We start from the raw sequence: 68317 nt of genomic DNA on the forward strand, positions 1-68317 counted from the left end.
TGCGAGTCGAGTTCAGATCCAGAAGCAAGAGGTGGTGGCAGGCCCTAGAGGAAGCGTCTCCCTTAGGAGTGATGGAGGGGGGGACTCGGGACGGCTTCTGCAGGCAACAGAGTGTCTGAGGGATTTGGAGGTCCAGCAGCACCACAATCTTTCCAAATGGGATCTGTTCCAATGTTTGGGGTTCCCCTCTTTCCCACAGATACCCTGATTCACCCCAGGGAACCCGTGTAGCTACGATTTCAAACGGCCGTGCTGACCCCACGGGGTCCGAGTTTGGGTCTGGTTTTCGAAAACCTTCACCCTGTGATTACAAGAGATGTGGACTTTTGAAGGGCAGTCATGGAAGTTTCCTGGTACTTTAATAACTTGGTCGTGGGTTCAGGATCCAGACTGCCCCAGCACCGTGTGACCCCATTGCCGTCCTCCTGCGGTCACCACAGATAGAAGCTTGCCCGTGAGGTACTGACGTCTGCTCTCGGATGGGACCACCACGCTCTGCAGTGAGAACTGTTGGCAGCTGGGGTGGGGGGTCCTCAGTTCTCAGGACTATCAGAGCCCCGTTGACTTGCCTCCCCGTCCTCCCTTGCAGAGGCTGACACCACGTGGCTCCAGCGCCCGTTGGAGATTCTTCTCCACCTCCTTGCCTGCCGTGGCCTCCTGGCCGTCTAGTTCCATCCTGGCTGCAACCCATGAGTTTTGGGTTTTGCTATCCTAGGTGCTCTGTCCATTTCTCTAGGGGAATTTGGAGAGATCAAAAGAGATGCATCACCCTTCCGTCTTCCCCAGACGGACTTCAAGCTCTCTCGAGATAGCAGCAGAAGTGTCTGCTCTGAAAGTCCCAGGCTTGACGGCAGCTCGAGGTGGGCTGTTTCTCAAGAGAAACAAGAGCACCAAACAGCAGAGCATGACGCCTGGGCCCCTGTCACCAGACCTTGAGGCCTGGCGGAGAGAGCTGCGAGCGGGGCCGCCGGGCACTGTCTCTGGGTCACATGTCCTCCGTGCACTTGGCTGACAGGGCAAGTGGGACTGAAGCCCAGCTCATGCACAAGCCCTGGGTCCCATCCCGGGGCTGCAGCCTCCACCCTGAGAATGCACCCTGTGTGCTGGGGGTTTCCCTGACCATAGGGAGGGCGTGACTGCCTGTCTTTAAGGCCTCTTTCCGCGGTGGGATTCCCTACAAGGGGGTCAGCAAAGTGGCCTCTCCCTGAGATGGTGGGAGCCGTTGCCAAGGTGAATGCACGCCCTCTTGGCTCTGAACTGTACCAAATCCCTCCCAGCAGAAATGTGGGGTTCCCTCACATCTGTGGTCACCGTGCCACCTGCATCCTCACCTGGGGAAGGGTCTCAGGGATGGGGGGCAGGTGGACAAGCAAAGCCGGGAGAGTCAAAGGAATCAACCAAGTAGGGAGTCGCTGGCCCATCCTAGCTTGGCCCAGCTCGAGGGGGCTCCTGGCAGAGAGACCCCAGGCTTACCCCCCTCCTGGAGGAGTACCCCCAACTTTCCAACCCCTGCCCAGGCAAGGGCTGCTCGGTTCCCTGGTTGGTGCAGGCCTTTTCCAACCTCTCGGTCTGTGCTTGTGTGTTCTCTCTACCTGCTGTTCTTTGGAAAACTCCCACTATCCTTCAGGGCCCGGTTCAAATGTCACCTCCTCCAGGAAGCCTTCCCATGAAGCCCTGCCAGGACTTGGCACACCGAAGGCACTCGATGAGGGATGAATGGGTCCATGTGGCCCCCTCAGCCAGCTCTGAAGGGCAGCGAAGTTCCCTTGACATCCTTCTCCCAGATGCTTCCCTGTTCCAGCTGCTGGGGCGTCGCTGGCTGTCTGAGGAGCTCATGTGTTGCTGAGTCGTGTGGGGACTTCCCCTCCACCCTCAGAACAAACCTTGCGTGTGACCTGCCAGATCCGCTGGTCTGGCTTAGATCCTTGGCAGGACGGCCGTCTCCAGCCCGGAAGACCACCAGGCCCTCCCCGTCAGGTTTCCTGGTCCTGGTGGACTCTGCCCCTTGGGCCCGTGCTCCCCCCAACCCCCCTTCCCCGCCCCGAGGAGGCTGGGCAGCTGGCCGGGCAGCAAGCTCAAAGTCCGCGGTGCTTCCCAGGCGGCCCCGGGGTCTGCTTCTGCCCCTGCCCTGCTGCCTCGCTCTCACCCTCCCTGCGGCCGGACGCGGTCGCCCGCTCAGCCCCTTTTCTGTGCTGCGGCCTTTTCTCCCTCACCCTGGGGTTTATCATCTCAGGGCAAGGGTGCCTTTAAGATACTGCAGGATACAAATGGCCACAACGGAGCAAGGTGTCCCTACCCACAGTCCCTCTTAGGGCATGGGGGTGAGAACAGGTTTGTACTGGGTAAGCCCCAGTCCCAAGGGGTTCCCAGGAGGCATGTGGTCTCCTGGGGGGTTCTGTCTCCTGTCCCCTCTAGTCCACCCCGTCCAGCCATCACACTTTTTTATTTTTTTGCAGTATGCGGGCCTCTCCCGTTGTGGAGCACAGGCTCTGGACGCGCAGGCTCAGCAGCCATGGCTCACGGGCCCAGCCGCTCCGCGGCATGTGGGATCTTCCCGGACCGGGGCACGAACCCGCGTCCTCTGCATCGGCAGGCGGACTCTCAACCACTGCGCCACCAGGGAAGCCCCAGCCACCACACTTTAAAAGCATAAATCCCACATGTTTCTCTCCCAAGCTTGAGACCCTCCAGCTGCTGTCAGAACAAGCTACCCCTCAGCACAGATGCCAAACCCTATGGGGTCTGCTGCCGCCCCCTCCCTGCACCTCGGGCCCCTCCCCTCAAGCTCACTGTCCTCAGCCCTCCGTCACTCCCCCTACGTGCCACGCCCCCTCCTGCCCTGCCCCATGGCCACTTCCTCCTCATCCTTCAGACCTCAGCTAAAATGTTACCTCCTCCCAGAGGCCCTCCCTGACCATCTCATGTAAAGAGAACCCCTCTGTGTGTGTTTTTCATTGTAAAAAATTTTATTTATTCCTGTTTTTTTTTGGCCATGCTGCACGGCATGTGGGATCTTAGTTCCCCAACCAGGGATCGAACTCGGGCCCCCTGCAGTGGAAGCGTGGAGCCTTAACCACTGAGCTGCCAGGGAAGTCCCCGGGTGTGCTTTCTAGGATCGAGATTTAATGAATTCTCTTACCATAAACTTCACCCCTTTAAAGTATAAAATGCAATGATTTTCAGTACGTTCACCAGGTTGTGCCACCATCACCACTCTCTAACTTCAGAGCGCTCTAATCACCCAGAGAAGAAACCTCGTGCCCCTTGGCAGTCTCTCCGACCCTCCCCTCCCCCAGGCCCTGCCACCACCAACCGCCTTCTGTCTCCGTGGACTTACCTCTTCTGGACACGTCGTATTAGTGGAATCCTACATTACATGGCCTTTTGTATCTGATTCTTCCACTTAACGTATTTACCGTCAAGATTCGCACCTCATTCCTTTTTATGGCTGAATAATATGCCCTTGTGTAGATCTGCCCCGTTTTGTTCATCCGTCCCTCACTCCCTTTGTGCGCGAATCCAGCCTATGCTTTTCATTTCCCCACGGTGCTCTTCTCACTTTTGGTCTCTTTGATGAGACACGGTCTCCGAGAGAGAAGCCCTGACTGCGTGCTCCTGGCTCTGCCTCGGTGTGTGGCCAGGGCTGGGTGCACCGGGGTGCTCGGTGAACAGGGCGTCCCGAGTGGGATGGTCTGAGCTCCACCCTGCCTTGTCTCAGTGGATGCCGGCTGGTAGCGCTGTGGACCCACGGATCCAGTCCAGGCCAGCGATACCCTCCCACCAGCACCTGTGCCTTGCTGTGCTGGGAAACTCACACCCTAGGAATGGCTCCAGCCAATGACCTTGTCGCAGGGGAGTTGGGGGAGCATCTAGGCTTCCTCGCCCCAAGGAGGCGGGGACACCCTGAGGTTTTTTCTCTGAGGTCCCCACGGGGACTGAGCCTGGCTGCTACGGGCTGATGGGGCACCTTCTATGGCTTCTTTCCCTTCCCTGACCTGCTTCTGGGATTGCCATCCAAACACACTGCTCAAACTCTGTCTCAGGATCCCAGCCCAGGAGGACACGAGTGTGCCTGCCTGACCTGGAAAGGCCCCAGATTCCTCCCCAGGCTGACACGGCCCCCGCCTCTCCCAGGCTCTCACTCCAGCTCCCCACGGGCCTTCTCTCCAGCAGGTACCCCAACCCTGAAGGCAGCTGGGCTCTGCTCTCCAGCCCCCGCCCCGCAGATCCTTGTCACCCTCAGCCCATCCCTTGGCCGCCACCCGAGCAGCTCGGTTCCCGATGCGACCAGGGATCCGGGTCTCCCCAGATTCCTGTTGCTTGTGTCATGTGTGGGAGAACTCAAAATAGCCAGTGTGGCCTGTGCCCTGCCTGGGAAGGATCTGGTTTTCCCAGGGGTTGGTCCCCAGGGCACAGACGAGGTCTTGGTCACCAACGCCCCTGCTTTTGGCCCCGTGCTCAGCCGATGTGCTCTCTTCCCACGCTTGGGCAGGCTTGATGTCCACTGTGTCCCTCACGTGCTGTGTGACTGTGGACAAGGCACGTGGCCTCTCTCAGCCTCAGTTTCCCCAAGTGCAACAGGAGGATCGTCGCTGCGCTAATCTTGGTGGTCATTTCAAGACTGAAGTGTGACAAGGGACTTGAGAGTTCTTGGTGATCTTAAAACACTGCGCCATGTTTCTCCCAGAAATGGTATAGAAGGGAGGGACCAGGAGAGCAGGGACAGGGTCCGAGGCCCTGTTGCGTGTCCCTTGTCGCTGCAGATGGGAGTTGCTGCCATCATTATCCGCGTTTTATGCAGGCAGAGACCGAGGCTCAGCAAGGGGGTGGGGCTGCCCGAGCTCAGGAAGCTGGTCGTGGGCAGGATATGAATTCAGATCTGCATGATTCCAGGCCCACGATTTTCCCTTGTAACCGTGAGGACAGGTGATTTAAATTTTTTTCCCATGTGCTTTTAGAAATCATTTGAAACTGTTACGAGGAGCATCTTTTGTCTTATTCAGTAGTGCCCAGGCCAGTTCCTGGCATGCAGGAGGCCCTCAGTAGATGCATGGATGAATGAGTGAGTGAATGAATTAATCCATAAAGCTACGTTGGCTTTATGGGCACATAAACCGTGGGCACATGTTTTCTGCTCCTGCAGGTGACAGGGGAGACCTAGCCCCATGGTGGGCGTTGGCCTGAGCTGACCAGGAAGGAAATGGATGAGATCAAGCAGCGTCATGAGCAGGTCCAGGGTGCCCGACCTCTGACGGTCATGGGCCCAGGCTGGTAAGACGTTTGGGCCCCTCTGGGGTCTTCTCCATGCCCTGGCAGCCTCTAACCCTATAACCCTATAAAACAATGCAGAAATGTGCCAACACGGTTGGCACGTTGCCCAAAATAATACTGCTGGGGGCCAGCGTTCGGGAGCCGTGGGGGCATCTCTGTCGTTCGAACCACGTTTGGTGCGTCCCGCGGGCGGGTATCTCGGGAGAGAAAGCTCTCTGTTGATGCTGCGAGCCGCCAACAGTGGCCCTGGTATGGCATGAAGGATGCCCAGGCTGACTCAAAGCCAGTGTCCCCACCAAGAGGACATCTTCCTCCACTGCAGGTTCCGGGGACAAGGACCACAAGAGCAACGCTGCAAAGGCAGCTGCGGGGGGTGGGGGGTGGATTCCTCGTTCGTTTACGGTGTATGTGGGGTAGGGGGTGGCAGGAGACAGGAGGACGCTGGCCCCTTATGAATCTCAGGTCTGTTTCCTTGCCTGGGCGCAGGGCAGGGAACAGAGTTTGTGCCAAGGATGCCCTTTCTCATCTGCTTTGTAAACCAGCGGCTCTGCGACTGCCCCTTTGCAGGAGTGACGGATGTTGCTTCCAAGATTAGGTTCTAGAGGACGGTGATCTCCATCGCGTTAGTCCTCTCCGACTTTTCTCACTTTCTTGTTCTGACGAAGCTGGCTGCCCTGTTGTGAGCTGCCTTATGGAGAGGCCATGGGGCAGGGAACTGAGACGCTTGGTCTATCAGCCCGTGAGGAACTGCACCCAGCCCACAGCCGCTGGGGCTCAGTGAGCCCGGTCCCTGGAGAGGTCTGCAGCCCCTGCCACACCTTGACTGCAGCCTGGAGAGACGCAGGCAGCCATCCAGCTAAGCTGTATTCGGATTCCAGTCTGGGAGAAACTGGGAGACATCAAACATCATTTCAAACCATAATGTTTTGGGGTTACTTGTTATGCAGCCATAGATAACCAATACAAAGATTTCATTGAATGTGTCTTAGGAAAAACATAAGTAGCACGTGAAATTGGGTTTGGGATATTTATTGCTCGCAACGACACTAAGCAGGGAAAAGCAATCCCTTTAAATCAGTTTGAAGAGAACGATAAGGTAAATAAACGTACAGATGGGTGTGGGACGGCAGAAATCGGGAGGAGGAAGGAGATGACTGACTGAAGTTCCGAGAGCACTGAGATATTGGCGGGAGGGTCACTGACGCCACAGCAGGTGTGTTCAGAGGTAATTCTGGGTTGTGTCTGGGTGCAGCTGTCTACAGGGTGCCACAAGGGCTGCCTCTTCCCAGGCTGAGTTCTGCTCTGCTGAGGGGAGGCTGCACAGGAGATCACCCCGGTTACTGCCCCCTTCCACAGCCTACGCAGGGTGCAGCATCCCCAAGGGGGGAGGAGTGGCTCTGTGGCCTCTTTGCTGTTGCCCAGTGTCCAGTGGGTTGAGGGGACCAAGGATCTGGGAACCCTGGTTCTAGGACAGCTTCTTTTTTAAATTTTATTTTATTAAAAATTTTTTTGGCCACGCCATGCGGCTTGTGGGATCTTAGTTCCCCGACCAGGGATTGAGCCCACGCCCTCGGCCATGAGAGCGCAGAGTCCTAACCACTGGGTTACCAGGGAAGTCCCTAGGGCAACTTCTGGCTGTGGCCGTCACCCGCCTGTGGGCTGAGGAGGGACAGTAGGTCCACGGGAGGAAGGGGAAGGAGAGAGGAAGATGGGGGTAGGGGTGTCAGATGACGTCACTGTCACACCCCGGGTTTCCTGCAGGCCCGCTTCCTGGTCTGCGGCACCAGAAAGACTCATGGGCAGAGCTGGGAGGAGGCCTGGTGACCTCATCCAACGTCAGCCACAGACAAGGGGAGATGTTGGCAGAGCCTTTGTCACCTCTGGTCTCAGTTTCCCCAACCCATGGCCTTTTGGGGGGTGTGGCCAGAGCCCACTGAGTCTGCGTCCCTTCCTCCAAGCCTGTCACAGCATCCTCTTTCCCAGTTCCGTCTGTGTCCTCCACTGGACCAGACAGACGAGGAGCTCCGAGGGCCAGCTGGCCCCTGACGCTGAGTGCCTCCCTCTGCCCAGCGCCTGACACGTGTCACCTTGCTTGTATCCTCTCAACAGCCGTGTGAGGCTGGTGTAATTCTCCCCCCCCACTTTACAGATGGGGAAACAGGCTCAGAGAGGGGCATGACATGCCTACATCCTCAGAGCTGGGCCAGTCTAGGAGCAGAAGTAGCAGAGTCAGGATGCCGGCATCCCAAAGCACCTGTTTTGTTCACTGCTGTATCCCAGCGCCCAGACTGGTGTCTGGCAGGCAGTAGGTGCTCGGTAGACACTTGCTGGACAGGACTGGCTGAGTGGTGGCTCTTGGTCAACCTCACAGAGCGGCTGGACCTTGAGGCAGCTCACCCCGGGGGCTGGACCTCAGCGGAGGTTACATTGCCGCTAGGGGGGCTGTGTATGCCCAGAGAGTCCTGAGGGCCAGTGCCATCTCCTTCATGCCTCATAGCGGTCTTGGGTTTGTTATGATCCCACTTCACAGAAGAGGAAACTGAGGCACGCAGAGGGGCTGTGACTTGCCTGAGGTCACGTCGAGGCCAGGCTGGTGCCCCTCTGGTTTCACTCCCAGGCCAGCTCTGCTCCCTTGGTCCTGTCCCCCTCAGTCAGTGCCCTGGGCTCCAGGAGACCCATACATGGGAACACCAGGCTGTCGTGAGGACCCGGCTACCCAGAGGGCCCCGCCAGCCCTTTCTCTCCCCACGGGCACCTCCAAGCGCGAGGCTGGCTTACTTACTGAAAGCTAGTAGTGGACATGGCGCAGAGGCCATGTGTCTGCACCCCAGGGTCAGTTTGGTTGTACAGGGGCATGCACTGGCATCTGAGAAACCTTGTTTCTCTCTCCCCTTTTATGAGCACTCCTTCTGTTAACCCCACCTGCATCCAAACCAGCCTTGACTGACTCCAGAAAGTCCGTGCAAACGCTTACACAGCACTGCTTTCCACTCGGGCCTCATGAGTTTGTACAAACATCAAAGGAATTCTTTAACTGCAGTAAAGACAAGTCCTTGGGGGATGGGCCATTTTTGCAAAGGGCTGTGTGCATCTATTATTTCCTTTTTCAGAACAAACATGTCTTACTTTTTCCTAGGTTTTATTTATTTATTTAATTTCTTTTGTTTTTACCGTTCTGCTCAGGTATTTTAGGTGTGTTTGTCTTTTTTCTTTTTTTTGGTGGGGGAAAGGTTGGAAGGGAGACGGAAAAACAAAACCGAAGGGAGAAAAAAAAATCCACATGACTCTTCCCACCCACTGCCACCCCCGGTCCCGGGCCTGAGTCGATGAGGGTGAGATGAGCACACACGGGGCAGGACAGCAATAACTTAGGGTGGCGGGGGGGGGGGGGCATCAGGAGAACCCCAGATATAATCTCCAGACTCCACGGCAGACGACGCTGCCTGTCTAGAGGCCCAAACGGCTAGGGGTGAGGTGGGCAGGCGTACCGAGGAAGGAGCGGTGAAAGGGAGGAGAGATCTGGGACTGGAGAAACTTCACTGAGTAGTGGCAGATGAAGTGCGTTTTCAATGCTCTAGGTATGCGCTGGGGAGGAGCTAGAGTTGGCCACACCTCCAGGGGGCGGGGCCCCAGGGCTGGCGGGTTCGGGATCTCCGCGCAGCTAGAGTCCCTGGTGGTGGCCTAGCCGGCGCTGGCTGCGTGGTAGCGGCCGGGGGATACGGCTGGGCCGCTCACGGCCAACTGGCCAGTGTGTGGATGGCCCAGGGGGGCAGGCGGGTGGCTAAACCCCGGCTGGCCTGTGCCAAGCGCCAGTTCCAGCCCTTGCACGGGCCCCCAAACCTTGCCAACAGGGCTAGTGGGTGTCGGGCAGTGAGAGGATTACCCCGCCGGGGCCCAGGGACGGGCAGACGGCTGCGGAAGCCATCCATCCTCGTTGGTCTTGGGGTAGAGTGCGAATAGGCCCAGGTCCCCCACAGCCCTATAGGGCCCTGAAGGTCATGGGCGACAGACACAGCAGAGCATGCAACCAGGGTCGAGAGATGCCCTGGTGCATCCGGGGACCCTGCTGCCGCACCCATTTGTCCCCAGCGGCCAGAGCTGCCTGAGGTAGAGCCAGGCCTAGCCAGGCTGGGAGCCAGGCAGCCCCAAGGCCCAGAGGGACACCCATGAGGCCTCGGCGCCCCCAGTGCGGTGCCCTGAGCCAGGAGTAGGAATAGACGGGGGTCAGGTGCAGAGCTGTACAAAGAAGTAGGTAGGAGCCTCCGACCTCGAGGGCCAGCAGGGCTGCCTGCGGGCCACCACCCCGCTGGCCGCCAGCAGTGGGAGCGGCAGCAGAAGTAGCAGGGGCAGGAGGCCAGAGGAGGACCCCGCTGCAAAGGAGAGTCCAGCCAAGAGGCCATGGGACAGGAGTCCAGGGAGCTGGCTAGTCGGGCTGGGCCTCAGGGGTGTGGGAGGGGGTTCGGGGGGCATGTCTGGTGAGGGACAGCCATCTCCAGGATCCCTCGGGGTCCTAGATGGAGCCCCCTCCTCCTCAGGCACTGGGGTCACTGCTGGACCCTGGACCCAGCCAAGCTCTCCAACTCCTCATGCAGGAGGCTACCATCCTCCTTCCCCCACGATCTCCATTCCCCGGATGCCTCCTGGCCCCAGGGGCTCCTCTCCTGGGGTGCCGGGGATGGAACTCTACGCTCCTCCATCTCCTCCCCAGGTAGCCCCCAAACTTCCTCATCAGCCAAACTCCTCTGCTTTTGTGGACTGGGGCTAGGGGTTCCTGACTCTTTCCCCAATAGCCTCTGCTCTCCTGGGTCCAAGGCAGCCCCTTCCTTCCCCAGAATCCTCCTCTCTGGAACTGCTTCCTCCTCCTCTCCCAGGATTCTTCTCCTTTTTAAAAAGATTTACTTATTTTACTTTATTTTTAGCTGTGTTGGGTCTTAGTTGCTGTGCGCGGGCTTTCTCTAGTCGCGGTGAGCGGGGGCTAATCTTCGTTGCGGTGCGCGGGCTTCTCATTGCAGTGGCTTCTCTTGTTGCGGAGCACGGGCTCTAGGTGCATGGGCTTCAGTAGTTGAGGCTTGTGGGCTCAGTAGTTGTGGCTCGCGGGCTCCAGGGCACAGGCTCAGTAGTTGTAGCGCACGGGCTTAGTTGTTCCGCGGCATGTGGGATCTTCCCGGACCAGGGCTCGAACCCGTGTGCCCTGCATTGGCAGGCAGATTCTCAACCACTGTGCCACCAGGGAAGCCCTCCCAGGATTCTTTGGTCTGCCTCCTGGCCAGATTAGCAGGGCTGCTCTTCTTTAAGGGTGCCTGTGTTAGGTGGTCCCAGAGCCCCAGGAGCGGGGCGTGGGAGGCCCGGGGAACACCGGCCTGCACGTACGTTGAGGCTCTTGGGCTGCTGGCGAACCTGGGCCGCGTGCTCTGCCGCGGTCTTGTGCACGCCGCTTACTGTACTCCAGCTGGTTGCCCAGCTCTGTCTGCTGCTGCCGGCGGGTGAGCTCGGCCCGTGTGCGCTGTACGGCCTGGGGCTGCCGGAGCTCCGGCTCCCGTGTGGTCTCATGCTGCCGTAGCAGCAATGCACGCTCCAAGTCCTTCTGTGTCTGTTTCTTGTTCAAGTCCTGAGGCAAAAGGGAGGCAGAGCCCAGAAACTGGTCCGAAAGCCTTGTTGGTGTCAAGGAAGGGAGAGCCGAGGGTGGGGAGACGCGGGGTGCAGATGAGAGGTGGAAGGGAGCCAAGCTCCTGGCGGGCCTGGGAACTCTAGCAGGGTCTGGCGGGCATGAGAAGCGAAAGACGTGTGGAAAAGAAGCCGGGCCGTAACACGAATGAGGGCAGAGGGGAACGGCAACCACAAGTGAGGCAAATGGAAAAGGATGTAGGTGTCTGGGATCTGGGAGGGGAACAGGGGAGGGGGTGGCCTACTCTCGAAGCAGGTCCTGGTCCAGGCTGTGGCGAGCCAGCAGCATCTCGCGCTGGTACTGGCGACACTGCAGCTCCAAGGCCTGGCGCTGCTGTAGCTGCTCCTTCGGCCGCAAAAGCCACCCGGGCTCCTTCCGCTTGGAGTGCTGGGCTTCTGGCGCTCCCCGGCGAGGGCAGCGGGACAGCAAGGAGGCCAGGGCCGCCTCACCCTCCATCAACCCCCCCCACCGCTGCAGCCCCATCCCATCTCCTTCAGCTGCGCCTTCCGAAGCTTGCAGGCTCGCTTCTGCGCCTCCGGCAGGGCGGCCGGCTCCTTCTTCTGCTGCCCGAGGACGTGCTGCTGGCAGTTACCCGCCTCAGCCCGGGCAGCTCGCGCCGCCTTCTCGCCGGTAGCCTGGTGCTGCCTTGACGGCGTTTCGGCCGCAGCCCCAAAGCCAGCCCGCCGGCCTCGAGCTCCCGGTCCTGAGGCTCGGCCCTCAACCTCAGCCCCGACGCCAGCGGCGGTGTCCTGTGCTGTCGTCGCCTCTGCCTGCGGCTGCTGCCGTAGGGCTGAGTCCTGCGCGCGCTCCCGGGTCTGACGGCTGACCAAGCAGGCAGTACGGATGGTGGCAGAGCGCTCCCGGCTGCGGCAGTAGGCCTGTCAGCAGGCAGAAGGGGTGGTGGATGTGGGAGCTGGGGCTGCAGGTGGCTGGAGAGGGCCCGGGCTCATCTCTGGCGGGTAGGGGTCGTCACGGAGGCTGTCAGAACCCGGCAGCCGGTGGACGATGGAGCTGTGGGAGATGACGGCGTGCTCACCCTCCCGCATCGCGGCCGTGTCCCGTGCTTCAGGGCCTGTGCCTCCTTGTCAGAGGTGTCTGCCAGGCTGTTGACTGAGCTGCTCTGGCTGGAGGGCTCTCTAGACGGGCCCGTGTCTCGGCCCGCTTCATGGAGGGCTTGGCCTCCTCCTCTGGGGCCTCAGCGCCAGGGCCACTGGGCGCCTCTTGCAACAGTATCTTCTTCATCTTGCGGTACTGCACGTTGTCCGGCTCCCGGACAGCATCCTTGGTCCTCTGGATTAAGTCCATGATGACTGCGGGTGGCTGCTTCCGGAGCACAAAGCGGTGCTTCAGAAGAACCTCTGAGGCTGGTCTGTCTCGAGGGATTTTCTGAAGGCAGGAGTCGACACAATTCCGGAGGTACTCAGACCAGTGTCCTGACCGGAGCACCGGGGACTCGCTGTCTGCAATGTGGTATAAGGCACTCATCGCATTCATGCGAAACAGCGGTGGTTTCCATTCCGCCAGCTCGGTGCAGGTGATACCTAAGGACCGAGACATCCACCTTGCCATCGTCCTGCCCCCTCATCCATTGCCAGGATCACCTCTGGAGCCATCCAGTACGGGGCGCCCACGAAGGAGTTGGCAGGTGCCATGACGGGTGCAGAGCCGAAGTCCCCCAGTTTCACCAGGCCTGGCTCTGACAGCAGGATGTTTCCAGCCTCACATCCCTACGGATCACGTTGTGGGAGTGCACATAAGCCAGGCCGTGAAGGGCCCCGTGGTTCCCAGCTGCAATCTCCACCTCCTGAAGGGGCTTCTTGTGCACTTCTAGGAGGTCAGAAGCTGAGCCCAGGCGATACTCCACCACCACCCAAGCCATGTGCCTCCTCAGGTAACGGCCCCGGTACTGAATGGCATCGGGATGCCGGAACTTCTGCAGGAACCGCACCTCCTTGATGATGTCCTGCCGTTTCTCATTTGACTGCTTCCCACTGTAGGATACCTTCTTGAGGGCCACCACCCCACTATTCCGGACACTCCCGGCAAAGTACCCGGCTCCAAAGCTGCCGTGGCCAATTTCCCGGAGGTCACGGAAGAGCTTTTCCGGGTCGTTCTTGAAGAAGAGCTCAGCCACGTTGGGGTCCTTCAGGCTCCCGGCCGGCATGGTGGCCCCTGGGGGTCCTGAGAGTGGGGCTTGACCTGCTAGGGGTCAGTCTGGTGCCCAGAGTCTCCACCTCCTCCTGGGGTCCGCCAACGGCTCTGCCAAGCCGGGAGAGGGCCAAGGAGACCTTTCCCCTTGCCACCTCTTCCCCCGTCCTCCCGCCCCTTCCTGAGGGGTCCCTCCTCTAGGGCGCTGGTTGCTGAATCCCGGATTTCTGATTGTGGGGTCTGAACCCCAGATATTTGAACGCGGGGGGGAGGCCGAATCTGATATTTGAACTCATGGGGGATGAACCCCGGATACTGGTGCATGCAGGGTCCTGAACCCCAGAAACAGAGCCCCAGGTTTAGAGAGGAGTCCCAGATATCTGTAATCTCAGGAGCTGAGACCCGGATATTTCAGAAGCGTGGGGTCAGGCCCAGAAATTCGGGACAGAGGGGACTGAGCCCCAGGTTTTTGGCCACTGATAGGGGGCCTACCCGGAGGATACCGACGGCACAGCCCCTCTCACACTGGAGTCCGGGGGTGAGAGCCCCCACTCCCACCCCGGCCCCCTCCCTTTCCCTTTCTCTCTCCCCAGGGCAGCTGAAAGATTGTACGTAGCTGAGGGCGGTCCCGATGCCCTCTGCCCCTCTCCTCTTCTCAGTCTCCGCCTCTCTCCTCACCACAGCCCCGCCCCCCGTCTCGTCCCAGTGTCCCTCTCCCTTTTCCTCCCAATTCCAAGGTGGACACAGGGCGGGAGCCTCTTCTAGGTTTTAAAATGCACGCAGATTGTTAAAGAAAAAAACAAACCAAACCCATGAACGCATCCTGTGATTTCTCTCTACCCTCCTGGGGTAACCACACTGGTGCCCTCCAGAGCTGTATCATCTTTTAAATACTTGCCAAGTGATGGGCTCAAGGATTTCATTGTTGTTTTAATTTGCATGCCTGTATTCTAAGGAGGTGCAGCTTTGCGTCGAGCCTTCATTATTCATATTTCTTCTTTTGTGTACTTCTGGTTCTTACCCTTTGCCCCTTTCCCACCTAGGGGGAATTTAGTCTTTTTCTTACTGATTTTGTTTTTTAAAGAAGATGTTGGGGGTAGGAGTTTATTAATTAATTAATTAATTTTTGCTGTGTTGGGTCTTCGTTTCTGTGCGAGGGCTTTCTCTAGTTGCGGCGAGCGGGGGCCACTCCTCATCGCGGTGCGCGGGCCTCTCACTATTGCGGCCTCTCTTGTTGCGGAGCACAGGCTCCAGACACGCAGGCTCAGTAGTTGCGGCTCACGGGCCTAGCTGCTCCGAGGCGTGTGGGATCCTACCAGACCAGGGCTCGAACCTGTGTCCCCTGCATTAGCAGGCAGATTCTCAACCACTGTGCCACCAGGGAAGCCCCTCTTACTGATTTTTTAAAAAAATTAATTAATTAATTTGGCTGCCTCAGGTCTTTTCGTTGTGGCACGCAGGAACTTTGTTGCGGCATGCAGGCTTCTCTAGTTGTGGTGCACGGGCTCCAGAGCGCGTGGGCTCCGCAGTTGTGGCAGGCGGGCTTAGTTGCCCCGCAGCATCTTAGTTCCCAGACCAGGGCTCGAACCTGCGTCCCCTGCATTGGCAGGTGGATTCTTAACCACTGCGCCACCAGGGAGGTCCCTCTTACTGATTTTTTTCTCTTTTTTAAAACGTCTTTATTGGAGTATAATTGCTTTACAATGGTGTGTTAGTTTCTGCTTTATAATCTCTCTCTTACTGATTTTTTTTTTAACATCTTTATTGGAGTATAATTGCTTTACAATGGTATGTTAGTTTCAGCTTCACAACAAAATGAATCAGTTATATATATACATATATTCCCATATCTCTTCCCGCTTGCGTCTCCCTCCCTCCCACCCTCCCTATCCCACCCCTCCAGGCGGTCACAAAGCACCGAGCTGATCTCCCTGTGCTATGCGGCTGCTTCCCACTAGCTATCTACCTTACGTTTGGTAGTGTATATATGTCCATGTCTCTTTATCGCTTTGTCACCGTTTACCCTTCCCCCTCCCCATAGCCTCAAGTCCATTCTCTAGTAAGTCTGTGTCTTTATTCCTGTTTCACCCCTAGGTTTTTCATGACATTTTTTTTTTAAATTCCATATATATGTGTTAGCATACGGTATTTGTCTCTCTCTTTTTGACTTACTTCACTCTGTATGACAGACTCTAGGTCTATCCACCTCATTACAAATAGCTCAATTTCGTCTCTTTTTATGGCTGAGTAATATTCCATTGTATATATGTGCCACATCTTCTTTATCCATTCATCCGATGATGGACACTTAGGTTGTTTCCATCTCTGGGCTATTGTAAATAGAGCTGCAATGAACATTTTGGTACATGACTCTTTTTGAATTATGGTTTTCTCAGGGTATATGCCCAGTAGTGGAATTGCTGGGTCATATGGTAGTTCTATTTGTAGCTTTTTAAGGAACCTCCATACTGTTCTCCACAGTGGCTGTATCAATTTACATTCCCACCAACAGTGTAAGAGGGTTCCCTTTTCTCCACACCCTCTCCAGCATTTATTGTTTCTAGATTTTTTGATGATGGCCATTCTGACTGGTGTGAGATGATATCTCATTGTAGTTTTGATTTGCATTTCTCTCATGATTAGTGATGTTGAGCATTCTTTCATGTGTTTGTTGGCACTCTGTATATCTTCTTTGGAGAAATGTCTATTTAGGTCTTCTGCCCATTTTTGGATTGGGTTGTTTGTTTTTTTGTTATTAAGCTGCATGAGCTGCTTATAAATTTTGGAGATCAATCCTTTGTCAGTTGCTTCATTTGCAAATATTTTCTCCCATTCTGAGGGTTGTCTTTTGGTCTTCTTTATGGTTTCCTTTGCTGCGCAAAAGCTTTTAAGTTTCATTAGGTCCCATTTGTTTACTCTTCTTTTTATTTCCATTTCTCTAGGAGGTGGGTCAAAAAGGACCTTGCTGTGATTTATGTCATAGAGTGTTCTGCCTATGTTTTCCTCTAAGAGTTTGATAGTTTCTGGCCTTACATTTAGGTCTTTAATCCATTTTGAGCTTATTTTTGTGTACGGTGTTAGGGAGTGATCTAATTTCATACTTTTACATGTAGCTGTCCAGTTTTCCCAGCACCACTTATTGAATAGGCTGTCCTTTCTCCACTGTACATTTCTGCCTCCTTTGTCAAAGATAAGGTGACCATATGTGCGTGGGTTTATCTCTGGGCTTTCTATCCTTCTCTTACTGATTTTTAAGAGCTCTATGGGAGGCAGAATTATGGGCCCCATGACCTCCCCCTCCCCATCATGCTTGTGGTTATGGTCAGTTAGATGGCAAAAGAGATTCTACAGATGTAATTAAGCATACTAATCATAGCTCACAGGCTCAGCCGCTCCGCGGCATGTGCGATCATCCGGGACTGGGGCACGAACCCGTGTCCCCTGCATCGGCAGGCGGACTCTCAACCACTGCGCCACCAGGGAAACCCTAATCAGCTGATTTTAAACTAAGGAGATTATCCTGGATTATCCCATGTGTCCAGTGTAATCACATGAGCCCTTACAAGCAAAGAGATGCTGCAGAGGGGGAGGTCAGAAGGATTGGAAGCACCTTGCTGCATCTTGAAGCATCTCATTCAAAGCATGGGAGGATTCAGTGCTCTCTTCCTGGCTCCGATGATGGAGGGGGCCATAAATAAAGAAATGCAGTAGCCTCTAGGAGCCGAGAATGACCCCCAGCCAACATCCAGCAAGAAATGGGTACCTCAGGGTGCCACAGTGGTTAAGAATCTGCCTGCCACTTCCGGGGACACGGGTTTGAGCCCTGGTCCAGGAAGATCCTACATGCCACGGAGCAACTAAGCCTGTGCACCACAACTACTGAGCCCACGCTCCAGAACTACTGAAGTTCACGTGCCTAGAGCCCGTGCTCCACAACAAGAGAAGCCACCGCAAGGAGAAGCCTGTGCGCCACAAGGAAGAGTAGCCCCTGCTCACCTCAACTAGAGAAAGCCCTTGCGCAGCAACGAAGACCCAACGCAGCCAAAAATAAATAAATAAAATAAAATAAATTTATAAAAAAGAGAAGAAATGGGTACCTCAGTCCTAGCCCCATGGCAGTGAATCTGCCACCCACCTGGATGAGCCTAGCCCAGGTGGGCTGAAACCTTGACTTTGGCCTCCTGAGGCCTTGAGATGAGAACCCTGCCCAGCCACTGGACTTCTGACCTCCAGGACTTAGAGATAAGTGGGAGTTGTTTTAAGCTAAATTTGTGGCATTGTGTCACTGCAGCAATAGAAAAAAAGCTCTTTACATATTAATGTTGGCAATACTTTTTATATATAGTGTAAATATTTTTTTCAAATGTATCACTTGTCATTATAAACTTTACCCTCAATTATACTTAACCTCCCTAATTTCATTATCAGAGGGTAAATTCAAATTCCATTTTGGGGGATGACCTTTGGCGTCACTCCCATGTACCCAACAGTCACGTGCAAAACACAGATTCCTGGGCCTGCCCCGAGTTTCCGATTCAGCGGGTCTGAGGGGGCCCAAGAATGTGCATTTCTAACCCGCGCCCACGTGATGCTGACGGAGCTGGCCGGGGACCACCCTTTGATAGAGAAGGCCTTCCTTAGAAGGCCTTAGAGCCCCGCCCTGATGGAAGGAAGCTGAGCCCCACCCACCAGGAGGCGTGGCCGGCTAAGCCCCGCCTCCAAGAGCAAGATCTCCGTCTTCATTGGCTGGTAGGAAGGAGCGTCCCGTACATCACAGGGCTGTCCCCGCCTCCTCCCGAACCCCGGGGGCGGGGGCATTGCGCCTGCGCAGTGGAGCTCGGCGCTCGCGTCTTGTGCTTGTGTGAGGTCTGGGTGGCCGGCTGTGACCCCATGGCGGACCCCCGGGAGGAATCGGAGCCCCTTCTGAGCCGGACCCGCGGCGGCAGTGCTCGCCATTCCCCGGCGGGCGTACCCTCCTGTCACAGCATCCAAGTCGGCCCTGGTGAGCCGCGGACTGGGGAGGGGCCGGGCCGCGCAGGGGTGGCGCGTGGGGTCCCGCCGGCCCGCGCCGCGTCACTGCTGTCCCTGGGGGCGCGCCCCGCTCCCCCGGCCGGGGTCCGAGCGGGCCCGGGCGGCGCGGCTGCGCCGTGCGGACCCCGGCCCCGGCCAGGGCGCGGGCTTCAGCCAGATACTGCGGGGTCGCGCCCTGCCCCCGACCGATCGGGCTCAGACGCCTCGCTCAGCCCAGGGGCAGCCAGCCCCCTGCAGCCCCCACGGTTCGCCCGGGGCCTCGTGCTTTCCGTGGATCGCCTTGGTGATTCCTAGGAGGAAGCACTTCCGTTTTCCCCAGTTCTTACGGGGAAAGTGAGGCACAGAGAGGGGCGTTCCCCTACTCAAGGGCTCACAGCCAGGAAGTGGCCGAGGTGGGATTCGAACCCAGCTGGGAGTGAATTGTGAGGCTCCTCCTTCAGCGTCGGCTTGGGGCAGGCCTCCCCAGACCGGGGCGGCTTCCTTCCTTCCTTCTCTGCAGCTCTATCCTGCTCTTCCTGTTTACCCGCAGAGAGATTGCTGAAACCCAAGGAGGGCGGGGAGGGTGAAATTCTTCTGTCCCTGGCAGACCCCAAGGGCACTGGGTACTGGGTTAGGGATGGAAGGGCCTCAGCCTCGTTTTGCAGGGGGGGGAAACTGAGGCCCAGAGAGTGTCCAGGACCTGTCCAAGAACATAGACCTGGGATCTGTCTCAGCCGCTGCAGGCACCCACACTGGGTGCTCCTTCCAGGCCACCTTCTGTCTCTGGGCTCACTTTCCTCCTCTGTTGGGGAGGGGTCCGCAGTGTGTGCCTGTCCTGGGATTATTGGGGCGGGTCCCTGGCAGGAGATGGAAAACATGTCCACCTGCCCATCTCAGAGGCTGTCCTGGGAAAGTTCTCCGTCCAGTCCGTGCAAGACCTCCCGGGGCCCTGGACATGGTGGCATTCAGGGGATGCAGCCTTTGCGCCAGGAGGCCACTTCCCGGCTGTGTGACCTTGGCAGGTTGCCTAACCTTTCTGAGTCTCAATAAAAGGGGGGTGGTCAGGGCGTTGTGAGGATTCAGAGAGAGTCCAGGTGCCCGGCCAGGTGGCAGAGCTGGTGCACGTCAGTGCTGATGGCCATTCTGGGCAGAGAACCCTGATCACTGCAGGTCCAGCCCCGGGAGAGTGCATGGAGGACAGGTGAGACCCACCCTAGGGACAGGAGCCGGGGCAGCTGTGGCTGGTGGAGGGGGTCCCTGGGGATGGCTTTTTGTCCCGACGCCGTGGCCTTGGTGGGGGCTTCGGAGAACATGGACAGGACACTCTGTGTTCTGGATTTCCCTGGTCAGGCTGTCCAGCCAGGCTCTGCAGACCCTCATTCAGTTTCTGCCCAGCTCCCGTGCGGGGCTCCTGGATGGGGTCCTGAGCTCAGGGTCCGCCTGTCCGCAGCTAGCTGGACTCTCCTACCGACCAGGGTGGGGGAGGGCTGCTGCTGGGTGCTCCGTGGACCCCAGTGGGCCCGGTGGTCAGGTCCAGACCCAGCCCCACCTCTGGGCCGTGACCACAGGGTGGGGATAGTCATTTTCTCTTCCTGTTCCTGGTCAGGGAATTACCCTCTTACTGGTTATGGAAAAGTCAGAGGACAAGGGGTCACTGTGCCATAGAAGGGGCTTTGAGAATAACAATAGTAGCAAATGTTTATGAAGAGCTTACCGTGCACAGCACTCTAGCTACAGTAGCCCATTCCGCCTGCCCGTCAGTCCTGTTGTGTAGGGCCCGCAAGAAGTGAGGCACAGAGAGGGTCAGGGGCTTGTCCAGGGCCACAGAGGCAGCTAGTCAGGACCCCACCCAGGTAGTGGGGAGTGGGCAGGGGCTGGAGCCAGAGCGGGAGGGGGGTTTATTCTGGGATGTTGGGGAGGGCAGGCTTGGGGCAGGGGGACCAGTGCTGGGCTGAGGTGTTCGAGCCCCCATGTCCTCTGTGCTCCGACATTCTACAGTGGTTGGGGGGGGCGCCGACAGCTGATGGCCACCTGAGGCAATGAGTTCCTAGACGCCAAGCTGGGGCACAGTGCTCCCGGTAGGGCCGACAGCCTGGGAGGCTTTAGAGAGCTTGGCCTTGGCGGAGCCAAGTTCAGGGTGAGTGGCGCGGAGGGCACAGGGTGGAGGAAGCAGCAGGGGAGGAGGCGGGCAGGCGGGCGGGGTGTGGACTTTCTCCTGGAGCAGTGGGGACCCACGGAAAGCTGTGGTTACCATCTGAGGGTTTGTGACAGGATCCCTCCGGCCACCGCAGGGTGGGAAAGGGAGGCTGGTGTCGGGGCCGCAGAGCGGTGTGGGATGGCTTTCCTGAGGTTTGGTGCCTTGAGGGCCGGGTGGCCAGAGGGAGCCCCTTCCGCTGCACCCAGTCCTGGTCCTGGAGCGAGCTCTGGGGGCCCTGGCTGCCTGTCTCTGCTTATCCAGGAAGCTTGTCTCCTTGGATCTCTCCAGGCTGAGTCCCCTGAGTTCTCACCCGGGGATTTGGTGACATGGGGCCTCTTCCGGCCCCTCAGAGCACCCTGCCCTCCCAGGCTCCCCTCAGCTGTTCACTCAGTCGATCAGTGGGACTTGTGGGCTGCTGTGTGCCGAGCCCCACGCTGTCCTGGGCTCTGTGGGTACAACAGGGAACAAAACAGGGTGCCTTCACATCACAGCGTTCCCGGGCGCTTCCAGGGGAAGCAGGCGGTCGCCACCCTCAGAGCCTCCGTGGGAGAACTTTTTGGCCCCTCACGTGAGCGTGGAGGTCGTCCACGGGAGGAACCTGAGGCCCAGATGGAGGAGGGTGAGGTTCCTGGGTGACACAGCAAGGTGATGGCGGAGACAGGACAGAGTCCAGCCTCCTGTCTCTGTCCCCGGTGGGCACAGTCCCTGAGGACAGCGGCAGCTGCGTCCCTGGGGTCGGCAAGCAGAGTGGGCAGGGCCTGGAGCTCCGCCCAGGTGCCCGGCCTCCCCCGCCTCTGGCCTCGACATCTCTGCATCTCTCGGGACCGGTTAAGGGCGGTTTGGGCAGCTCCTGGGCTCAAGGGCAGATGTGAAAGTAGAATCTTCAACAGAAATGGTGACAGGCCTGTTCACCGCGTTTCCAAGCCTGGATCTGGGAGCTGCTGGGGGCTGTGTGCCGGCTCTGCCCCCCGCTGGGGCCTGGGCTGCGCCGTCTCCGGGGCCTCTCTGGGGGCTCCTTTTTCCTGTGAGCTGCGGCTCCTCGTGCCTTTCTTGGCCCTTTACCTCAGGCTTCTGTGCAAAGCTGCCCACCACGCGGTGGGCAGAACCCTAGGCCAAGGTGACAGACCAGGGGTTTGAGCCATGGGATTGTCCTGAAGGCCCCTCCTAGTCAGGAACCTGCACCGCCCCAGCCTCCCTGGCCCCGAGGACCCCAGTCCCTGGTTGGTGAAGGTCCCCTCGCCTCCCACCCTCGGGGTGACTCGGGTGTGGTCGCCTGGCCCTGTGGGCCTGCGACGCAAGCAGGGCGCCACGATGGCCTCAGAAGGTCCTTCTTAGTGCTGAGTGTTTGGCGGAGGGTCACGCAGCGCCTCAAGCTTCTAGATGTCACCTTCCTGTGTGAGTGTTAAATCCGTGATCTTGTTTGGTGAGGGGTAGGCCGGTAGCGCTGCCCCATCTTACAGTCGCGTAAGCGGGGGTGCAGCGTCCTGACGAAGGTCACCTGGAGGCTGGTGGTGGGACGGGGCAGAAGGGTGGCTGTGAGCACGTTCTGTGTGTCGGGCCGGCCCTGGGGGTCCTGCACTTGCATTGGGGGCCAAGCTGTGTGGCTGTTAACACCCCCGTTTGACAGGGGGAGACGGGCACAGTGAGCTTAAGCCCACGGCCCTCAGCCTTTGAGCCAGTAGGTGCGGAGCCGGGGTCTGAGCCCCCTGAGCCTGGTTCCGTCCCACTGGCTGCTTTGTGCCCTCTGCCACTCCACCCCAGGGGGTGGGAACCGTGGGAGCTGCTGTTCCTCTGGGCCCAGAGCCCGTGCTTAGACCCTGCCCCACCTGGGGCCCAGCCCTCGGGGGTCCTGCCCTGTGGGCGTGCACACACGCTGCGGGGCAAGAGGCGTCTCGTCCCAGAGCCTTGGAGAGGATGCAGCCGGGTTCTTGCCTTGCTCTCGGTGGCCCTGTAGCGGACGGGCGCCTCCCGAGGCCCCTCCCCACCCTACGTGTCCCCTCTGCCCGCAGGTGCCGTGGCCAGGCGGGATCTGTGCTTGGACCAGGCTGTGGTGTTCATCGAAGACGCCATCCAGGTGGGCGGCGCCTGCTCCCGGCGGCTTGTCCCTGGGGCTCGTGGGGACTGCACGATGGCTGCCCCACTGGCCCCTTCTCTCCTGCCATCCTGGGGCCAGGGCTGCGGTTGCTGGACCGTGTGGTCATTGTGGCTGCGATGACTGGGCTTTGGGGCATGGTCCCCTCGAGTCCCCCTTAAGGAGACACGTGCTGGGTGCTCTTCTGGGTCCCTCGTCCCTCATTTCACTGATTCACCACCTGCCGAGGGCCTGTCGTGTGCTGCCCTGATCTCGGTCGCATGAAAGATGCCCAAAGGTGGCAAGACCTTCCCCTGCCTGCAGACAGCACACAGGCTTAATCAGGGAAAGAGACTAGAAGCCGCCAGTGCCCCACTTGGCGCACGAGGCTGGGGGCGTCCTGCATGGGGACACAGCTGAGGTGGGTGGGGTCAGCCTTGCACAGAGGAGGGGAGACCCTCACAGACAGGGCACAGCTGTGCATCCAGCCAGCAAGTGTCCGTCCACCTACCGGCCCTGGGGAAACCTTGCAGCTTGGGAGGGTCTGACCTGCTGGGTCCCGACGAGCCCCTGGTCCCTGTACTGAGTGGAGGTGGACCCTGCGATCCCCAGCCTGTGTCCCCGCCTCGGGCCTGTTGTGGGTGAGAGGGGTGCCCTGCACGGGGCTGGCTGTGCTGTGTGGCACGGAGGGGACCCTCAACGTGCCCCGTGTGACCTTCACTTCCAGTATCGCTCCATCAACCACCGCGTGGACGCCAGGTCTCTGTGGCTGTACCGACGGTACTACTCCAGCACGAGCCAGTGGTGAGAGTGCATGCGCGCGCCGCGGGCCTCCCGCAGCCGGGCCTGGGGAGGGGGCTGGTCTCGGGGGGCAGGCAGGCTCCCCTCCCCATCGGAGCAGAGCCCGGCCCCTCTGTGGTGAGGGTTCCCTTCCAGCACCTTCCGGCCAGCCACGGCAATTGAGTTGTGCGCCGGTATGTGTTATCTGACCACACACACGAGTGGCCACGGAGCAGGAAGTGTGGGCTCCGGCCTTTGGACCCTTCCCGGCGTCCCGCCTGCTCCTCTGCTTCTTTGGCCCCGGAGTTTGGCTGGTTCTTTTGCCTTTTGACCAGTTTCGGTTCCTTTTCCAGGACTCTGAGCTTCACCATTTTCTTGATCCTGGCTTTGGCTTTTATCGAGACCCCCTCGTCACTCACCAGCACCTCTGACGTGCGCTACCGCCCGGCCCCCCGGGAGCCGCCCTGCGGCCTGACCGAGGGCGTCGAGGCACTCTGCCTGCTGGTCTTCGTGGCCGACGTCTCCGTGAAGGTGAGGGGGCTGCACAGGTGCTGAGGTTGGGACCCGCGCCCTCCCGGCCCGGCTGCTGCTTCCTGGGTTTACTTTTCGCGCTCCTGGAGCAAGCTGCCTGTCCCACAGTGCGCCACGGAGCAGAGGCCTAGGCTCCTCCTGGACAGCTCTCCCCGCTCCCAGACCACCGATGGGGGACGGCCGAGCCATTGGGGGCGCACAGCCTTGCGGGACCCTGGGAGAGAGTGGCCGAGGGTCCGGCAGTGCCTCTGTGGGGAGGGACCCCCGCTGAACAAGAGGGGACCGGGCGTCTCTCCATGGCCTACGCTCCTGCCCCGACAGAGGAGAAGCCCGGAGGGGAGGGGCTGCTGTCCCGCCCCCGGCCGTGTGCAGCTCTGGCTTCCTGACGCAGGTCCTTCTAGAAGCTGGAGGTGGGCCCTGCCTTGCTTGCGTGAGCTGAGCTGTGTCAGGGCTTCAGAGCTGTAGTGACTTCCCATTGAGACGCAGGGTGTACCACTGGCCACGCCTTCTGTCACTTCTGACAAACAACAGCGATTCCGATTCCGTTGCTCCAGCCCTGGCCCACGTGCACGTCCACACCCTGCCTGCAGGGCGCCCCCTTGCGGGGTGGTTTGGCCTCTGTGGCCTGACTCCGAGGGACGTGGGTGAGCGTTGGTGCATGTGTGTGTGACTGAGGGCCCGGGCAGTTTCTTATTTCTTCTTTTTTAGCCTATCATGTGGTTAGGAGGTCTGGGGGTTTTTAAACTGGAACTGAAACTGGGTAGAAGTTCTCATTAGCCTGTTCGGAATGGTTGGTCCATTTGGGAAGTCTCGAAAGGTGAGAGAGAGCACGTGTTTTATCTGCAAGCTGTGACCTCCGGCGGGGGTCAGTGATGGGAAAGGGCAGTTAGGTGCCCCGAACAGGTGACGAACTCCCGCCTTCCCAAGGCACGTCCCCTGCGCATCTGGTCAGATTCCTAGGCTTTTCCGGAACGATTCCTAGGCACAAGCTACAGTGTGGTTGGGTAGGCAGGACAGGCAGGGACCCCGCTACCCGTGAGGACACGGGCACAGCCGGTCAGTGCGGAGCCCGGGGTCACGGGCTGCCCGGGGTCACCCGCAGGCTGGGCGAGGACCGTGGGCCTTCTGACCATGGCTCAGCTTCCTGCTGTGAGTCCCGCGGGGACCGTGCTGCTCGCTGAGGCTGCCTAGTGCCCGCGTGCATCACAGGCCTCAGACCAGCTGCCCGGCCGGGGTCTGTGTGGCCACCCCCGGCTCAGCCGCATCCCTCTTGCAGAGCTACCTGGTTGGGTGGGCCCAGTTTCGGAAGAACCCCTGGCTGCTGGCCTACCTCGTGGTGCTGCTCGTGTCTCTCGTGGACTGGACCGTGTCGCTGAGCCTCATTTGTCAGGAGGTAGGTGGCGAGGCGACTCTGAGGGGGGCAGCGGGGAGCTCTGGGGGTTGGGGGGACGCAGCTGCCCAGGGGAACGGTGGGCGGGAGTCCCGAGGCCCTGCATCCGTCCGGCCCACTGCCCGGCTCTGCCCGCCCTCCAGAGCACGTCAGTCACCCACGGGCCAGGGAGCTTTGTCCCCATCTTGCAGATGAAGACACTGAAGCCTGGGGGAGGCGCAGGGCCCTGGGGGCGAGTTCCGGGGTTCCTGCCCTGCCTCAGCCTTGCTGACGACAGCATCTTTGTTCCCCCCGAACACCCAGAAGCATCGCCCTGTGATTTGATAGAGCAGAGCTGGGAGCAGTTGGTTTGGGGACATCCTGAGCCATCAGGGCTGGTCGGGGAAGCACCCGTCAGGTGCTTTAGTCGAGAGAATTTAACATCGGGCCTCAGACAGGGGATGAGCGAGCAAGAAATCGAGAAGGGGGCCCGGCGAACACAGACCTGCAGGCGGCAACCCCCCTGCCCCCCTAACCTGGGGCTAGGGGAGGAAAGGAAGGAGATTGGGGTTATGGAACCTGGAAGCTCAGGGGAGGGGCTCCGAGAGCTGGGACCCTGCCCGCTGGGGACGGGGTGCTGGCTCCTCCAGGAGGCGCGACCACGATGCTGGTTCTGGGGGTGCCGGAGGAGGGGGACGCTGGATGCCCTGGGTGCTGCCAGCGGGAGCAGCAAGATGACGGGAGACAGCGGGCCCCCAGCCCGTGCCTCCCGCCTCCTTCCCGCTAGGCAGGGGCGGCTGATGAAGGAGAGGTGTCAGTGGCGGGTCCTGGCCCAGCTCACAGCAGGGCCGCAGGGCGGTGGAGGGCGCAGTGCCCCCTGCAGCCCCCGTGCGTCCGCCGTGGCCCTGTAGGAGCGCGACAGCACGTGCTTCTCCCTGAGAAGGTGCTGCCATCTTCGTACCAAGGAGGAGGCCCTCACCCGCCCCCAGAAGGTGGACAGACACCAGCCTGACCACCGCTGGCCCTACTTCTGAGTGACCGTCTCATGTCACCTGAGCATTTGTCACCTTAAGGCTGGACTGTGAACCTCAGCACCACCAAGGGGCCTTGCGTGAGATTAGGAAGAGGGGGAGGGGAAAGGGGGCCACTGCTGGGTACAAACCTGTGTCTGTGTAACTGGCCATGAAGACCCGCAGGCTGTGTGTGGTTAGTGGCCCAGGAGCCCGGCTGCCCCCTGCCCCAGCCCCACATGCCTTGGGTCCCCTTGTACGGGGACCCAGACTTTCCTTCCCGAGGGGCCTGGGTCCTCGGTGATCCTGGCTTTTTATTACTGGAGTTTGGCGGTAATTTTTCATGTTGGACGCAGCCCTCCCTGCCCCTCTGGGCAGCAACATCCCAATCTGTCCTTGGTAATTGGAGCTTTTTTGCCCGCACTGGCCCCCAGCCCTCTTTCATGAACAGCTGTGGTCCAGCCCGGTGGGCCCAGCGTGCGTCCCTGGTAGAAGCAGCTCGGGAGCGGATGCTTCCGGACCAGCAGGGCCCGGGATCGTGGGGTGGGGAGTGGTGTCGCTGCTCCCATTTGTCCTAGTGCTCAGAGCCTCTGCTGGTTTTCCCACCCCACGAAGGGCTGTCCCCCTCACCCCCCCACCCCGCCCCGCCTCAGGGCCACCAGGCCCTCCCACAGGCCAGCTGCTTCGGGGTAGGTCCATGGTAAGGCCGGTGGGAGCTGTGGGCCGTGCCCGGGTTGGATGCAGCATTGGTCCTGAGGCTCAGACGGTGGTCCAGGGAGAGGCCTGGAGGACAGGGCAGGCAGAGCCCATAACCCCCGCCTGCATGTCCGCTGAGGACAGCTGAGGGCCTTGCTTGGGGAGGGGCTGGTGGATCCCCGCGGGGGCCGCCTGGGGTCCGGCTCTGGGCCCTGCTTCTGGCAGGGTGGGCCCCCAGTAGTGGCCTGGGTGGGGGGGGTCCATGTGGTTGGCCCCGGGCGTCACCCCCGTCCCTGCTCTGTGGCCACTTTGCCTGTGGCCTGTGGAGATCGGTGCGGGGTGGCCAGGGGAGAGGCTGAGGACGTCCACAGACGTGTCATCTGTCCAGAGAGCCTCCTCCTGCTGCCTCGTGGTGGGGCACTCTCTGCCCACCCACACGTGTCCTTTCGGACGGTCTCGTCCCCAGACGCCCAGGCTGTTCTTTCCATGGCCCTGACCCCCTGGGAGTCATTACCTTTCTGGTCCGTACAGGGTAGACCCTGCCCTCTGTAAAGCTCCCCCTGTGGGACCGTCACTAGGGGACTTTCCCGTGGAGGTTGTAACACCACACGCCGTCCACTTCTGGCTGGGACTGGCCCATCACCCAGAGCCGTCTGCACACCAAGCCCAAGGTGCTTCTCCGTGGCCAGCCGCTGGTCTTCAAGAGCTCCCCCGGCCTTGGGGCCTGCAGGAGGACCGGGGCCTCTGACCTGCTCCAGTCTGGTCTTCCCTGTCCTTTTGCACCCGATGGAGTCCTGCTTCCCCAGCCTTGTGGCTGGAGGGTCAGGTCACATGGTCTGCTGGCCAGCTGACAGGCTGTACTCATGACTGCCGTGGCTGTTTCTCATAAGAGACTAGTTCTCTGCGGATTCGTTGGTAGCTTCTTTCTAAAGGCTCAGAGGCCCAGGCTGTGATTCTCAGTGTGATTTAAGCCTCGCCAGGGGCTTAGCTGGCCCTGGGCCGGCTCTCCTTGCAGGCAGGTCACGTGGGAACGTCTTCCCACCCTTCACATGTGCTCCCTGAATCCGTGGCAGTGATGTGGCCCCAGCCGTGGGGGAGGCCCTCAGTGGGTTGGGTTGGGCGGGGTGACTGCATCTGGAAGAAGCCGTGCTCTGGTCTGTGTCTGACTGCAGGCGAGGGCCCAGCACCCCGGGAGTGGATGCGGCTGGACCTCTAGCTCCTGCTCGGCCTGGGGGATGGGCTAAAAGACTCCCGATATGGGCCCCGAGACTGGCGCTTTCGCCCAGGGGCAGCGAGCGGGCCGTGGGTGAGCTGGGGCCCTGGTTCCTCAGCCTGGGAGTGGGGCAGACCCCTGAGCCTCGCCCGTTCACCGCTGTTTCCTTCTCCCTTCTCAGTCCTGTCGGGGCCCCTTCTGAGGGCGAGTGCAGCCTGGGGAGGCCGAGTGAGTCCTTGGGACGCTCACGCTGCAGACATTCTGAGGGCCTACTGTGCGCTGCTGCTGGCGGGGCCTCGTTCTGTTGTGAGAGGGGCTGACGGTACCAGGAAGCACCAGATGTGTGCGGGGTGGGGGGGGAATATCGAGGCGAGTGGCGAGAAGGAAGGTCGCCCATGCAGCGCTGGAGGTGGCACTGACGGCCGGAAGGAAGGGCCCGGTGCGAGCAGCCCGCTGAGCGGGTGGGGGGGCGGGGATGGCGGTGCGAGTGCGGCGGCCAGTGGGCCAGTGGGACGGGGAGGGGTGGGTGCCCTGGGCCTCCAGGCAGCCCCGGAGGGCTGGGCCGGGAGGCGACTCTATCAGCCTCTCGTTTCTGAGACAAGACCTCCATTAGGACGCGTCTGGAGTTGAGAGCTTGGGTTGGAGATTGAACGCGTTGTGACCCTTAAAATCCCAAGGACGGACATGTTCCCTGAGGCGCGAGGCCAGAGGGCGGGGAGGAGGGGGCGCAGGGCGTCCAGCGCATGGTCGGGCACAGAGGAGGCGGCGGGCGCAGGGCGGGGCAGCTGCCCATCCTGGCAGGAGGATGGGAGGTGACCTTGGGCTCAGAGGCCTGGCGGTCACCGCGGTGGGTCCCCTGCCCTTGGACAGGAGGACAGATTGGCTGGGGTGGGAGCGGGAAACGGGTGAACAAAGGGGTGGGTGTCGTTTTGGTTGCGAGTGGCAGGTTGTGGAAACACGAGGTGTTTGTGTCCACGTGGGGGAGGGAGGAAGGGCCCCTGAGGGGAGCCTCTGAGGGGCCGGGGTCCCGAGCACGGGAGGAGGGCTGTTTGGCTGTGACAGGAGGGAGGAGAGGAAGGAGTGTGTGTGTATGTGTGTGTGTGTGTGTGTGTGTGTGTGTTCACGTGTGTGTGTGTGAGTGGAGGTGTGGGGTTCCTGCTCGGTTTCTGTGCACCTGTGCTGGAGGCTGAGGCCCGGAGCCGAGCAGAGAGGCTGGGGGCTGCGGAGAGGAGGCCTGAGGAGCCCCCAGAGGGCAGGACAGCCGGCTTCACAGACACGTGCAGGGCGCCCGGCCGCGGCCAGAGTAGGAGCTGGGTGCCGGAGAGGCACGCTGGTCACCCCCCTTCCCCGGTGCTGGCGGGTCTGGGGGCTGGGGTTCCGAGCTGGGCCCCGGGAGGGAGCGGGGAGGGTGTTGAGCCTGTGACCCCACACGCTGGGAGCTGGGTGCCGGAGAGGCACGCTGGTCACCCCCCTTCCCCGGTGCTGGCAGGTCTGGGGGCTGGGGTTCCGAGCTGGGCCCCGGGAGGGAGCGGGGAGGGTGTTGAGCCTGTGGGGTCAAGGCCGGGCACGCTGGGAGCCCGCAGACAGCCGGGGCCGAGGCCGTCCTCGTGCAGAGCATCGGGCCTCTGGGCCCGCGTGCCGTCTGCCAGCCCGCAGTGGCTGTGCTCAGCGTCCCGGGGCCTGGTCTCTTCCAGCCCGTGCGGGTGCGCCGGCTTCTGCGCCCCTTCTTCCTGATGCAGAGCTCCTCCATGATGAAGAAGACGCTCCAGTGCATCAGGTGGTCGCTGCCAGAGGTGGCCAGGTGGGCTCTGGCGGCAGGTGGGCTGGCAGAGCGGGGCGGGGGGCCCCCTCCCCGGATCTGGGGAGGCTGGTGGGTGGATGTTTGGGGGTCTCTGTCTCACACTCAGGGCGGCCCCCTAAATGGCCTTGCTTTGAGCCCCACCCCCTGCTCCATCCTGTGGGCACGTCCCACCTTGGCTCTGACCCCTCCCCTCCCCGCCATCCCCCACCCCACCCCCATGACTCATGTGGACGACCCTTCCCCGTCCGGCCCGGGTTAATGGAAGTGGCCTTTCCCCTCTGAGAGTCCGGGGGTTCTGGGACACTGCCTCTCCTGGGCCCCTGGGACGCTCCCTGGTCGGGAGGGCGGCAGGTCTGGGGCGGAGCAGGGACCTGGCCCAGGGTCTCGGCCGCGGGGAGGCCCCTGCGCGGCCAGGTCGGCTGTCCCGGAGCCCGCCCGCCCGGTGCTGAGTGCCGCTCTCGCCGCAGTGTTGGGCTGCTGCTGGCCGCCCACCTGTGCCTCTTCACCATGTTGGGAATGCTGCTCTTCCCCGGCGAGAAGGTACCGTGCTCTCTGCTCCCTGCGGGTGACGGACAGCGTCGCCCCTAGTTAATCCGCCAGGTCGTTCTCGGGCCGGCAGAGATGGGGACCAGGTTAGGCTGCCCGCCCACCTCGCCACCAGGAGGTCAGCAGGGGCCCCCCCTGGAGCCCAGGCGTCTTTCTTCAAGTGGCCGCGTCTCCAGGGCGTCTGGCTCCTCGGCCCTGCCTGGCTGCCTCTTCGTCCCCTTCCTAAGCCCTCCCTCTCCTGGGCCGGTTGCTTGGCCAGGGCTGTACCTCACTTAGATGGAGACCCCTCAGACTAGCCATCAGGGTGGCCCCTCTCACCGCCCCTGCCCGCCTCTCCAGAGGGCATCTCCCACCACTTCCTCCCCTCCCCGCGTGGGCCCCCTTCCCTCCCAGCCCCTCACTGCTGCCCGGCCCCCGGCAGCTTGTTGCTGTGCGGAGGTGTCACCCGTGGGGCCTGCCTCGCATCTGCCGTCCCGTGTTCTTTCCTCGTGTCCTGGCCGGGGTCACCGTCCTCCTCAGGGTGGGGCTGCCGTGCGCCTCTGTCCTGGGATCCTTCCCGGTGCTTGGCCAGGGCTGGTCTGCAGTGAGTTCGTGGCAACACTTGGGGGTTGTGGCTGTGCTGCCCGTGAGGGAAGACGAAGACCATCCCTCAGACCCCCGGGGAGGAGTTCGCTTGGCGCGTGCACGTGTGTGTGTGTGTGCGTGTTTCTGTATATCTCTGTGGGTGCTGTGTGTGTGTGTGTGTGTGTGTGCGTGTCTGGGTGTCGGGGGCACCTAGGCTGTGAGGTGTGGGACTGGCTAACAGACTCTCAGGCCCCGCGTGTCTGTCCAGTGACCCTCCTGTTCGCGGAGCCCAGGACAGGGCGGGTGGGTGCACTGGGCGCGGGGGGCTGGGGTGGGCCTCTGACCTGGGAACGCTGAGGGTTCCAGGGTGCCTGCTAGGGGGCTGGCCCTTGGGCAGCAGCCGGGAAAGCGGCTTTGCAGGCTCCCCAAGTGATCAGGTGGTTTTGTGCGTCTGGGCGCCACGCCTTCCACGCACACTGGGCGGAAGGCACACGGCACGGTGTGTGGAGTCTGGCTGAGAGCGGGCTGGCTGGCCCCCGCGTGGGCCCTCTCTGTGTCTAGGCAGTGATGCTCTCTGCCAGGCTGGCCGAGAGCTGTTCACCCGCTGCAGTGGCTGGTGTCCGTGTGGGTGTGTGGCATCCCCGGACGCTGGCCCTCGGGCCCGGAGGTCCTGCGTTAGGTCCTGTCTGGCCTCAAGCTCGGAGCCCGCTGGGAGGTGATGGGGAGGTGTGGGTCCGGGGCAGCTGAGCCTCGGCGGGTGGTCCTGGCTTGCTGGGTCCCGGGCCTGGGCTTTGGTGGCCTGAGGCCCGGGCGGCGCCTCAGCGCTGCCACGTCTGTTCCACAGGACGACAGGCGGGACAGGCAGCGGCTGACCTACTTCCGCAACCTGCCCGAGGCTCTGACCTCCCTCCTGGTGTTGCTCAGCACCGCCAACAACCCTGATGGTGCGTGACCGGTGGGGGCGGGCTAGGGGCCCTGTTGGGTGGGGGCGGGGCGGGGGACGGGGTCAGCGCTGAGCGCGAGAGCCCAGCTCAGGGGTGGGAGCCCCCGAGGCCTTTTGTGGAGAGCTGGGCCGATGTGATGCGAGAGCCTCCCTCCTGCCTTCCTTTCCTTCTTGATTTTCGTTTTCTCTTTTCTAGTTTCCCTTCCCTCTCCGACTTTTTCCCTTTTTCTTCCCTTTTCTTCCCAGTTTTCTTTCTCTGTTCCGTTCTCCTCTTCCCCTTGTCTGTGTCCTGAGAAGCTAGAGGTGGACGGTGTTCTTTGTGTGGTGATGGATCGAGCTGTGCCCAGCGGGGCCCTTGGTGGTCTCCTCTTGGCGGCCCAGCCGTGGGGTGAGGCTTGGCCGCACCGCGTGTCAGAGGCCCTGGGGTCTCCGGTGGCTGTGACGCTCACCGTGTCAGGGTTGCTGTGGGGGCCTCTGTTCGCTCGGCCGGGGATGTGGCCAGGATGGGGTGGTCACGGTCCTCTGGGGCCCAGCTGTGGCCTGACCGCCCTGGCTGAGGCCTTTCATCGTGGGCTCGGATGGTCACTGACCATAGAGGCCCTCCCAGGAGGGTAGCCACTGGCTTTCATACCTGGGGAGAGCTGCGCTCGGGACCCTGAGCACCGTCCCCACGTGTCCTGTGAGTCCTCGAGTCACCCAAGGGAGAGCTGAACTTTCAGTCTGGGAGGCGTGGTCATGGGGAAGCCTAGAGGATGAGCATCCTTGAAAGGTAGTGAGTTCCCTGTCCCCGTGGGTGTGCAAGCAGAGGCGTGAGGAGCAGAGTTGGACAAGAAGACCTCCCAGCTCTCCTAACACAGGGCCCTCCTTTCTGTGGAGAAGGCAGTGGTATGAGACAACGAAGGGAATCAGACTGGACGCCGGATCTGTGGGTGTGTTTTATTTCCTTTAATTTCTTTCAGTGATGATTCCTGCCTATTCCAAGAACCGGCTCTACGCCATCTTTTTCATAGCCTTCACCCTGATAGGTGAGTCTGGGCAGGTCTGCAGGGTCACGTGGGGCAGACGAGATCCCGAAAACTCGGGGCTGGGTGTACTCCCCAGACCCCGCAACTTCACCTCAGTGGACCCCCTGACCCTGTGACCGCACCTCGGCGGGACCTCCCCAGTCCTATAACTTCATCTCTCTGTGGCCCGGCCGTGGTTTTCATTCTGTGACCACCGATGACTTGTCCTCAGTGCCCCTGCTGGGCAGGCCAGGTGGCGCCCCTGTCCGCAGACGAGGCCCCCAGGCCCCAGGCCCTGTCTCTGCCCATCTGGGCCTTTCTCGCTGCTCACCTTCTTGCTATGCCCGTGTCGGCCCTCTGGGCCCCCAGCGCTGGTGATCCTTCCAGACTCTGCCCCTGCCCGTGTGCTCCCCACTCACCATGGCCTTTTCCTCTCCAAGGGAGCTTGTTTCTGATGAACCTGCTGACGGCCATCATCTACAATCAGTTCCGGGGCTACCTGATGGTGAGCTGAGCTGCCCACCCTGCCCGGCTGTGAGGGGAGCTGTCCCTGGAGGCCTGGCGGGAAGCTGACCAGCGAGGGGCCGGGGGGACAGGGTCCGCAGTGGCCTCAGCACTGCCCCGGCTCCCTCTTGTGGGTGAGGGGGACTGGGCCCATCCTCCCTCCCTGACCCCCAGGAGGTGCTGTCCCCAGCGCCACCCTGGGGTCCCTCCCCTGCCCCGCCTCCTCTAGAGGGGGCTGCAGTCTTCTTGCAGTGACCCCCAAACCCACCTTGCAGGGGGGCCAGGGACCCCAAATCTGCCGAGAAGAAACGCATACCTTAGGGAATTACACAGCGAGTGGCTATCGGCAGGACCAGCCCTTGTTGTCGGGGACTGTCCCCCTGATGCCCACAGGGCAAGGAGGTGCTCCCCAGGCTGCCGGTGGGCAGGGGCTGCCCGGGGACAAGGGGCTGGGCGGCTGGGGAGAGGGCTGAGCCGAGCCCCTCAGAGCCATACCCTTTGCAGAAGTCTCTGCAGACCTCGCTATTGCGGAGGCGCCTGGGCATCCGGGCTGCCTACAAGGTCCTCTCGTCCATGACGGCAGAGGGAGAAGCCCACCCCGAGGGGTGAGTGTGGGGCTCCAGCCCTCTTCCCCTGGGGCTGCCCTGGGGGGAGGTGTTCACGGGGGGGGGTGTCTCCTGAGCACCCACTCTGTGCCGAGCTCCCTGCTGGCAGCAGGTTGCAAGGCTCCTTTGGGATCACGAAGACGTCCCTGGGCTCCAGGGTTTCTTTCCATGGTCCTTGCGTCTGAGTTAACTCGTGTGTCCTCGTGACCCACTGGAGATCCCTGGCTCGTGAGGGGCCGTGTGCTCTGACCTGTCCCCTTCCAGGGGCACCCTTCCCACACCCTGGTGCTGTGACTCGTGTGTTGGGACCAGAGGGGCCCTGGGACACACATCGACTGCCGCCTGGCTTGGAGGCCGTGTCCCTGGGGAAGCTTCAGTGCCCCCTGCTCGGTAGCCACGGGGCCTGTCGGATTGCACCCCTTTCCCAGCTTCAGCTGCTCCTCTCTAAGGTGGAAGATGAGGTCTCGGGGTTTTGGACACAGGAGGACCATGAGGCGCTCCTTCTTGGAGGCCCTGTCATCGCCCAGGGCTGCTCAGGCCAGAGGTTGGGGTGCCCAAGGGTGCTGAGCTGGCTGGGCTCACGGTGGGGCGTTTCCCCCACAGAGTCGGGGTGAAGCCCCAGGACTTCCTGCAGGTGCTTCAGAAAGTCCAGCTGGACAGTGACCACAAACAGGCCATCACGGAGGTACTGGTCCCCCTGCCCCCCGCCTTCCCCTGCCAGTGCCTCTGGGCTCCGGGCGTCAAGTGGGTGTCATTTCGGATCAGCCAGGCTGGCCCAGTCTGGGTGGGGCCGGGGGCAGCTCCCCCCTCCTGCCCTCAGCCCAGCTGCTCTGTTGACCTGTGCTTTCCTGCTTTGCAGAAGCTGCATTCCCGCAGTGGGGACCTGCTGTCAGCTGACGAGTTTCAGAAGCTCTTCAATGAGTTTGACAAAAGGGTGATTAAAGAGGTAACGGGCCAGACTGGAGTCAGTGCCAGGGCCACCCGGGGTTAGGGGAAGTCCTCGGTGTCTGTTGGCATTGATCGTCTGGGTCACGCTTAGTGACCATTGCCAGGACTTGCCTTCCCAGGGATTCTGGTCCTCAGGATGATACGTGGGAACAGAGATGGTGTGGCTCTTGGGGAGATTTTGTTGACCTCATGAAATTCACAGACCACAGGGACTGTTGTCTTGACCCAGAGGAACTTTCCAAACAGTTTTCTCCATCTCCGTGGTAGACTTTTATCCTCTTCCCATGTGTCCTAACCTGCGAGGTTCCTGAGTTTGTCTAAAACCTTTGTTTGTTGTCCTCGACACTGAGTTTTAAAGTTACCGAATGGTCCTCAGCGTCCAGCTCAGTGCTGTGTCCGTAAGACCCTGGACCGCCTGCATTTTACATAGCAGGTTTCTGGGAGGCGGGGGCGCGGGGTGGGGTAGGTGAGGGGGGTGGCAGAGGTGCTGAGAGACAGCCAAGCTGTTCACAGGCAGACCGTGGGAGCAGCGGAGGGGGCTGCCACTGCAGCCACTTGGCCTTGAGAGGGCCAAGCCGGACTCGAACGGGGATCGGAGTGAAGAGGTGGAATCAGACGTCTCCTGCTGATCGGACTCCTAGCAGCTCTGTGTCACCGTTGAGTCAGTCACCTCAGCTTCTGTGACAAATACCACAGCCTGGAGGTGCTTAAGTAACAGGGCTTATTATCTCCCAGTCCCGGAGGCTGGAAGTCTGAGATCCCGGTGTGGGCAGGGCTGGGTCCTCCTGAGGCCTCTGTCCCTGGCGTGTAGACAGCCGTCTTCTCCCTGTGTCCTCACAGGGTCGTCCCTCTGTGTGTGTCTCTGTCCCGGCCTCCTCCTCTTATAAGCACCCCAGTCACGTTGGACTAGGGCCCCACCCCAGTGACCTCATTTCCCCCTAATTTCCTCTTAGGAGACCCTGACTCCAAATACAGTCACATCTGAGGTTCTGGGGGTCAGGATGTCAAAATACAATTTTGGGGTATACATCTTAGCCCACAACAAAGGTCAGCTTCTCCAGGTCTTGTGGTCAGCCTCTGTGGCCTCAGGCCCTGGTCAGAGGTGGTTTTCCTAAGAACATGGTTTCCTGAGGTCTTCCCAGGTCACCTGGAGGCAGGCCCTGCTAGGCCTGGAGCTCTGGGCGGTGCGTCCGTGGCATGTCTGTCGTCAGCAGCAACCTCACTGTGGCACCCTCGGGACCTGGGAGTTGGTAGTAGGGACACACAGGCGGACACTTTGTGTGTTAGTGCACATCGCACCTCTCTTGGGAAGAGGCTAGGCAACAGTGTCTGCTTCCAGGTGACTCGAAGGAAATAGTAAGTATGTACCATCAGGTGCAGATTTTGCAGAAACTGTGACACTGGGTCCTCAGACGGTAGAAGATCAGGAAGCACCTTTCTAGCTGGTGGCCCTCACCCTGGGGCAGGAGGTTTGCTGGGCCCAGGACGCAGCTCCCGGCAGCTGTCATGCGATCCAGCCCTTTTCCGGGTTCAGGCTGACCTGGGCAGGAAGACATCTGGGAAGGTGGGCTCCTTTCTCAGGGTTCGCTCGGTGGGGTCCGCTGGGCCAGCCAGGTTCTCCCTGGGCACTTGCCTGCTGGCCTGTAGGATGCTGCTGGGTCCGGGTCTTCCAAAACCGACTCTCCCTTCCTCTTCTGGCATCAGGATCTGTTGATATCAAAAAGGAGGTGCTGTGGTTGTGACTGGTGGAGCAGGGCACATGCTGGGCGCAGACTCAGGGACGGTCTAACACGCAGGCCACGCCCCTGCCCTGACCACGCCCCTGCTCTGGCCATGCCTTTCCTAGTGTGGTCCATGGGATGTTCTCTCTTCTCACAACTCCCTGGGTCTAAAGTCCAGAATTGTGATTTGAGGTGGGAGTTTGGGTCCTAGAGGTTTGGGCAGCTGTGGTGTTCTTGCCTTGGTTTTATGACGGCCTCTTACCCCGAAATGCTGATTGCAAGGGGGCAGGCAGGTGCTGCACGGATTGTTAGGATGCGGGGGCTTGTCCCAGGTGCCCTGGCAGCCTGTGAATTTGGAATCGCTGCTGAAGAGAGGCGTGCTGCAGGCAGGCTGATAGCAGGAAAACATGAGCCTTTCACGAGAGCCCTCCCGTGTGTGGTCAACCCCTGTCCATCAGCCTAGCCTCCAGTACTGGTCGGTTCTTGCTAACTGGTTGTAGAGAAGGCACTGTGCCAGCTTCCTAAAGTCTGTTTTTCTTTTAATAAGAAGCTTTTTGGGTTAAAAGCATAGCAGTCATTCATTATAGGTAGTAGAGAAAAATAGAAAACCCCACCCAGCTGTCCCCCTTCCCAGAGACAACCACTGAAATCATTTCAAGGTTTGTGATTTCTTGATAACAAGGTAATCTATGAGTCCATACTTCTTGTAACCATTTAAACATCATGGATAATGCTGATATCTCTCTTGGCCAATATATCAGTCTGGGTCCAAGCAGGAGACAGAAACCACACAGTGGGTTTAGCAGGGGAAGTTTAACATTAAGAAGTGTCAACTGTGATGAAAGAGTAAGTGTAAGATACGAGGAAACTCTGCGGTACCTGAAGGGTGAGGGAGATGCCTGAGGAAGAGTAGAGTTGGGAGGGGGCGTCTTCCCCAAGGCCAGGGTTCACACTCCCTTGGAGAAGTTGTGGTCCAGCCCACAGGGTGACAGAGGCGTTTGCCGGTTTGCCCGGCCTGGAGCTGGTCTGCAGTCACTGGGCAAGCAGGAAGCCACCCTCTGGGGTGCAGCAGGGTTGGGTGCGGGTGCAGAGGGAATTGGTACCTAATTCTCTCTGCACCCGCACCATACTAGTGTGGGCAAGTGCCTCTGGGCACCAGTTCCCACGTGGAGGACTGTGGGAAGATTGGGAACGTTCTTACTGGGTAAGGCTGTGGCTGTTGTCACCAAGGGACCATGCGTCTGAGTGTGGGGCTGGGTCAGAGCTCCATGGGTGTCCTCAGGCCACTTGAGATGTGGCTATCGTGACAGAGAAGCTGAGTGTTTAATTTGAGCGGATTTAAATTTAAATCAAGTGGCCACGTGCAGTGAGCGGCCCCTGCGTGGGACAGCGCAGGCGCGGTCCATCTCATGCTGCGGTGACCGCCCTGCGCCTCTGTCCTGGCTCTGGGGGGTGCCGAGCATGGGAGTGCTGGGTCTGACGGGTGTCTTCACGTTAGTATTTATCGCCTAATGGCCTTCCTTTGAGTTCCACTCCAGCCTGGTCACAGTGTGTGAGGTCCCTTCGTTCTGTGCCGAGTTTTCATAGTTATTAGCTTGTAATTTATACATGTATTTTCACATGGCGCTTTGCATACATTTAAGACGACTGTGTGATAGTCCGTCACGGGTTACTTACAGCATCAGTGGCCGTCTGGGTTATTTCCACCTCTCTTGGTGTTAGAAAGACTGTGATGAACATCTTTGCGCATAAAACCGTTACCGTGTTTGAGACGATTTCCTTAGGCTGGAGAGCCTGGGATAGGAAGTAAGGTGGGAAGAGGTCAAATCCCAGGATAAGGGGGTACAGGCATCGTTGGGCCCCTGTGGCCGTGGCCACCTCCGGCATGTTTCTGAGCGTGTGTGTCCCCCCAGCACCCGCCGCGGCCCGAGTACCGGTCTCCGTTTCTGCAGAGCGCCCAGTTCCTCTTCGGCCACCGCTACTTTGACTACTTGGGCAACCTCATGGCCCTTGGAAACCTCGTGACCATCTGTGTGAGTGAGGATTTGCCCTGGCGTCTCCCACCCCCTAGATCTCTCACTTGCCCTTCCTCCTGGCTTCGGGGCTGAGTTGCCGTCCGTTCTGGCTCCACAGGTGTTCCTAGTGTTGGATGCACATGTGCTGCCCAAGGACCGTGACGACTTCGTGCTGGCGGTGAGCTTTCCAGCCGTGCGGGATGCTGGGGAGTTAGCGGGGTAGAGGGCACAGCCTCCCCACCTGGGGCCCCAGGTCCCTGGGAAGCTGGGCTGTCCTAGTGCATCACAGGGGTGGCCCAGGGGTCGGGCTGCCGGCCATGGGAGGGCAGCCGGGAGCCCGTGCAGAGCCCCGGGTGAACCGGCGTGCGGGCCGGACGGCGGAGGGAGAGTTGTGTAGAGAGAATTCCTTTCCTAACATTCTGAGGTCTTGTCAAACACCTTAGGAACTTAAAAACAATTTTTCCGTTTTGGATTTTAAGCAAAAAGCTGTACACGCCGTCCCCGCCCCCATAATGCCAGACCTTCACAAAGCATGTATTTTAAAGTTTATTTTAATGAAAAATATTATGAATGATATTAAGTTGATGAAAACCATTGAACGTTCTCTAATTATATAAGAAAAGCTTGATTTGTCCAATTAAAAAGTGACACATCAGGTCATGTATGTTAAACACAGAGTTAAACTTACAGCATCAAAATTGAGGAAATGGCTTCTTGGCCTGCTGTTTGAAATTCCTCTATTTTACACTTAAAATCAAATTTTCTACTTTCCTCATTTTTTTTTTTTTTTTCCTGGATTCGACAGGAATTGTTCAGTCTCCTCTGTGTGAATAACATATTGCAGAGGTGGCTGGTTTTTATTCCTGACAAATGTCAAGTTGGATACAGCTGACCTGTATTTCATCTTTTTTAACAATAGTTTTTCTTTTTTTTTTTTTTTTGCGGTACGCGGGCCTCTCACAGCCGTGGCCTCTCCCGTTGCGGAGCACAGGCTCCGGACGCGCAGGCTCAGCGGCCATGGCTCACGGGCCCAGCCGCTCCGCGGCATGTGGGATCTTCCGGGACCGGGGCACGAACCCACGTCCCCTGCATCAGCAGGCGGACTCTCTACCACTGCGCCACCAGGGAAGCCCGGACAATAGTTTTTTTAAGCGCTTGAGTCAGCTTGATTTCTTATGAGCGACTTCTGGTCAGATCAGTGCCACGTGGGGTTCTTGAGGTGACTGCAGAATTCCATCCTTTTATGCCCCTTGATAACTGCTCATAATGTTTATTCTTCTGCCTTTAACGGTGATCTCTGTGTAGGTGTGAATGAGACAGCATTGGCTAAGAATATAGAATTTAGACTGGACACTGGGCAAGGTGACCACAGGGCTCAGATGACCCCGTGCCCCCCATCACCCCACCGCGACGTAGCCCCCTTTAAGGGAAGAGCTACTTGATACTTACTGGCTTCAAAAAAGACAGTGACCCCATAGCCTGAGACCAGCTTTGCTGATGAGGCCTCCTAAACACATCCCCCAGCGACTGGGAGGTTGCTGCTGGGAGCCAGGAGGTTCCGTCAGGGAAGGACACTGCCCGGTGTCCCCAGGAGATTGGACCAGAGGGGCCAGGTTGGAGGCGGAGACCCCCGAGGAGGTGTGGGTGACCCAGGCCCTGCCAGCATAGAAATGATGTGGGGTTGGGAGACACCGGGCCTGGGGGGTTGAGGGCCCGTCGGATGGTGGGGGGAGTCTGGGTCGGGGGATGCAGACGTGTGAATTGTTGTAGAAGCCGTGCACGGGGTGCAGGTCACTCCAGGAGAGGCTATGGGTCACGAAGGGGGCTCTGAAAATGCCCGTGTCTGGGGCTGCGGGGACGTCGGGAAGAGCAGCCCAGGGGGGCCGAGGAGAGGGTCACGTGGCTCCGGCAGGGGCGGGGCTGTCTGCTTCCCGGCCAGCCCCCGTGTGCCGCAGGGCGGGGTCCAAGGGGCCCTGTGGCGTCCAAGCCCCGTGGATGTCTCCTGGGCCCCATTGCAGTGGGGGGCGGGGCAGGGCGCAGGGGCGGCACCGGGGCGGAACGCCGGGTCCCGCTTCTCCCTTTTCAGATTCTCAGCGGCGTCTTCATCCTGTACTACCTGCTGGAGATGCTGCTCAAGGTGTTTGCTCTGGGCCTGCGGGGGTACCTGGTCTCCTCCAGCAATGTGTTCGACGGGCTACTCACCGCCGTCCTGCTGGTAAGTCCTGCTGGTGAAGTCTGAGACGGGCCGAGGCGCGCTCTCGGGCGGGCGGTGAGCGCTCGGCGTCTGGCTGGGCCTGGGGGCCGCGGGCACTGGGGCTCCCGCCTCCGGTGACACAGGGGCTGGCCTCCCCCGGATGAACTGCTTGGCGGGCGGCTGCAGGAGGCTGGTTTCTGCTGCATCTGCGCATCGTGGGTGGAGGTGTGCAGCGGTGGCAGGCTGCCTCTCCTGACCCTTGAGGGAGGCCTGGAGGGAACCCGCAGTCCCCGCTGGCCAGTGGGGCCTCGATGTTGGTGAGGGAGGGGCAGGGGTTCTCGGGCACCGCGGGTCTCGGGACACCTTCCCCAGGGCCTGGGGGAGTGAGGGGCCACGCCTGGTGTGCGTGTCACTGCAGCGATATTGGCGTGACACGTACTCGTATCTGATGAATTCGAGCCGTGGGCCCCTGGGAGCAGGAGGGAGACAGCTGACCGAGTAGCTTCTCCCGTGCCCGGGACTCAGCCGGCCCTTCCCGAGCCCTGCCCTTCGTGTGTGCAGCCCGACGCCTGAGGCCAGGTGTCTTTCTCAGCTGCAGGATGTCCCCATGTGGCACCCACCGTGGGGATAGGACCCCCTGGTCCTGATTTCTCCCCGGAACCCCCTTTGGGGACAGCGTGTTAGAGCTGCCAGTGGGCCTTTGCCGTAGCAAGCTTCTTTTCTTTTGTGATTAAAGGTTTTGGAGATCTCAACTCTGGCTGTGTACCGCTTCCCACACCCGGGCTGGTATGTGACTGTGGAGGACCCAGGGAGGCCTGGCTAGCGCCCCGGGGAAGGGTGTGCGCCCGGCTTCCGGCCGCTGGCCCGGGCAGCCTTAGAGCCAAACGCCCGACTGTCGGGGGGAGCGGCCGTGGCTCCTGCCCTGCTGAGGCCTATGGGGACAGGCCCCTTCTCATCGTAGCTGCCTTCAGAAGGGTAGCGTTCCCAGAGCCGGGATGGGAAGCTGTGGAGCTGCCGCTTGCAGTGCCCTGGCTCAGCGCCCCCTGACCCCCACCCCAGGATGGGACACGGGGCCCAGGTGTGCTGGGGGCCAGAAGCAGGGAGGACCTGGGGGCACTGGAATCGGGCTGGGGCCCTCCTCTGGTTGGAGGCCCTGTGACCCGGGGTTGTCACCTCCCACTCTGGGTGTCAGTTCACCTCCCTGTAGATGGCAGGGATGGCCCGGGGCTCGCTGAACTCACGCTGCCACCAGTTCTAGCCGCTCAGAGCGATGGACATCTGGCCAGGGGTCCCAGGGCGCCTCGTGGTGTGGCAGCCTTGGGGTCTCTCTGCCCAGAGTACAGCCGCCAACAAGCACGCGTGCCGACCTTGGGCCCTCGGGCAGCCCTGGTGTCTTGGTCCCTCTGCTGGGCTGCTTCCGTCTCAGTGGAGCAGCTGGGAGTTGCCCGAGATGGGGGTGGGGCCCCGGGAAGGGTCTGTGTCGGGAAGACGGGGGCCGTGCGGTCCTCAGCGGGGACCTGCGCCCTGGGAGCAGTGGGGCTGCTGCACCGCCCGGCACCTTGGGGCCGGCTCACCTTGTTTCTCAAGTGCGCTAAAACCCGCACTGGGGAGGCGGGGTGAGCTGGGGTCGGGGGGGTAACATCTTGGGTGAGAATGGGTTTAAATTTAAATAGAAATGAGAGACCAGTAAGGCCACGAGAGACACCAAGGGGATGGGGTCAGGGCTCGGGATGGCTCAGAGGTTAGGGAACGGGGTCAGAGGATAGGGGATGGGTCGGGACCCCACCTCTCCCAGCTCTGCTGGGACCTGAGCTGGGCGTCCGGAACCTCAGTGTTCTCCCGTGTAGGACGGGGGTTGGGTAGCCCTGCGGCACTGCGGCGGGCTGTGCCCTGGAAGGTGTTGCCGTGACCGCCCTGGGGCTGCAGGCGTGGGCGGCTCAGGCTCTGCCCTCCTGTCACGATGGAGCTTTTCCGGTTGGCGTTGGCTACGGGGCGCGTTCCCGGCACTTCTGTGGCTCTCTCTGAGTCCCTGCGTCTCTGTCTCTGGACCACGTGTCTCCCGTCTGCCCCTCGCTGGCCTCCCGGCCTCCCCCAGCCCGTCTCCATGTGTCTCCGCAGGAAGCCGGAGGCGCTGGGCCTGCTGTCGCTGTGGGACGTGACCAGGCTGGTGAACGTGCTCGTAGCCTTCCGTTTCTTGCGCATCATTCGCAGCGTGGAGGTACCGCCCCCGCCTGCGCGCGCCGTGGCCTTGCCCTGGGAGTGGGTGTGCCAGGCGAGCAGGGACCGGCCGAGCACTGTCCACCCTGCCCACCTGCCCCCGCCACCTGGGGCCCTTCGGGCTGTGGCCCCGCCCTGCACTGCGGCTGGGCCATGCTGGCGGTGGTTGGAAGTATGAGTGTCCAGCCCTGTTTTGTGGGTGAGGACAGCGAGGGGGTGCAGGCGGGACCCGTGTCGGGCTGCTGGTGGCTACTGGTGCTCGTTTCCAGGACCCCCAGAGCAGGAGTGGGGCGGCCTGTGACCGTCTCTGAGCCTCGGTTTCTCTTAATGTTCCCACCCGGAGTAACACCCACCTTGAGGGGAGGGGAGGGGAGGCGGGTGCTCAGGCCCGGCTCCCACCTGGCACGGAGCCTCCCGTCTGCTTTCCTAAGCACTTTTCAGGAGAAGAGGAACCAAGGACATCTGAGCCCTTTCTAAGTGTCCAGGTCCTTCCCCTGTGCATGTCTGTCCTTCCTACCAAGCTGTGCTCCTGGCCTGTCAGGGGAGTGACCTGTCACCCAGGGGTATTTCCCATCTGAAGGTGGCTCGGGGGTCCTGGGTGCAGAGGGGGGCTGCTGCCCTGAGGCCTTCACACACACACACACACACACACACACACACACACACACACACCCCTGTGCGATTATACACACACATACACATAGTGTACGCAGGCATGTAATCACACACACAGCCCCACAAGCACACACACAATTACACACACACACACGTAATCACACATCCACACAATCACACGCGTCATCTTACAGATACACATGACTATACACGTGCATACCCCGACGCGTGTATATGTGTAAGCACACACAATTGTACACACACGTGCCTGTAATCACACACATACACATAATCATACACTAGAGCACACACAATATACGCTTATACAAGCACAACTGTACAGACATACACAAATGATCACACGTGGGCACTCACACACATGCGTGATCACCTGCGCACACATGCGCACATGCATGTACACACGTGCACATGAATCACATGTGCACACACGTGCAGCATGGTCCCCGCCTGCTACCATCCAGCGCTGTGTTCTCCTAACTTGCCAGGTGGGGTAGCCAGGCTGCTTGGAAAGGCCTTCTCCGGGGCTCAGGTTAGCTGTAGCCGGGGTTCCTGATGGGGTCTCTGAGGCCCCATCTCAAACCCTATCACCCGGGGCTGACTGGCCATCTCCAGGTCGGCATTTCTTAGGAGCCTCCAGGCCAGGGACGAGCTGACCCAGCCTCAGTGGGTTGCTGGGCAGTGTGGGCCGAGGCCCTGCACACCATGGCTTCACCAAGGGTCTTGGACTTAGACCCATCTGAGGCTGGGTGGGTGGAGGTATCTGCAGGGAAGGGGGTGTATGCATCTGCGTGGGTGGGCATATACAAGTGTGAGTATGTATGGGTGGGCGCAGAGGTGTGAGTGTGTGTGTGCACAGGTATAGGTATGCAGGTGTGTATGGGGGCCTGTGGGTGTGTACAGGTACGTGTACAGGTGAGGTGTGTATGGGTGTGTGTACAGGTGTGTGTACGGGTGAGGTGTGTATGGGTAGCTGTGGGGTGTGTGTACAGGTGTGGGTATGCAGGTGTGTATGGGCCCTGTGGGTGTGTGTACAGGTATGTGTACAGGTGAGGCATGTATGGGTGGCCGTGGGTGTTTCTACAGGTGTGTGTGTGAGGCCTTGGGTGTGTGTGTACAGGTGTGTATGGGGGCTGTGGGTGTGTTCAGGTGCGTGTACAGGTGAGGTGTGTCTGGATGCCTGAGGGGTTTGTGTACAGGTGTGTGGGCTGGGAAGTCACCAGTCTCCTGCTGCCTTTCCAGGTCAGCGTTGGGTGGTGGGCGGGTCGGTGTCACCTCAGTGGGACCGGAGGAACCGGGTCTGTGCTTTCCCCCGTCTCAGCTGCTGGCTGTGGTGGCCAGCACCATCCTGGACCTGGTCAGAAACATGCGGGCTTTCGGCGGGATCCTGGCGGTGAGTCTAGCTGCCTGTGCTGGCCCCTCGGGGGAGTGGAGCTGGGCTGTTGGGGAGCCAGGGCTCAACAGGAGGCCGGTGGCCTTCGGAAGCAGGGTCCCTGTGTTAGGGGAGCGGGTGACCAGGGCCCAGGAAGCACAGGGCGGGGCAGGAAGCCAGAGAGAGGAGCTCAGGGCTGGTCTGGCTGGAGGCGCTGCCTGACCACACCCCTTCCCGAGCCGGAGATCCGCTCGGTCACTTCTGAATCCCTCCTGTGTCCTGGGCCAGGGGCCACACTGAGAAGATGAAAGATGTAAGAGGCACCAGGGACCCCTCAGGGCCCACAGAGCCCCCAGTGGGGTTTGGTCAGCCATCCTTGCTCAGAGGGATCTGGGGAACTCACAGTCACTTTTGCTGAGAGCCGTGACGCCCCCGCGCCACCCCCGGGGGCAGCCCTTCCCCCGCCGCCGCTGTTGACTACCCTGTGGCCCAGGCGGGGCCGGGCCCGGTGAGCAGGGGCCCCGGGTGCTGCTACAGGCACGAGGCCTGGAGGGCAGGAGGGCAGGTGACGGAGCCCTGCTGCTGCTTGTTTTGGACAGTAAGGGGGCTCCTGGGGTGCTCTGGCTGTCATGGGACGCTAGAGGTGGCACCTTGCTTCGGGCACTGCCCCCCAGCCCCTATTTGCACAGTGGAGGGGGGCTGGGTTAGCCTGGGGTGTGCGCCTCTTCCCTGCACCCCTCCCCCCCACCGGGCATGCTGGGGACAGGTCAGGGGCGGCCAGCAGCCCCTTCCCTGTGGCACAAGGCCGCCCAGTGGTGTGCTCAGACGTCTCCTGATGGATGTGGGGAGAGTGGTGGGACTTCTCTGGAGGGACCTGGCCAGCCCCCGGTCACCCTTCCGTGGCACACCGTCCCCTGGCCCTCGCTGCCCTGTTCTCAGTGGAACCCTCTTCCTGCCACACCAGCCCTGGAGGAGGGGTGGACAGCCTCCGTTCTTACGCCTGGGCCCCCGGTTTATCTTGGGGCTGCCCACCGTGGCTCCTCCCCGCTTCCCTCTGGCGCGGGTGCCTGGGAGCCCCAGTTCCCGGGAAGGCCGGCAGTGTCCGCAGTTGGGAATCCCTGCTGGCATGCCGCCCTCGCAGGCCCAGCCTGGCTGTGCGGGGGTCCCTCCGGGGGTGCTGACAGGCCCCACTGCCTCCCTAGGTGGTCTACTATGTCTTTGCCATCATCGGCATCATCCTGTTCCGAGGTGTCATCGTGGCTCCTGGAAACAGCAGGTGAGGGGGGCTCCGAGGTGCAGAGAGTGCCCCACCTCTGGGGGCGCTGGAGCCGCGGGTGACGGCGCCGGGCGGGGGGTGGAGGGGTGAGACGCAGCTCCCCAGGAGGGAGCCAGGAGGCCCCTTTCTTCCTTGGCCTCTCCACCCGCCCGCTTCTCACCGAAGCCCTCCCTCGAGCCTGCACTGAGGGTGTTTCCCGTGCCGGCTCAGAGCCCCCAGCCGTGCCCCTTTCTGGGTCTGCAGGCCAGGCCGCGCGCCGGCAGGGGGGGCGTCCAGGGCCAGGCCTGAACTGTAGGGCCGAGGGCCCCCTGGGCCGGCCGCTGGCCGTGTGTGTCCACAGCGTTGGCCTCCTCGCCGCCCTCAACACCTCCGAGGTCGGGGGCTGTCTCCCCTTTCCCCCGCTTCCTCAGGGGCCCAGTTGGGTCCACGCCGAGCAGGGGCCGTGGCGGTGCCAGGGCGCCCGGGTGTGTGTCCTGCCCCCGCCTCCCACCGACCCGGCTTGTGCCCCCCCAGCCTGGCCCCTGACAACGGCTCCGCGCCCTGCGGGAGCTTCGAGCAGCTGGAGTACTGGACCAACAACTTTGACGACTTTGCCGTGAGTCCTGCGCCCCCCGCCCCTCGGGACCCCCGCCTCCACCTCCCACGGCCTCCTGGACCCTGCGTCTGCTGCCCCACAGGCCGCGCTGGTCACTCTGTGGGACGTGATGGTCGTGAACAACTGGCAGGTGTTCCTGGACGCCTTCCGGCGCTACGCAGGCCCGTGAGTGACCTGTCCTGGCGGCCCTGGCCGCGGCTCCGTGCGGGGTGCGCGTCTGGGTCTGCGCCTCCTGGGGGTGGCGGGGCGCGTGCAGGAGCAGGTGGCTTCTGGGGGCCGTGACAGCGGGGCTCGTGGGGTGACAGGGCTCAGCCTGGAGCTTGCAGAGCTCAGACCGGCTCCCGCTTTCGCCGGCCGTGCCGCCCGGCCGCCGGCCGAGCGCCCCTGAAGGCCAGGCTGGGCCAGCGCGAGGGCGGGAGCGGCGATGGCACAGGCGGGGCAGCAGGGTCGGGGCAGCAGCCGCGCTCGGCTCACGCGTGGCCCCGGTGGCCTCCTTGTTCTCCGCAGGTGGTCCAAGATCTATTTTGTGTTGTGGTGGCTGGTGTCGTCCGTCATCTGGGTCAACCTGTTCCTGGCTCTGATTCTGGAGGTATCGGCGACCCTGCCCGGGCTCTTCTCAGTCGGAGTTGCTAACCTGCTGATGGGGGCCCACCCGGAACTTGGTCCAAAGAGGCCGTGCTGGGTTCGGGCAGCCCTGGTGGATTCAGGCTCTGTCCTCCCTTGGGGCTGCTTGTCCTGGCTGCTGGGGGCCTCTTGGAATGCTCCTGACCTTTGACCTGTGGGAGGGGGGCTGGAGGAGGGCTCTCAGGCATCTGCTCCCGTAGGAGCTGGTGGCCTTGGATCCTGGTGTCCAGGGTGGACTTCTCAGCCAGGCCGACACTGTGGGATTGGGGTAGGGGGACAAGGCTGGTTCCACGCAGGGCCCACGCCTACTGGCCACCCATCCCTCCCTCCCTCTTGCCAGAACTTCCTTCACAAGTGGGACCGCCGCAGTCACCTGCAGTCCCTCACAGGGGACCTAGAGGCCACCTCTGAGGTGACCGTGGAGCTCCTGTTCAGGTGCGTGGAGGGGGGAGGCCGTGGGCGGGCGGTTGGTCCCCACGAGCCCGGGGTCTGCCTCTGCTCCTGCTGCGGGGCCGGGCCTCTGTCCTGCTCTCCGGTGAGCATCTTTCGGGAAGCACCCTCAGGTTCCGGTGGTCTCCAGGTGATTCTCTTGGTGGGTGTAGACAGGTGGCCCGAGGAAGGCTTGCCCTTCTCTTCTCCATGGTAACCTGGAGATTGTCCCTCTGCTGGTGCAGAGAAGTGACAGCCGTCCCAGAGTCAGCCCTGGGTGGTCACACTGCCGTCTCTGAGCGTTTGCTGTGTTGTTACGGCCACGCGGAGAGGTGTCCTCCCGGGCTTTGAGGGACGCCACATAAGCATCCCAGAGGTGGACCTGAGTCCCCGGGGGGTGGTCCCGAGGGGCCCCTCGTCCCGAGCACTGACGGGGCTGCTGCATCAGCTCTGCTCCCCTGCTCCTCTGGAGGTGCCCAGGGCTCCCCAGCCATCCTGTCCCCGATTCCGCAGGGATGTCCTGCAGGAGCCCACGGAGGAAGAGCTGGCAGAGAAGCTGAGCCACCACCCGCACCTGCAGCTGTGCAGGTGACGTCCAGACGCCTTCCTGGCTGGGGCGGCGGCAGGTGATGCGGCCTCGGGATGGGCGCTGGCCGGGGGAGGAGGCGGCCGCGGCCCACTGGAGAGGCTGCTCCCTTGGGCAGAGCCACCGCGCGTGCCGACCCTGGGACCCACGCAGGCCCTGGTTTGCAGCCGAGCTGGACCACCTCCGCGGCCCCTCAGGCGCTGTCCGTGCCACTTTCTTTTTATAAGCTGCTTCCCTGAGACTTATTTTTCTAAATATTGAAAGAGGGTGACTGGGAGGGAGATGCAGTGGCCCTCCCCCTGGGCCCTGGGATTTCCGTGGTGCCTTCACTGCTGGTGGCCTTCAGGGACCAGAGGCCCACGTGGGGCCCGCACAGGCCAGCCGGCAGCTTTCCAGGGCGTTAAGCTTGGGATCCTGGTTTTACGTGATAAGGATCTGGACTGTGTTTTATTGTTTTATGGGTCGTGTGAGTGTGATTGGGTGCGTTTCTTTATGGGTGAGAATGCCAGTCATCTTCATCAATAAGTCTTGCAAAGAAGGAGGTGGTCATCCTTATTCCGACACGACTGTGCTTCTCTGGGACGGGGCCACCCGGTCTCAGCCTGTCAGAAGCCAGTGCTGTGGTTGGACCAGCCCTTGTGGTTCGTACTGTGTCAGCAACCAGCGTCAGGAAACTTTGAAAAAATAAAGGTTTATTACTTACGAGACCTGGAAATTACATAGTACACCTGGGGCCACACAGCGAGGTCTCGGGTAGAGAGAGAGAGAGTGTGGGCCTGGGGTTATGCTTTTGTGGGGGTCGAGGGTTTCAGGGGCTCACTGTTTATTGGTGAATTTAAAACATAAGAGCAGGAATTTAAAGCCAAGGAAGAAAAAAAAAAAGTGGTCCAAATGGTCAGTTATCAAACTCAACCAAGATTTCTAAAATAAATGAGCCTCAGTGGAGGAAGGTGGCCTGGCTCTTTATCTCATCGAGCGGCTGCCAATGTGTTTATTTGAGATAGCCGTGTTTGAAGTGGACGCCTCTGCAATCAAAGCTTAAGACAGGTACTTGCATTACAGAAAAGAAGAGAACAACTGTCGGGGCTTAACACTACCCCGGGTATGGTTGTGTAGGTTGTGCACTGCACAAGGGTACCTGGCTGCAAGGGTGTGTCCTGGCATTGACTGTCTACCCCAGGAGGGGGACACCTTTTTCTAATTTGCATAAAGACATGTATAAGTCAGCGGTGGCCCTACTTTGTGTGTCCTCAGGGTGTGTGACAGAGGGGGCTGGGGTGGGGAGGAGGGGGAAGTGAGCAGTGCGTGGCAGGCCACGTTGCCACTTGGTCTGCCATCGATCCAGGTTGATAAGTGGGTTTCTCATTTCAAGGGCCAGCTCGAGTGGTTGGTGGTAGCTCCTGGCGGTTCTGTTGAGAAGGATTGGAATCTTCATGGGAAGGGGTGCTGGGATCTATTAGTGATGTCTGCTGTGGGCACCGAAGGGGAAATCAGGGTACAGATGCTGACTCCACTGCAGGAAGTCATCCCAATCTTCCCCAGCTTGTCTGGGAAATGGGATGAGAGGAAAGCTTAACTAAAAAACGGCACTTCTAAAATGTCACGAAATCCAACTGCTTGAGGCTTTCTAACGGCTGGTAACGTTTTGTGTGTCCAAGCACATTGGGTTTCTGATCCCGGAGTTTTTTTGAAATTGTGGGCATTCCTCAGGTTTTGGGGACCTTTGTGGAGGTAGACCTGCCCCCCTGTGCAGGCTGCCTTCCTGGAAGGCTGGTTTTGGGTGGGGAGGCTCTCGTGGAACATGGTTTAGAAGTCGATACCCAGCTTGCCTCAGCAAGGCCCTGCTCTTCTGGGGACGAGGGTGAGGCCTGTCCGGTCAGCTGCTGTTCCTTCTGGCTGTATGTCCACCCCCCACCCAGGTCTGAGCGCCATCTAGTGGTGGATTCAGTTCAGTGGACCTGACTGGTGATCCCCAGGGACGGCTCCTTGCTTTTCCCAGGCTCCCTGCAGGCCTGCTTCCTCTGTGACCCGCCTGTGATCCGAGGCTGGGAGCCCGGCCTCACTGGGCTGCAAGCTTGTCCGCCCAGAGTGAGCCTGGTTCTTGTGGGCGGTGTGCCCTCTGCCCTGCCCTTGTGCCGGCCCCAGCTGAGGGTCCACCTCAGAGGGTCCACGTTCCGTGTCTTGTGTGCAAAGAGGCCCTTCCGGACAGCCCACGCTGGGCCCGGGAGACGCGGGCTCTGCCCTCGGGGGGTGGGGGGCACGACTGAAGCCGCTGCTGGTGCCTGCCGTGCCGGTGCCTTCTGAACACAGGCTGGGGCACCCGTCCCTGCGTCGGTTCCCTGTGTCAAGTGATGTCCGCCTCTGAGCCTTTGTCTGAATGAGAAGTAGGGCCGAGTTCAAGGCCGAGCTGGGGCTTGGCTGCTCGTTAAGGGGGGCAGGGCTGGTGGGGGTCACCCGCTTTGCAGTGCTGCCGGTGTCCTCTGTCCCCAGCCAGGCGCTCCGTGGAGCTCAGGAGGATGTCACGGCCGCAGCAAAGATGCGTGTGACAGAGAACACGTGCTCGCATTTGTCGCTACACCCTTGCAGCCCTGGTGAGGTCTCCTGCTGCTTCCTGTGCTGCAGCATCTCTGGTCACCCCCCAGCACTCTGGCTGAGTGCCAGGTGCAGGGGGCTCAGCCCTGTAGGACCCTGGGATTGCCCAGCACAGTGGCAGGAGTCGAGGACACCGGGAGCTGCTGTGTCTGCCCTGATGAAGACAGAAGGAAGCAGGCTGGGAGGCGGCTGTGGCTGGAGGAGCCCTGGGGCCTGGGTTAGGGGGTGAGGCGGGGCCTGTGTCTTCAGGGACCGGGGAGTCCTGGGCTGGGTGTTGGCAGGAAGTAGGTCGGAGACAGCCGGCCTGGTTGGGGGGGGCAGGCCCGGGGGGGAGGGGGAAGGGGTTGGCACCCACCTGGGAGCATGGCTGGAGCGGGAGGGCAGGGCTGTGGGGCAGCACAGGGGCACCGGTGGGGCGGGGTGGTGTGGGTGCCCGTGGCCCGGACCTTGGGCCCGGGGCTGCCCACACCAGAGAGAAGCCGCTAAGATCCCGCATGCCGCAACTAAAACCGCGTGCTGCAACTAAGACCTGACACAGCCAAATAAATAAAAGAAAAAGAAAAGATGCCATAAGGTAGGCAAGGTACAACCTGGGAGAAGATACTTGTAACAGATATAACTGATGAAGGACTTGTATCTAGACCACGTATAGAGCGCCTACAAATTAGCAAGGAAAAGATAAACCAGTGACAAAAAATGGGCTTGAACTGGCTGTCCACAGAAAAGCAAACTCCCAAGTCCAGCAAGTATGTGAAAAGATGCTCGATCTCACCAGTAATTAGTGACACGCAGAGTAAAACCTCATGGCAATAATTTCACTGTCACTACAAGGTCAGAATTGAAGAAGTCTAACCAACTGAGTGATTAGCACTTTTATATATACTTGGAGGAAATTTAAATGGACTCAATCTGTCTGGAAAACAATTTGGCTTTATTTATTGTAGTTGAATATGACATACCTTATTCTCCTGCAAGGTATACCCTCCAGAGAAGCCCCTGCCCGCGTGTGCCAGGTGGTAAAATGTCCAAAAGAGCAAAGCGAGCCCTGCAGAGAGATGGACACAGCCCTGATGTCCCCCACAGAATGCACGCGACGCTGAGGTTTATTCGTGCAGTGGGATGATGTGCGGCAGTGAACATGGACGATCTCCAGCCACAAACGACTACGTGGCCAAGTCTTAGAAACACCATGTCGAGTGAACACAGCAAGTTCCAGAAGACTCTGTGTGGCACCATATTATTTATAAAATTCAAACCCACAGTTAAACCCTACAGTGTGGGCATGTACACAATGGCAGTAGGATTACTTAAAAGTGAAACACAGGGGCAGCCTGTAATCCAGCAGAGGGGTCAGCGCTGCGGAGACGGGGGCAGTGTGAGAAGGACCGTCTGGGTGATATGGGTGTGTAATTAAACTTTATAATGTACACACATTTACATACAGTAAGTCCCCCACTAATGAACCTTCAAGTTGCGAACTTTCAAAGATGCGAACGTGTGTTCACATGTCCAGTCACATAAGTTAGTTCATGTGTCTGGTGTACGTAGTCACGTGCATGCATCCTCTACAAGTGGCTGTGCTTTTGTGTACTTTAGTGTATAGAGTGCAGTAGTGCAGTATTTTTATTTCAAGCCCAGGATGTCCAGAGCAAGTGTAAAGCCAGCGGTGTATGGCCGACTGTGTTAGTTGGGTACCTGGGCTCACTGCGTTCGACTTAATGAACAAATTGGACTTACGAATGTGCTTTCGTAATGGAACTCGTTCGTATGTAGGGGACTTACCGTATATTCTTTTGTACATACCAAAATGTAATATATTAAAATGTAATAACGGAAGAGCACAAGAGGAGGGGAGTTGAAGACACAGGGTATGGGCAGCTCCCCCTGGGAATTTTGTTGCCAAGGGAGCAGAGATATGAGAGCGATGGTTGGAAGGCAGGGGGGTCAAGACAACGTTGGTTATTTACGTGGGAGGAATTGTGTGGACTGTGGGGAAGATCCAGGGACGCAGGGGTGAGAAGGGGAGTGGCTGTAGCCTTGGCTTTGAGTGGGGGACAGGCGTGGCCCCCTGGACGAGGGCAGTGGGCAGCAGCGGGGGCATGGGGTAGGCTGGGGGGTTCTGTGCGCCCTAGAGGCGGCCAGCAGCATCCGTGTGTGGGGTTTCTGCCGGCCCCGCAGGCCCAGGTTCCTCGTGGGAGCAACAGAGGCCACTGAGGTCCCTTCCCGGGCCCCCTCCCACGCGCCGCCCCCCAGCCCTGGCAGCCGGGCAGGGTCCAGGCCCGGGGCCCGATCTGCCGGTGGAACCTTGGAGCGGAGTCCCAACAAGCGGGTGTGGGGCTTTCACGTGGTCTCCTCCGAATCTTGTCTTTCACCAAAACAGCCAGGGTTTGGTTTCGTGCCTTGCTGATAATTGGTGGTTCTGATTAAAACGTGAGAACAATTCCTCGCTTAAAACAAAAAGGTGGAGGAAGGCAGGCACGCTGTACCACTCTTAAAAACCAAAGAAGGGGGCGTGGGGCTCACGACGCCCCTCACATCAAAGCGGCCGGCAGATGCTGCGTCCCCCCCGGCCCCCTGATCACGTTCGGCCGAGCTATTCTCCTGGGAAACACGATCGGAGCCGCCCCAGGGCGGCCGGCCCACACCTGCGGGACCTGGGCGGCCCGGCTGCTGCCCCGGGTCCAACAGCAGTTGGCTAATCCGTGCCTGGTCCCTGCCACACCTGTCGCCAGGTGAGCCAGACCCGCCTGGCCTTCGCTGTTTCATCGCAGTTAACGGGCGGGAAGACGTGTGGGGATGCGGGAGCTGCTGGCGCCAGAATCCACGGCCGAGGCCGTGCTACAGCCGCACCCACTGTTGAAGCCTGTTGCCGGCTGAGGGCTGAGCGTCGGGCAGGAGCCTCTGCCATTGGCCCTGACCTGCGGGAGCCTCAGAATGCCCTGGAGGAGGGCTTGTTAACACCAGTCCTGGGCCCCAACCACACAGCATCCGGGGCCTGGAACCTGCATCCCTGAGTTCCCAGGTGATGCTGCTGCCGGTCCAGAGACCACAGGTAGAGAGCTTCCCACCCCTTCCCTTGTTCGCTTTCTTTTAGCACCTGTGTAACGAGCACACGTAGCTGCTGTTGGTAAATTTTTAAAAAGCGACGTTTTGGGAGGGAGCTATGAAAGGACTCCTTTCTGGGGGGTCAGAATTGCCCAAACTGTCCGCTCTGGGCCGAGGATTCAGGGAAAGATGTCAGCTCAACAGGACACACGTGTTGGCCAGCAGGGTCCAGGCAGACGGTGCCGCCCATCCTTGGCTCCGGGTCTGTGCCCTAACTGCATGACTGGCCGTGGAGAGCCGGCTGGACCCTGAGGGCCCCTCCCAGTCTCGGGTGGGCTGGGTGGAGTGGGCTGGGACAGCACCAAGGGCCCCCGGGCTAGAAGTGGGGAGAGATGGGGGTCCAGCCACCCGCTCCCAGGTCCACAGTCCTGTGTTCTCACGCTGCCCCCCTGCACTCCCCCTGCCCACAGTGGGGTGTTTCCACTCCCTCCTCTGTCCCCAGGGCCTGCGGTGCTTAGCGCGTAGCTGGCTCGTAGCCAACATCTGTGCGTGAAAGAATCCGCAGCTATTCACACCATCTAATGCGGGAGAGAACACGAGGAGTCCCGTGTCAAACACTAGCATTTGCTCTACAAATATGTCCTGGGGGCCACTATATACCAGAACGCAAACGGAGCAGCAGGAAACGTGGGCAGCCACACTCACGCCGGCAGCCAACGAGAGAAGTGGGAGAGAGAAGTGAAAGGGGTGCAAACAGAAGAGGCGGGGCCGGGAGGAAGAGAAGGGACTGCAAACACACCTGAGGACCTTCCGCTGCTGCAGGCCAGCTCCGAGCTTCCTGGCAGCCTCTGGGAAAAGGGAAATGAGCCCCTACCCACAGCAGCCTCCCTAGCCTTGGTTTTGTCATCTGTGTGTTTCAGGGCTCACCGTGGGGGCCCCACGAGGTAAGGATGTGAAAACACCTCCTTTCAAGTCTGTGAAGCAGCGCACACAGAGGGCGTCAGCATTTTATTTCCCTTAAGGGAACCCTCCGGAGAATAATAGTTACAGTGATAATTAGTCACAATAAAAACCACGGTTCGAGTGCTTGCTTTCTGCAGGTGCTTTTCTGAGCACGTTACACTGGCTAGTTTAATCCTGAGGAGTCCCCAGCTGTGGCGTCCCTGACAGCTGGGGAAACTGAGGCAACAGAGAGGTTGGGTAACTTGCTCATGGCCACACAGCTGGTGATGGCGTTGCCTCCTCTCCTGGCCCAGGCTTGTCTCTGTTTCCATCCCCCTGTGCATCAGTGGGAGAATTCACAGAGCAAGTGCTGCAGCGCCAGGTGTAACTTGCAGGACTGGCAGGGTCACTGAGGCCCTGGTGGGCTCCGTGTGTCACCACAGGAGGTGGGAGGTGGCACGCATGATGAGGTGATCTTCAGGATGCAGGCTGGGCTCCTTGTGACTTTCTCCCGTCTTAGCCACTATCCAAAGTAGCCCAGGGCACCCGGAATCTAGGCCTGGGTCTGCGCCCCGCCTTCTGCACGCCGGGATGCATGGCTGGCCTTCCTGGGCACTGGTTCCCTCACAGGAAAAGGAGATGGGTAGGCGGCTGGAGAAGGGACGTCTAGGAAGCCCTTGTGCTGGCTCAGGTGCAGTATTTGCACTTCAGACACGTGCAAATAGCACTTCTGAGCTCTTTGTAGGTGGGGGTCATTGTCCTTGTCTTGCAAGTGGGGAAACTGAGGCACAAGAGATTCAGGGGCCCAAGCCCACAGGTGGCAAGGCCGAGTATGAGCCCTGGGCTGTCTCGGAGGCCAGGTGCTCTCTCAGCCTGCTGTCCTCACGGCTGTGGCCATGAATTTCTCATGTGTTGGCTCCTGGGTTTCCAGCCCTTGGCTCGACCACAATGACAGTGGGTCATTGTGGCTTCTCTGTACTCATGTCCTCAGCTGTCAACGGGCCACTGGGCGAGCACCTTGTCCCCCTGAGCTTGGAAGTGGCCGAGGCAGGGAGGGGCTCTGGGTGGGCCCCACCTGGAAGGGCTGAACCTTCCGTTGGGGATCCCTCTCCCTCCCCCGGCCCAGTGCCGGGTACCCGGCGATACCTAGTGTATCACCTGTACTTGGACGTTTAGGAGCATCCTCAGCGGCCCCGTCAGCCCCACCTCCTCCACCTGGGGACAGTGTCCAGGCCCCTGGGCTGGGTCACCGAGGCCAGTAGGCTCCCTCTGTCTGGGAGTTTCACCCGCCCCACCTGTGAGCTTTCACGAGCTCCCTTTCTCACTTAGGAGAAAGAAAGGGTCCAGCCCTGGACACAGACGGGGTCGTGAGGCACACCCAGGACACACAGTCAATTTAGCCTCTCCAAAATTTCACAGGTTCTTAACGTAAGACAAAAAGAAATAGGACTTCCCTGGCAGTCCAGTGGTTCAGACTCCGCGCTCCCACTGCAGGGGGCACGGGTTTGATCCCTGGTCAGGGAAGATCCCGCATGCCGCATGGTATGGCCAAAAGAAAGAAAAAAAAGAAAAGAGAAAGAAAAAAGAAAAAGACAAAACCAACCAACCAAACAACCAACCAGAAAAACAACCAAAAAGAAAGTAAAACTCTGGCTCTGATAGTCAGTTTCCGAAGTCCATACAGGTGTCCCACCATTCAAGGGAAGGAGGCACGAAGGACCTTGTGTCCAAGGATGTGGACGAGCACAGGCTCGCGTGCCCTCCTTTCTCCTGCCCCACAACGTTGCCTGGAGAAGGGTGCAGCAGGGGGAAGGGGGAGGGAGGAGGCTGGGGTGCTCCCAGCTCCACCGGACACATCCCGCGGTCCCTGCCGGAGCTCCGGTACATGGTCACTGCTTTCTCCCATCCAGGCTCTTCCTCCCTGATTTGCGGACGGAGGCCCCGCCCTGCAGTGGGCTCAGGGGAGAGGAGGCTCCAGGTGAAGGGCACGGGTTCCCGGGTGGATGAAGGTGCCACAAGTTCAGAGCTGACTCCTTGGGGCTCTGCTGGGTCCCTCCTACCCGTCCAGTGCCTCTTGTGACAGGTGCCATGCCTGTCCCCGGGGGTGACACTCGCCGCTGGAGACCCTTGTTCTCCCAGGGGTCCCTTTGGGCAGGTCTTCAAACGGCTCCATCCCAGCATCCTCTCCCCTTCCCGCATCACCCACACCTGGCCCTGGGAAGCCTCAGGTGGTCCTGGCCCCGCTGACTGGAGTCTGCGGGTGCTGCCCTGCTGCTTTGGCCTCGGTGCATGGTCCCCAGTTGTGGGGCACAGCCCTCCAGGGGACCCTGAGCTCAGTACAGGTGCGGTGTTGTCAGGCGCGGGGAAGGGGTGCAGCACAGCGGTGCAAATCCTTCCTACTCCCCCTCTGGGCGCTTTCTAGTCTCAAGTGGACAAGGGGGCTTAAGCATCGGGGAGCTGGTTTTTATCCCTCTCCTTTGTCGATACTTTTTACGTCCAAAGGGCTCTGACCTTGGGGTGTCACGCCTCTTGGGTGCAGGTGGAAACATCATGTGTAGCATCCCCCGCTGGTGTGTCTGCACAGAGGCAAACCCAGAAATTCTCGGGCTGGTGGGTCTTTCCTCGGGATGGCGGGAACGTGAGAGATGTTTAAAGAAAGGACTGAATGCCCACCCTTCCCTCCATACTATGTCCTGATTGTGGAAAAAGTAGGGGCAAACTGCTTTAAAATGAACTAGAAAGTTGTAGATTGGACAGAGGGTTAAAGCCTATAGCCCTCGTGATGCCGGTGGCCCTTGGGCACCTGCCAAAAACATAACCTAAAAAACACGGGGTGCAAGGAAACGATATTGAAAAGTTGTCAGCAAAACAGCAACAGACCCACATGTGCGACAGAGCAGACCCGCAGCCTGTTCGAGACATGGGCGAAAGTGGCCACAGTGAGAAATGCGCCTGTGATTTCTGCTGATGACGGGCCGGTGGTCCTACCGTCACCCTGGCTTGTGGCCTGTGTTCATATAGAAGGGAATGACACAATGGGGTTTGATTTTTTTAAAAAAATGAATTTATTTATTTGTCTTCATTGCTGCGTGCGGGCTTTCTCCAGTTGTGGTGAGCGGGGGCTACTCTTCGTTGCGGTGCACGGGCTTCTCATTGCGGTGGCTTCTCTTGTTGCGGAGCACGGGGTCTAGGCGCGCGGGCTTCAGTAGCTGTGGCGCGCGGGCTCAGTAGTTGTGGCTCGCGAGCTCTATAGCGCAGGCTCAGTAGTTGTCGCGCACGGGCTTAGCTGCTCCGCGGCATGTGGGATCTTCCCGGACCAGGGCTTGAACCCGTGTCCCCTGCATTGGCAGGAGGATTCTTAACCACGGCGCCGCCAGGGAAGCCCTCAGGTTTGACTTTTCCCATGCACGCTCACAGGTGGAACTGTGGCAGGATTCTTCCCCGTGGTCGCTGAATTAGGATGGTGAAAGCTCAGTTCTGATGTTGGCCGTGGCTGGTGGGGGGCTGGCCCAGCCCCCTCTGCCAGGAGGCCTCTCTGGTCCCCCCGCAGGAATGAACCCCCTCCCCAGTTCCTACTGCCCTTTTTCTCTGTTCCACCACTGACCCCACCCCTAAGTCGCAGGGGGGTGTGGGCCTGGGAACGACATGTCTCATGTCTCCTCAATCCTCATAAGTAAGATGAGTCCCAGTAAACGTGGCACCCAGTGCAGCCCCAAGCAGGGCTCTTGTGCGTATGGGTTAGTGAGGCAGGAAGGGATGTTTTCTGGAATCATTTAGGTGGTCCCCAAACTTGAGCACATCTCAGGACGCCTGGAGGGCTTACGGAACACAGCTCGCTGGGCTCCACCCTGGAGTTTCTGATTCAGCAGGCCTGGGGAGATGGGCCTGGGAATTCGCATTTCTAACCAGTTCCTAGGGGATGCTCTTGCTGCTGGCTAGGGGCAGGACTCTGGGAGCCACTGGGGGTGTTCCCTTCCCTGGCACCACTGTAGGGAAGTCAGTGGTGACCCCTCCCAAAATATATGTCTGAGTCCTTACCCCTGGTACCTGGGAAGGTACGCTTATATGGAAATAGCCTTTGCAGATGTGATTGTGCGCTTATATGGAAATAGTCTTTGCAGATGTGATTGTGTTAAGGATCTTGAGATGAAGCCACCCTGGATTGAAGGTGGACCCTGGACAGGATGAGATGTCTGTACAAGAAGAGGAGAGGACGCAGAGACACGCGGAGGAGAGGCCACGTGGCCACGGAAGCAAGGCTGGAGGGGTGTGGCCACAGCACAGGGAAGCCTGGAGCCCCTGGAGGAAAGACCCGCCCCTAGAGCCTTTGGGAGGCGCGCCCAAAGCGCCGTTCGTGATACCTCGTCACGGCCGCCCCAGGACACTCACGCAGCCCCTGACGATGTGCGAAGTGGCTGCAGCTTCTCTGTTTTGCTGAGCTCCTTGAGACCTCAGAGCACAGGCTCCAGGTGGCCCAGACCCGTCCAGTGGGCCCAGTGCTCAAGGGAAAAAAAAAGCAAAACAGGTGATGCTCTGTCCTGTTTCCCGCTGTTCTTAGGGAGGTGACCCAAAGCAACTTCTGGGACACATCTAGGCCCAAGCAGCCTGGGTCTGGCCCCAAGGGTGAGCCTGGGTGAGCCGGGAAGAAGATGCACGTTGTGACTTTCGGGGTCCAGGTACCACGGGAACAATCCAAAGAGCCTGCCCGGGCATGGGTCCACGTGTCAGGCCTGCGGCTGCACGATGGAGGTGGGCGTTCCAGCCACCCGTGGGCTACCAGCCGTCCTAGTGTGGCCCCATAAGCCACCGGGGTCTAGGGGACCTCCCAGGAGGCCCACTGACTGAGTGGGACATTTGCTGACCCACAGCAGAGCACAGGTGACCATCTGGCTTGGAGGTCACCCAGGCCAGGGCTTGACCCCAGCCCAGTAGGACCCTGCTCTGTGACGGGGCCCTTTCTCTCCTCTGGCCTTAGTTGCCTGGTGTGCGAGATAGGACGGAAGGGCTGCCTGTGAGCCAGGAGCGCGCACCTTGTCAATCCACCAGACACTCAGGTGACAGGAAATGCAGGTTCTTCCTCTGCCCCTGATGGCAGTGGACTGGGGGTCCCACAGGTGACTTGCATACAGGTGGGGGCTGGAGACAGAGGCCCTGGGCATCCAGAGGCAGGGCCCGGTAGAGGGCCAGGTAGGACACGCCCGGAGACGCTCCCCGGCATGTACGCAGTACCAGAGCTGGCCAGCAGAGGGCAGCAGAGCTCCAGCGACGGGGGTCCCCGGAGGCCTGGCCTAGACCACCCCCAGCCCCACCCCAACTCCAGCGCCGCCCCCGCTCAGCCCAGGGCCAGGTGCCCCAGTCTGGAACTTTCCCTCCTTCCTTCTCTGCAAAGGGTCTCCTCCTCCCGCAGCCTTCCTGGCTCCCAGGCCCGTGCCCTCTGGCGGGCACTGCCTACTTTAGGGCTCACTTTTCACTGCTTTAGCTGGTCTGAGGGACGCCAGGGGACCGGAGCGGTGGCAGTGATGTGTCTGGGCCGACAGTAAGCACCTGCTGAATTGCAGGCTATGCGACGGAGGGCAACCTGGCCTGAAAGTGGGGGGATGGCGTGACCACACTCGGCGGGCGGCGCCGTCTGGCGGGCAGGGTGGTGGCCCAGGCCTCTCTGGCCGCAGGAACCCCTCTGGGTGGGTCTGGAGTGACCCCGGTGCTGGGTCCGCCTGCCGGCCGCTGCGGTGGCACCGTGGAGCCCCGTCTCCCCCGCAGGGGCACCGGCGGTGTCCGCCTCAGCTGCCCGCAGGGAGAGGCTGGGTGCTGGGGGCGGGCAGTGAGGGCCCCTCCGTCGTGGCTGGAAAGACCCCACATTTCTGTGGATGCTCGATTCGTGCGGCCATATTTCCCAGGAACCTGGGTCTCGGGTGGGCTCCCCCCTCCCCCGCCTCCCCAGGTCTCTTCGGTGTGACCCCCTCCCCACGGTGCCTTGAGTGTGGTATCTGTCTGTTGTTTGCCTTTCTTACCGGAATGCAGACTCCACAAGGGCGAGGACTTTACTGTATCCTCTGCTAAGTCCCCGGTGCCCAGAATACTGCTAGGCACGTCGTGGGTGCCCTGTAAGCATCTATTGACTGAATGAATGAATGCATGGCGGCCTGACCCCGTGCCCCACCCCCAGGGCCGCCCCATCCCACTTCTGAGCAGCTGCGGGGCTGGGTGGAGGGGGGCAAGGTGAGGTGAGAGGACGAAGCCCCCTCCTTGCACCCCGTTGTCCTGCCCGGGTCCCCCACTGTGGGAGGTGTGGCCGCTTGGCCCGGGTGGGGTCAGGCGGGGTCAGGTGGGGAGAGGTCCCTGGTCACCTGCCAGGGCTGTGTGTCCTGTGCTCAGATGTGGGACCTGCTCTGCCTCTCACTTGTTGTCACCTGGACCGGGGCCGAGTCGCACCTGGTTGGCAGAGGGACTCAAGTCTGTCTGCTCTGGGCTCAGAGACCCCTGGGGGCTGACTGTCTCTGGCTCAACTCCTGCTCCTGCCCCCTGGAGCAAAAGATGGGGCTCCGCGAGGTGGGCCCAGGCCCTGGAGGCGTGGCTCAGTGGTGCCTGGGAGGTACCAGGATGTAGCTAGGACGATGGACCACGAGGAAACAAGGGGACAGATCCCAACTCTTCTCTGTCCAGGGCCAGCAACCTCCCACCCCAGAAGCTGAAAGAGGTTCCGGCTCACCATCTGTGCTCCAGGGAATCAACAAGGAGGGGGGAGTGAAAGGGACCCGAGCTCACATTCTTGGGAAAAGGGTTAAATAAATCTCTGGGGGCTCGGCCCGCATCAGGGCAGACGGTGCCTGCCAAGGGCGTCTCTCTTTGCCCCCAGAGGCTCATGCGTTCTCATTTCTGTCTTATAGAGGAGGGAACTGGGGCTGAGAACATTCCAGAACACCTCCCCCCCAGCATCAACACCCCCTGTGCGTGCCTGTCTGGCTGCTTCCGGAAACCGAAGTGTTGGCCGCTTATGTTGGGGATTGTCCAGGGTTAGAGGTCACCCCAGTGAGCCCGATGTTAGCTCAGAAGGAGGGGGATGTTGTTATTGTCAGAGGTGTCCAGAGGTGTCGGGGGGTGAGGGGCTTGAGGGAAACGGGCCGAGTCCCTTCCGGAGCCTGACCCACGCTGGCAGGGGCAGGAGACCGGCCGGCACTGGGGCCTCGAGGAGGGTTTCGCAGGGCTGGGGGACCCCGCTCTGGGAACGCTCTCACCCTCATCAGATGGCTTTAGCTCTGTTTTGAGACACAACGAGCGTGTTTGGGGGCGCTTGGGACCGGATGGCCTCGCTTTCCGCCGGGTATGTAATTCTGCCGCATAACTAAAGGGCAGTGACTGCTTGACCACGTGGCCGCGAAGGTGTGCAGGACGGAGCTCTGCCCCTGCCTGTCGGGTGGACCGCAGCGGGGGAGGGGGGCTGCGGGTGGGGGTGAGGCCATCCAGGCTGGAGAAGGGCCCCTCCTGGGTCCTGGCGGGAGGATCGGCCGTCCTTCCCCGCTGCGGTCTGGGACCCGTGCTCCTTGGGGGAGAGTCCTGGCACCTGTTTCTCTTTTTCCAGAACCAAGCTCACCCACATCCCCAGTCAACTGGTAACGTGGCAGGAAGAGAAAGGTCACGTGGCAGCGCGGAAGCTGACCTGCATGCCTCCTCCTCCCGGAACACAGGGCGCTGGGGTGAAGTACTACCTTCCTGGGAGGCTGGAGCAAAGCACCACAACTGGGTGGCTTTAAACAACAGAGGTTTCTCCTCTCACAGCCTGGAGGCCAGGAGTCCCAGATCAAGGCGTTGTCGTGGCCACTCCCCCTCCGAAGGCACTGAGGGCGCTTCCTGCCTGTCCAGCTTCGGGGGCCCCACCGGCAATCCTTGGCTTGTGGCCGCATCCCTCCAACCTCCTCCTTGTCTTCACGGGGCTGTCCCTCTGTCTGCGTTCTCTCCTCTGATAAGGATGCTACTCATTGGCTTTAGGGCCCACCCTAACCCAGGTGACCTCATCTTAGTTACATCCGCCAAGGCCCTGTTTTCAAATAAGGTCACGTGCTGAGGTTCCGGGGTGGGGGGACGTGAATGAACCCAGCAGAACTTCCAGTGGCCGCATGCTGGGCACAAGGGGACTCAACGTGGAGGGGCTGCAGGAATCAGGGCTGGAGTTTGGTGCCCAATTTGGGTTCCAACGCCGGCCTTGCCGTTCGGTAGCTGTTTGGTCTTGGTGAGTTACTGACCCTGCTTGGCTTTAGTGTCTGTGTCTGTAAAATGGGTCTGCTGACGTCACCACCACACTGACGTCAGTGCCTGATTCTCTGAAGGAAATGGAGAGGACAGAGAAGAGACGGTTACTGTGGGATCGTCACAGGAGCAGCGTCCTCGGGAATGGCCGCGGGTCCCGTCCTGCCGCCCGGTGGCTGCACAGACCCCTCGTACCTCGGTTGTCTCATCTGCAGGATGGGATAACAATCGTGCCCACCTGGCCGGCCTGCAGTGAGGATGGACCAGAGACCAGCAGGAAGCCCCCTCCTTGCCACGGCCCCCTGTGCCTGGCCCAGGGCCGGTGCTCAGCACAGAGCAGCCTCACTGGGTGTGTGGCTTGGGTCCTGGCCCCGAGAGATGGTCAAGGAGAGTCTTGCGTACCTTGTCTCTCTCCCGAATACTTTGGTCCAACATAGGTTTTATTGGCATTATTAATGGTGAGTGCCAACAGGACGAACCTGGGAAACTGTTATAATTATCAGGCACCTTTAGAGAGGAATTGTCCGAGGAGGGTGGCACAGGTGACGTTGGGAGTGGGAAGTGCAGGCTTCCTCGGAATCAGCGACATCCCAGAGCCTTCCTCGGATGCTGGGCTGCTAGGACCCTGGGCCGTGCGGTGTCCACCACCAGAAGACACATGTGGGCCGTGTGACCACCAGGCTGCCAGTGCCCCTGCCGCATGGCGAAAAGCACGCCTCTGTTCGCACCTAGTCTCCTTGTTCAGAAACGGGGCCCCGTGGAGAGGAATTCACTTTCTGTTGGTTTGACGGGAGCCGTTCGTGCTCGTATGGCCGTCTTTCCTTCTCGATGCCGACGCCACGTCAGCCGGCAGGGTCTCCCTTCCCTCTGGCTTCACACCCCCTCGCTCCGGGCCTCTCTGCCAAATAGCTGATGATCCCACACGGGGTGGGTGCTGGGAAAGCTCCCGCTTGAGCGGGCCCCGCCGTGGAGCTTGTGTGACGGAGGGTTGCGTGGGTCCGGGGGACCCCCCCCCGTGTGGTCATCTGGGTCAGACAACCCCGGCCTCGCTGGCCCCTGGTGCCCTGCGGCTCGCTCACCTGGCCCAGACAAGCGGGGGCAAGCGAGAGAGGGGCTTTGGATCTCAGGACGGCTGGCACTCTTGCCAAGAGCCCCAGACGGCTCTGCCTGGCTCGAGCCCAAGCCAGCCTCTCAAAGGGCAGCTCCTTCGAGAGACGTTTGGGAAACACCTTTGACAAATGGCTTTGTGCAGAGGCCTGGAGGGCTGTGGACCCAGCCCCAGGGCTCCTCCTTGGCTACCAGCCTGGGTCCCAGGATGCAGGGCCATCTGGCAGGTTCAGAACCTGCGCCAGGCCCCGACATTCCTGCGTGGCGGCCCCAAGGCCCCCCACCGTGTGCAGCCACTGCCCATCGACGCCAGCCACAGCCCTCTGGAGCCTCAGTGCACTTGGGGTGGGGGTGGGGGGCTGGGCGTCCCCGGCGGCAACCTGGAAACGCGTGTGAAAACCAAAAGAGGTACCACCACCTGCTCCGGGGCAGCGAGGCTCCGTCGGGCCACTTAAGGGCTCTCAGGGCCTGGGCCGCGGATGGGACCTTCATTTATCTGTGTCCCGTTCAGCCAGGCCGGCAGTGGTTAACCAGGGGCCATCGCAAATGTTTCCTCGTAAGCTGGCTTCAAGGAAACGTTTGCGCACGGAGCACTTTCCCACAGCCCGGGGACAATGTGCCGTCCCGTGCCAAGGATCCCTTTAGCCATCCTCAACTTTCCTGTGGCTGGAGGTGGGCCTGGAGCCCTGCCAGGACCGGTCTGCCCAGCCGCCTCCCTTGGTCATTATCAGGAAGTGTGTGATTAATATCTGACGTTGAGAGAGGCCGGCGCTTGGCTGGCGGGAGCGCCCCACGGCTGAGGAGCTGGCGCTCGGAGGCCCCGCTCTGTGTGCAGGGTCTGGGGGGGACCACCGGCTCGCAGGTGGCATGAGTGACCGTGGCCGTGTGAACTGGCCGCCCGGCCCAGCTCCCGGCCCTTTGAAGCATTTCCAGGTCGCCCGGCTCGGTACACCCAGTGCGGAGCTGTGCATTTCCAGTCCATCTAGATCCACAAAGCAAACCAAACTGTCCAGTTCCCCCGAGGCCTGCTGGCCTGGCCTCCAAGGGAGGCCTCTGTGGGAAGGTGCCCCTGGGCGGTTCTCTGAGCCTGTTTGAGCCTCCTGCCGGCCCCGCCCGTGGACACAGGTCCCCTTCTCACCATCGTCCTGCCTGGGGCCACTCGGAGGCCACAGCTACCGGGCCAGCCCTTGTTCACGAATGGGACAGCGACAACATCTGGCTGTGGGGGGCCCGGCCACAGAAAGACGGGGGGACGGCAACCAGCGGCGATGGGATTTTCAAGGACCGCGGCCCCTGGGCAGCAGAAGGAGGACCCCGTGGATGGTTCAAAGGGCGGGTCCAGGCGGAGGGGAAGAAGGGGACGTGTGGCTGGGGAGGGGGTACAGGGAGGCCTGGGTGCTGATGCCCAGGGGATGAGCTGTCTGCTCAGTGAAGCTGATGGGTGGTGGGTGGTGCCTCAAGTGAGTGGGTTTCCGGACAGGCAAGCCCCGCATGTTCTCGGAACAGGAGAACTTTAACGTAGGAAGGGCCTTTGGGGACCTCTGCCTCAGATCTCCGATACTGGGGAAGCCAAGACCCGGGGACGCAGGGAGGAGCCCCCGGGCACCGTGCCAAGAGCTCATTTGGGAGGGTCCTCAGGCCCCTCACAGTGGGTGCCTCAGGGCCTGGGACACTGTGTGCTGGAACTTCAAGGACGCCCCTGCCATTGACGCAAGTGTTTGCTAAGCACCGCATCAGCACTGCACCCTCCTGGGATGCTGTGGTGAACGTGGCAGGTGCGGCCCCTGCCCGGATGCTGCTCTGGGCAACTCGGCCTCTTCCACATCAGGCCACATCCAGGGAACAGGGTTCCCTGTGGTCCCCACCCCTCAGCCCTGTGGGAGGGTCACACCTGGTCACGCTCACTTTCCTCATTGGGGCTTTTTCTTTTTTTTTTTTTTGCAGTACGTGGGCCTCTCACTGCTGTGGCCTCTCCCGTTGCGGAGCACAGGCTCCGGACGTGCAGGCTCAGCGGCCATGGCTCACGGGCCCAGCCGCTCCGCGGCACATGGGATCTTCCCAGACCAGGGCACGAACCCATGTCCCCTGCATCGGCAGGCGGACTCTCAACCACTGCGCCACCAGGGAAGCCCCCCATTGGGGCTTTTGTCCAGGATGTTTGTAGTGACCCCAGAAAGATGTGCCTGAGTCCCCCTGCCCCCCAGGAACCTGTGAATGTGACCTTATTTGGAAAAGTGTCTCTGCAGATGTAACCAAGTTAAGGGATTACACGCGTCCTCAGAAGAGACAGAAGAGGGGAGAATGCAGAGAGAGAGGAGTCCTGTGGAGAAGAAGCAGAGGCTGGAGGGACACGGCCACAGCCCAGGGATGCCTGGAGCCTCCAGAAGCCCGCAGAAGCTGGAAGAAGCAGGAAGGACCCTCCCCTAGGGGGCGGAGCGTGGCCCTGCCCACACCCTGATCTCAGACTCTGGCCTCCAGACTGGGAGGCAATTGGTTTCTGCTGCTCTGAGCCCCAGCTTTTGGTCGCTTGTGACTGCCGCCCCAGGACACGCACACGCTCCCTCTGGCTGACACGCACCCTCTCGTGCACCTCTCGGGTCTCAGCCTCGCCCCACTTCCGGAGAGAGGGGCGCCCTGCTGCCCTCCGCGCGCCCACCTAGGAGCCCCACGCCAACCCGCAACCAGGCGCTTCCCTATCACCGGTGGATCCGTGTGGAGCCGCTTACTGACCACTCCTATTAGTTCGATGATTATTCAGTGAATGAGTGAAGGAATAACGCCTCATCCGTCTATCCATCCATCCACCCACCAAGTGCCCACTGGGTACCAGGGCTGCGGGGACAGCTGGCAACGGGACAGACAGGAGCACCTGCCTCTGCGGGTGTTCTAGTAGGGGGGGAGTGGGCGGAGAGAAGCAGAGGAACTGTCTGGTGTGTCCGACAGTGTTGGGGGCTCAGGCCAGGCCAGGGGTGCTGCCGTTTTCAGTGCGTCAGGGCAGGGCCATCTCAGCAGAGGCCTGTGGGAAGGCGGGTGGAGATCGGGGGAAGAGCCGCAGGAAGCAGCATAGGCAAAGGCCCTGAGGGGGTCCTGCCTGGCGCGTCCAGGCTCACCAAGGAGGCTGCACGGGGGCAGAGGTGCTCGGGGGTGAGGGATCACGGGCTGACACAGGGACTTTGTGGGAAAGGGAGACAGGGAGCCCCTGCCGCGTTCGAGCGGAGGAGGGATGGGGGTTGATGCACATTTTTCGTGCCCTCCCTGACGGCTGGGACGTCCGCTGCCTGCGGGCTGGGCGGTCTGGAGGTGAGCGTCCACAGGGCCGCTCATGACCCTGGGCTCCAGAACGTCTCTGAGATGTCAGGACAATCCCTTTAACCAGGCACCGGAAACGACTGGAACCAAAGCTGGGAGGGTGGCCGTTTCCTTGTTTACGTAAAGGCAGGGTCAGGCTGCGCACCGACCAGGAGCCGAGAGGTAGGGCTGGGACCAGGGCAGCTCTGTTTACAGGGTTCTGCCGTGTTTAAAGGAACCTCTGACTGGGCTTCTCTGGAGAACATCAGTCCCTTCAGAGTCTCAGCTCCATCACTCAATCTCCTGTGTACTAGGCACTGCACTGGCATTGCACGCTACCAAACAGTCCTTGCCACTTCCCCGTGGTATGCCCTTCTTACAGATGAGGATCTGGACGCTTGGAGAGGACCATCCACTCATTCATCCATCCAACATCCATCCATCCAACCGTCCATGCATCCACCTGTCCATCCATCCATCCATCCAACATCCGTCCATCCATCCACCTGTCCATTCATTTAATCACCCATCCATCTCTCCCTCCCACTCTCCCTCCCTCTG

The 68317-nt window shown here is 60.4% G+C and overlaps 1 protein-coding gene and 1 pseudogene across 2 annotated transcripts; one reads left to right on the forward strand and one right to left on the reverse strand.

Moving 5' to 3' along the window:
• Positions 1-8867: 8867 nt before the first annotated feature.
• On the reverse strand, positions 8868-13100 carry LOC309965531 (serine/threonine-protein kinase TAO2-like; annotated as a pseudogene). Its single transcript has 4 exons — positions 11406-13100; positions 11181-11331; positions 10642-10879; positions 8868-9932 (listed from the first exon to the last, which is right to left on the reverse strand). The product of its transcript is annotated as a serine/threonine-protein kinase TAO2-like (transcript).
• A 4868-nt stretch (positions 13101-17968) lies between these two features.
• Positions 17969-48928, forward strand: TPCN2 (two pore segment channel 2). The gene is made up of 25 exons (XM_082845395.1): positions 17969-18086; positions 22301-22365; positions 23090-23166; positions 23496-23673; positions 24950-25066; positions 29656-29762; positions 30230-30302; positions 31717-31816; positions 32775-32840; positions 33260-33324; positions 33828-33928; positions 34532-34613; positions 34788-34874; positions 38511-38630; positions 38731-38790; positions 40699-40827; positions 41543-41592; positions 42925-43024; positions 44978-45049; positions 46231-46304; positions 46818-46899; positions 46982-47064; positions 47407-47488; positions 47864-47958; positions 48466-48928. The coding sequence occupies exons 1-25, from the start codon at positions 17975-17977 to the stop codon at positions 48542-48544; spliced, it is 2256 nt and encodes a 751-aa protein (XP_082701521.1). The 5' UTR covers positions 17969-17974; the 3' UTR covers positions 48545-48928.
• The last annotated feature ends 19389 nt before the right edge of the window (positions 48929-68317 follow it).

The sequence above is a fragment of the Leucopleurus acutus genome (assembly GCF_964270905.1).
Source record: "Leucopleurus acutus genome assembly, chromosome: 8".
In the NCBI taxonomy this organism is placed as follows: Eukaryota; Metazoa; Chordata; class Mammalia; order Artiodactyla; family Delphinidae; genus Leucopleurus; species Leucopleurus acutus.

Coding starts and splice junctions, on each gene's coding strand:
- TPCN2 (XM_082845395.1), top strand. CDS start 17,975: ATGGCGGACCCCCGGGAGGAATCGGAGCCCCTTCTGAGCCGGACCCGC. Junction 32,841..33,259: donor CATAGCCTTCACCCTGATAG/GTGAGTCTGGGC, acceptor TTCCTCTCCAAG/GGAGCTTGTTTCTGATGAAC. Junction 38,631..38,730: donor GAAACCTCGTGACCATCTGT/GTGAGTGAGGAT, acceptor CTGGCTCCACAG/GTGTTCCTAGTGTTGGATGC.